Source organism: Trichosurus vulpecula, chromosome 3, assembly GCF_011100635.1.
Source record: "Trichosurus vulpecula isolate mTriVul1 chromosome 3, mTriVul1.pri, whole genome shotgun sequence".
Taxonomy (NCBI): Eukaryota; Metazoa; Chordata; class Mammalia; order Diprotodontia; family Phalangeridae; genus Trichosurus; species Trichosurus vulpecula.
In genome coordinates, this window is record NC_050575.1 from 153703047 (window position 1) to 153775135 (window position 72089).

Consider the following 72089-nt stretch of genomic DNA (forward strand, 5'->3'; position numbering starts at 1 on the left):
TCAGAATCTGTTTTTAAGCATGGCTGAGAGTTCCTTGTTCCTCATCCCCTCAGCCCCCTCGAATTCAATCTGATGCAATTTGGTATGACACAGAGAAAGGGAATCTATCTTCTGCAAATGCAGCCTTTAATGGTAGCCGAGTGCTTTGAAGATGAAAAGTTGTCTGTAAGTGCTAAGCATTATTATTCTGTATCGGATGTCAGTGTGCACTTAAAAAAAAGAGAGATTCAATTAGACTGGCTTGCCATTGTTTTATGATACAACTATCAGGCAATTTTGAAACGGTCAAGTCATGACAGGAATACTTAACTCCTAACAGGAAAGAGAAGTAATGGATATGAACTAAAGGAATAGTTCAGCTGGTTGAGAAGATGAAATGCTCCCCAAACTGCAAAGTCAATTTGGCAGATGGTTTCTGGGGAAGAGGCAGCCAGATGAAAGAACAATGCAACTAGCCCCCTTTCTTCAGAGGAACCAAAGTTTCTATGCTGACATTGGAACCCTTTGCTGCTGTTCTAGAGAATGCTCTGGGGTCCTAACAGCTGGGCTTGGATGTGGACAGGTGCAGCTGATGGACACCACCTGGCAGTGGGGGTGGAAGAGGAGCTCCCCGTGGAGGAAAGGGCAAGAGGAGGGCAGTGATGACAACTCCAAGGCTTCCCGTGCTTAAGCTCATAGGAGTTAAGATTTGGCAGGGCCCTCAGAGGTCATCTAATCCAATTCTCTCATTTTACAAACAAAAGAAACAGAAACCCAGAGAGTTGAGGAAATTTGACCAAGGTTACACAGGGCAGTACAAGTAGCAGAAGTGGAATTAGAACCCAAATCCTTTCCCTTTCCATTATTACTATAGAAGCTCAGCTCAGAGAGATTTGGGGCTAGGTATCTGACCTACAGGAGAGAATTGTCAATGGGTATGCTTCCAATACTTTTTTGATTCACCTCTACCCACCTTTGTAAGGAACATAGCACAAAAAGAGTTTTTCCCCAAGGCACTATTGATTAGTGATTCTAATGGATTTGGAATCCGGAAGACCCAGGCTGGAATCGTGCCTCAGAAATTAAACAACTGTGTGACCCTGGCAAGTCACTTAATTTCTCTTGGCCCCAAATGGGAGAGTTAGACTGGAATGCAGATAAGGTTCCTTCCAATTCCAAATCTATGATCTTATGATCCTCTCACTAGCATTTTGGGAAGGGGGCATGTAACAACAATGCTGCTTTCTGCTGCTGTGGAGGTATAAGGCCAATAACACAAGCGCACAGGAGGGCTGCTAACGCAGGTTCTTTGATCTGCTTTTCTAAGGAAAGCAACTTTAAGGGGTTAACAATCTCACTTTAATCAAACACACACATATCATTCACTTAGTTCAGGGGGAAAAGTCAGCACCCTGAACTTCAGAGCAAATATAAACAGAAATTACAAACAGAGAAAATATCAATAGACAGGCTTCTAGCTGTCTGACCAAAGCTATACATACATAGTTACCAGAGAGAGAAGCACCAACATCTGGGTTTTCAAAACTGGGGGGCTCCTTAATGTCTACTCAGAGTCTCATCTGATCAAATCACACTACACTCTTCCAGTGAGTGAGTCCCAAAGCAAAATGCTAACCTCCAAGTATATATACCCTTCTTAGGGCCCAAAGGCTTCACATCTAATCAGCAAAAGGGTGTGGGCCTTCCTACAAACAAAGGCAAGGCTCAATCAAAGGCACTTGGTTGCTTTAGTACTAAGAAGAACTCCAAAAGAAAACACAGCAGAAAAAGCCCCACTTTGGTTGCCATTACAGGGTAATGCTTCCTGCCAGGTGTGGCAACTATCATCCCCATGACTCATCTCATGATCTGAACTGGATTGCACTGTTATCATACAACTACTTCTAAGACATCCTACCTCTCAGGGCCTCATTCCCATGACACCTGTCCTTCAAGGCCCACCTTTGCCTCCAAACCTTGCTAAGACAAAGGTCAAACACCCTCCCACTCAACTGTATCCTTTGATTAAACTATCTATTATACAATTATCGTCCGATATCTACTCCTTTACATCCCCCACCCCTACCAACTCAAATTTTTGAACCCCAGGTAAAAATATTCTTAGGCATGGCTCAGTTTTCATGCACATATTTACCTTCCCTCTCAGATATACCAATGACTGTTAATGGACATCATCACTTTTTTTGCAGAAGAATTTGCTCATTTGCTTCAGTATATTGTATACCTAGTCTATTCCACTGATCAAGCACTGTTTTTTATCCAGGACCAAACTATTTTGATCATTACTGCTTTGTAATATAATTCGAGATCTATTACTGTGACACCCCCTTCCTTCACATTTTTTTCATTAATTCCCTTGAAATTCTTGATCATTTTTTCTCCAAATGAATTTTGTTATTGTTTTTCTCAGTCTATAAAGTAATTATTTGGTAGTTTGGTATGGCATTGAATAAGTAAATTAATGTAGGCAATATCGTCCTTGTTATTATATTGATTTAGCCTGCCCATGAGCAATTAATATTTTTCCAATTGTTAAGATCTGTCTTTTATTGGCTATATATGTACATATGTACACATATGTACATATATCAATACATACTTACATAGAAAACACATATACATAATAGAAGGGCCTTTATTTCAGGGAAAAGTTGACAGTCATTAAGGAAGCTATGTAATTTCCAAAAGGCAGTTCAATCTACTCTCTTCCTCCTGTTTAAATTCTCACATTGTCCGTGTCCAAAAATGTATATTCCTTGATTACATCAGATCTCTGTCAGTAAATAGGTGGCAAAGATCATGAATAGTCTTCTGATTGGCCATTGCATTGATTATAGTTCTCAAGTCTTTCAAAACTATTTATCTTTACAATATTGTTGCTATTGGTCTCCCGGTTCTGCTTACTTCAGTAATATCAGTACACACAAACCTTCCCAGGTTTCTCTGAAATCATCTCTTTCACCATTATAGTACAGTACTATTTCATTACATTCATATCCCATAATTTATTCGGTCATTCCCTAATTGATGGCCACTATCTTAGTTTCTGGTTCTTTGTTCTACATATAGAAGTCACAAACACACATACACATACATACACATACATGTACATATACATACATATATGCATATATATGTGTATTTGCTTGTACATGCGGGTCCTTTTCTTCTGATCTCTTTTAGGAATAGGCCTACGAGGATGCCCCTTTCTCTAGAGGAGAGAGTGAGGCTGATGGCCTTGCTCAGTGCTGCCTCACTCAAATACAATTCATGTGCAAGTCAAGACAACATGCTCATGATATCATTGGTCCTCTTCAAGAACAAAAGATGAACAACAACTAGGGGTATCACTGAGTCAAAGTCAGTTTAGTGACTTTTTATTCCATACTTCCAAATTGCTTTTCAGAATGCTGAGAGCATTCCACAGCCCCACCAACAATGCATTGATTTTTTCCTGCAACTGTTTTCCTGCAACTCCTCCAACATTTGTGTTAAGGACATTTTCTAAGTCCAACAAGCTGAAATATTCTGGTAACACACTCTATAGACTCACATTGATGCTTAGAACTTGACAGGCAGAATCCCTTTCTCTTCTTCTGATGTGCTGCTCATAGGAGTCTTATAAACTTGGACAACTCGTTCTTCTCATACCTCACCTAGAAAATTCAAAAGGTTTTGGCTGGAGCCCAAGGTTTGTCTGGAAATTACACATCTTCCTGCTTCTCTCTATGCACTACTGACCAAAAATAATCTGGGATATGAAGACAGAAAGGGATCATGACAGAGAAAATTAAAGAGGAAAGTGAGAAAATGATTATTTCCTCCATGATGTCTCAATTTGAGTGATAAAATTCCAGGTTGGTCCCACTTGTGTTATAAAGTCTATAATAATAACTTGTTTTTTTGTCTTTTGATATTTCACTACACGGAGACTTAATAAAAGAATACCTAGGTAAAGTGGAGATGAATGAGAAGGGTGAGACAGTGCAATCACTATTTGTAAATGGCAACCTCTACTAATTATAAGCGAAACCAATATACCTTTGTATATATCTATTAATAAACAAGGACATAAAGAAATATTGCATATATACAAACACACACATATGTACAAATATACACATACTACATATATGTGTGGCATACATACATACACACACTCCCCCAACAGAATAGTAGCTCTTTGAGGGCTAGGAATAGTTTCATTTATGTCTTTTATCCTCAGTGCTGAGAACAGAGCTGTCCAAAATGCGGTCCTTGCACCACATGCAGCTGGCAGTGCAATTTATGTGGCCCGCCTACAAGCATAGAAATTTACATAAATGCTTTAGTAAATGAAGCTGAGCTACTGCAGAGATCTCACTAAAATGACAAATCAAAATATATTGTCTATTGTTTCAATAAAAACCTAAGGTTGGACAGCCCTGGCCTAGAACATTGCCCGGCACTGAATTTGGCATTTAATAATTGCTTGTGTTGATTTCAACTAGCATATGTTAATAAACATTTAATAAGTGCCTACTATATGCCAGCCACTATGCTAAGCATATATATGTAAATGTATTCCCGCTTGTCAAAATATGAGCCAAAAAAATACAATGAGCCAATTTCATTTTGCCAAAATTAAGCAAACTATTATTAAGCACCAACTGTGTGCAAGAATACTTCCAAGTATTATCCTTTAAATATTAACTCTATAGGATATATTCAAAAAAGGGATAAACTGCATCTGTGGTTTTTAGCCCTATACATCTTTCTGAGACCTCTCTAGTGGTGGAGGTGCAACTGAGACCACTGTAATCTGAAGAGAAAGTTTAACTCTAGGTACCAGGGTCTTCCCTGGATGCAATATCAGGTGTAAATCCCTTGGGGAAACATAAAACTACACTTAGTCTAAGTCTATGAAATCAGACACAAGAAGAGAGTGAGTGGGGAGCTTGGTTTTATTTAGTCGTGTGGGGCTGGGAGAAGCCTTGGTGCAAGTATTGGGACTTACTGAACTGGAGGAGAGTGTTTTGACTTGTTGGATACGGAGAAGTCTTGGATTCTTGGAGAGAGAATTTTGACTTGTTGGATGGAGAAAATCTTTGTGTGAGTATGTGGGTTTATTGAGGAAAAAAACTTGAGTGGGTCTATTTGAGGTTCTTGATTAGGGGCAGCTAGGTGGCAAAGTGCTGGGCCTGGAGTGAGGAAGACTTGTTTTCCTGATTCCAAATCTGGCCTCAGACACTTACTAGCCTGTGTGACCTCAGGCAAGTCATTTAATCCTGTTTGCCTCAATTTCCTCATCTGGAACATGAGCTGGAGAAGAAAATGGGCAAACCACTCCAGTATCTTTGCCAAGAAAACGCCAAATGCCAGCACAAAGAATCAGACATGACTGAACAACAACAAAAAAGGCTCAGTGAGAGGAAACAGAAAACAAAGAATTGAGTTATTCCCCTGGGATTATTTCTCTTGAAGAAGGAGAATAAGCAGAATTTTTTTTAGAACAGAGTCCAGTAGTGGTCAGCTGGGGAGAAATCGATTATAATAGATACAAATGACTGAAAAATTTAGTAAAGGTAATGAGGGAAAGAAATTCATGCTTGTGGTCCAACCCTCCCCCTCCCAATAATTATGCTAATATTATTCTACTGATGTTTTCTCTATGGGTTAAATGAGTTGCTTAATTGACACTAGGGACATAAGAAAGGAGGACTGATCCAAGGTAAGGTAAAAATGGTAGGAGGCCAGGGTTCTATCTCCCAGTGGGCAGGAAGCCAGAGAGCTATTATATTTGGGGAAGATCACAAAACCATAGTAATTTATAATCCATTCTGCTGAATTTATTTATTTTCTTTCTTTTTTAAAAAAAATTTAAATGACTAAGTAGGGGAATAGGGAAGAATCCATTCAGAAATGGGAGTGATATGAAAATAAAAGCTATCAATAGAAATTTTTTTAAACATTTAGTAGCCCGAATGAGTGACTAAATGAGCTATGAGTTCTGACCATATGCATATAATTTAATGTAATCACAAGAGGACACTTGTACAAAGGAGATTTCAAGTAAGGATAGATCTGTTTTTAGTTTAAATATCTTTTTTTGTCTAGACTTGTGATTTAATTGAGGTAGGGAACTCCTGGTAAGGAAACTCCCAGTATAAGGGCAGATGACTAATTGCTCTTCAAATTACAGTCTTAAAGAATTATCTGGGGCACCAAAACGTTAAATGAATTGCCCAGACTCAGACAGCCAATATGTGTCAGAGGCAAGTTTTGAACTCAGGTCTTTCTGGGTTCTAAACCCAGCTGTGTATTCACCATGTTATACTATCATTCACCACCAGGCAAACACACACACACACACACACATATACACACAAACCCCTATTATATTATGACTCTTTAGTTTGCCTGTTGAATTCTTCATATATTAGCATTCTACCCTATTCACAGGAACAAAGATTTATAACCAAAAAAGGGGGAACTTTAAGGTAACAGTCCAATCTCCCTCATTTTGATGAGGAAAATAAAGCTCAAAGAAGATCAGTGACTTGCCTAAGGTCACATGGCTAGTAAATGTCTGAGGGAGGATTTGAACTTGGGTTATGCTGACTTCAAGGTCATCATTCTATCCACTACATCACCTAATTGCCTATATTCGGTGAAGTATATAATTTTTAAAAGGCAGAGAGAGGCATCATGGTGCAGTGGATAGAAAGCTGACCTGGGAATTGGGAAGCCCAAAGTTCAGGTCCTTCCTCTGGCATATACTGGATGTGTGACCCTGGTAAAACCATTGAACTCTTCAGTGCTGTATGCAAATCCTCAAAATTGTAAGTGGCAGAGAAGGTGCTAACTTGAATTAGTAAAGGGAGCTTCCTCATTGGCGAGCTCCCTAAACCTTTGAAATCACAGGTCTTGTCCCTATTTTTAGCCCTATGTATGAAACAAATGGGGATCTGCAAGGCCATATAAAGTGGCCATGTTTGTGTGTGTGCTCTGTATGATCACTGCATATGACTAATCAGAAGACATATCATCTATCTTTTCATCCCTCAAACAATTTTAATGCTCAAAGACCCCTAAGGCACAGATTTAAAAGTAAAGGCAAAAGAAATGGCACTTTGTTTTTGTACCAATTAAAATACTAGAGTGCTTAAGGCAGAGACTGAGAAATGGGAATTAGAAATACCCCCAAATGTAAGCCCCTTAAGGAATAAGCATCCAAAGACTGAGCCAACATGTGTCCTGCCCTTCTCCATGGATTGCCTTGCTTTGCATCAGCATGGGACTACGGAGACTCAGAGAAGGTCTGCTTCCTAGGGAGAACTGAAAAGCATGAATGGGGGACAAAGTCCCATCTCATCCTAATTAAGGACCCACTTCTACGGTCATGCAGCCTTGTTGAATTCAAGTAAACCAAGGACACATAAGAGTGTTACTTTATTTCTAAACTGAAAGGGAGCCCAGCATTTTTGACAGGTATATTATTTAGAAGTGGGAAGGGACTTATCACACACCCCTCCCCCACCCTCATTCATCTTAGTAAACACTGAGCATAGTGCCAGTGTATTTCTGGGCAGTGCAAAAGCTTCTCACTGGCCAGAGAATGGACGATCCTTCAGACATTTGATGACAGGTATTGTGCACCCTCTAATTCTCCTCTTCTAGCTAAACATTACCAGTACCTTCAACTAATGCTTTGTTCTTTCCTCCTTTACCATCCTGGCTACTCTCCTCTGGATGGTCCTCAGCTTATCAATTGTTATTGCTTGTTGTTGAGTTGTTTCAGTTGTATCCAACCCTCCATGACCCCATTTGGGGTTTTCGGGCAAATATAGTGGAGTGATCTGCCATCTCCTTCTCCAGCTCATTTCACAGATGAAGAAATTAAGGCAAACAGGTTGCCCAAGGTCACACAACTAGGAAGTGTCTGAGGCCAGATTTGAACTCAGGGTCCCCCTGACTCCAGGGCTGGTGCTCTATCCACTGTGCCTCTTAACTGCCCTTCAGTATGGAGTCTGACCAGGGCAGAGTAGAATGAGACAATCACCTCTCTGGACATCAAGCCCATTAAAGGAGTCTATAATTGTATAGCTGCTTGACTATCCTGTCACACCATTGATACATAGAGGATTAGTAGTCCACTGAAGTCTTCAGATCATTATCACTTGAAGCCTAGCCAAGCTTTCTCTCGTAATTGATTTTTTTTTGGAGGGGGAAGGCAGGGCAATTGAGGTTAAGTGACTTGCCCAAGGTCACACAGCTAATAAGTATGTCAAGTGTCTGAGGCTCGATTTGAACTCAGGTCCTCCTGATTCCAAGGCTGGTGCTCTACTCACTATGCCACCTAGCTGCCCTTGCAATTGATTTTCTTAAAAAAAAAAGCACACTTAAGTATGAGACTTTTACCTTTATCTCTAATAAATTCCATCTTAATGGATTTGCTCCATTGGTCTAGCCTGTCCAGATCTTTTTGGATTCTGTTTCTGTCCTCCAGTGTGTTAACTGTGCCTCCCACCTTTGTGTCATCTGCAAATTCAGTAAGATTAACATGTATATATTCATCAACCTCATTGATAAAAATGTTAAATGTTACAGAGCCAAGAACAGATCCCAGGGCACTACTGGAAATATGTCCCTAGGTTGCCATTTACCCATTATTGACTCTTCCTAGGGTCTGGTTATTGACCAACTATCGATGAATCACTAAACTGTTGCAGGGACATTGAGAGCCCTGTGCATCTACATCAGTGTCTTTATACAACTTTTACATTCCTTCCTTATCAGAATTATTCATATTTTTGCTATTAGGATTTACTTCTTGACAACTTCCCATCCTTCCTGGGCTCGCTCTCCTTATTGAATCGTAAGCCATAGGTTCTTACCTGTTCTTTCTGTGAATTCTGAAATCTACTCTCCCTAAACCTAAGACTCACATTAGGTGGGTCTATGATGATAAATGTTTAATAGTCATCTCTCTCACAAAAAAAAAATATGCAGAAGACACACTTTTAAAGTTTAATCTACATTGTTAACATTTTCTTCATCATTTTCTCAAATTTACACAATCAACCAAACAATAAGTTAAGCCCTGATTTTTAGGCTTTGCCAATTCTGAGGTATAATATTCACACTAATAATTTAACCATAGGTTCTCACAAGCTGGTTCAAGCTGGCTCCAGTACATCTCTGGTGTCAAGATATGCTTAGCTTTCCTCTAGTTGTTCATGATCTGTAGAATGAACCAGTCACTTCCTTCCAAGGTTCCCACCATTTCCATTTCAGCAACCAACTCCTTTTTTTTGGCAGGTTAAGGATAGTCAATTCTCTCATTACTTTAATCTTTTGAAGAATTCAATTTATCATTAAGCAAAGTTTTTTTTAATGGTTCTTAGCCTTTTGGGAAAAAAAGACACATCTTCAGATACCTGAAGTACTATATCGAGTACTATGTCAACTATATCATGCCTCATGACTGATTTATGATCTTTTCCCTGAAGTCCTCATCCATTTCCTCCTTCTGACCAGGTGATCTATAGAATATTCCCATAATAACAATCATTATTTTATAGTCCTATAAGGTTTGCAATAAGCTTTACATAGATCATCTCATTTGAGCCTCATAACAACCCTATCAAGTAGGGAATAGGAATTATTGTTCCCATATTACAGATGAGGAAAATGAAGCTTATAGTGATTAAATAACTTGACCATGGTCACACAACTAGTAATGACAGAAGTAGGATTTGAACTCAAGAACATCTGATTCCAAGTTCAGTGCCCTCATCCTTATCTAGTGTTTTATCTCTGTCATACCTGATATTTACAGAGTATTTTAAGGTGTACTGGGCACTTCACATAGGTAATCCTGGAGCCACTATGTTGGGCTCATGTCTGAGGAAAAAATTTTAAAAAGCTCTAAGTTCAGAGTAATTCTGCCGTTAGATTATAGTTATTAAATATGTGAATCACTCACTATTTTGGCTCCTCTTAGAGCACTTTAACTCAAACAAAGGGCTGGAAAGTTGAGATTCCCTCCCTGTGCTGGGAAAAGTCACTCTTTCCTATATGGCTCTCAGAGGTGTTCTATGCCTTAATTCCCAAACAATAAGACAAAAGGAAAGGCTAGGACAGTGTCAAACAGGTGTTTATGAGAATTTTCTTCCTTTGATGTAACTCTTACTTTCTGTGGTATCTGGCTCTACAGACACATTAGACAGTTTTCTCTCTTCCTTTCCTTCTTCAACTTAAAGCCCTTTGATAATGTTCACAACATTCTACAAAGCATATTTTTACCAGCCTTCATCAGATATATATCACCCTTGACCAAAATGCATTATTTTAATATTTTAAGTTATGATCAAGAAATCCAAAGTGTGTACTTAAACAGCTGTTAATTTCCCATATCTATTTTTCTCCCTTTGGAAGCCCCTATCTTCAACTGGCAATATTGATGAGAACAGCGCTTATGTCCCCAAGGTCCTCATGTCTTATTGCCCAGGACTTCATAATTCTCATTAATGCTTTGTAGGTTACCTTTGTAATCATTTATCTCCACAGGAACTAATAAAAATGGGTAGTGGTCATTAGGTTTGGCAAGTCTTGGTAGGCTCTCTCACACATTCAAAACATGAGGACCAGAAGACATCAGACTTCTCTATGTGTTTGAATGATAAATAACCACATCAGTACTACATCCTTAGGAAGGAGTTATAGACTACCACTATTTGTAACTTTCTGTGAAAATTATTGAATGACCTCTGTCCTGATGGCGCTTATAGGTATAGAGGGGCATCAAAGCATAGTGTCCAGAATTTTGGACTTGGAGGGAAGAACAACAGGAATGCTTACTAGCAATATGATCCTGTGCAAGTTGCCTAACATTGCTGAGCTACCCTTCCATATCTTTAAAATGAAGATAAAAGCGCCTATTTCAATGGATTGTTGTGACAAATGAGCTAATTGATACAAAGTGCTTTACAAACCCCAAAAGTGCCAAACAAATATCAATTATTATCCACACTGTCATCATCCTTTGGAGCACAAGGAGGTGTTTCTTCTTCAGAAGGTTCATCTCTGGATTCTATGGTAAGAGCTTCATATCTCTCAAAGAGTTTCAAATACACAGGATTCCTTCTTGATTCCTTTCTTCTCCAGTTCAAATTCTTCCACCTTTCAAATTTTCCATAATCTTTTGCCGCTTTAAAATTTTTTTCTGTTTTGTTTTTGAAGCTTTTTCCAATTCTTTTCAAATAATTGTTAATTCTCCCTTGTACACTTGAGAGTAAGACACATTACTCTATGCCTTTCACCTTCTCTTAGAGACACTTCTTCATTTGATGCATACATAACTTTTATCTGACAATGGTAGTCAGTCAAATAGTATTTATTAAACATCTACTATTTGCCTCTGTGGAGTGCTGAGGGTTCAAAGAAAGGCAATAAAGCTCCTACTCTCAAGGGGCTCATGACATAATGGAGGATATGACATGCAAGCAACTATATACAAACAATATACATACAAGATAAATTGGAGGTAATGTCAGAGTTTTAACTGAGACTTGAAAGAAGCCAGGAAAGCTAGGAAGTTAAGAAGAGGAAGGTGAATATTCGCATTTATTAAACATCTTGTATGTGCTAAGCACTGGGGATACAGAGAAAGGCAAGAAACAGAAAAAAATAATACTATCACTTCAGGTTAATACAAAATTTCCCTTGCCCTCCACACTTGCTGGAAGCAAGATCCCACAATTCCTTGTGTTCTTTGTTAATTTATCTCCTAGTTAATTCTTTTTTTTTTCCTAGTTAATTCTTGTGGTAAAATGCCCAGGTAAATTGCCAGATCCTAAAAGCTTTTTGTCTTCTTTCACCCACATTTAGTTAGCTTCCTTTGAAAAGCAATTAGCAGAATCCTACAAAGCTCTTATGGAAACAGAACTACCCTCCACTCCTGCCTGAGTGAAGTTCTCAATAACAAATCATTCAATAAGCATGTATTAAGCACCTACTCTGAGCCATCTACTACATTAGGTGCTAGGCATGCAAATAAGAACAACACCAACATTAAACTGTCCCTGCCCTCATGGAGTTTGCATTCTTTCAGATGAGACAACCTCTACACATATAAGTATATACAAAGCATTTGCAAAAGAAATATAAGGTAATTTTAGGTGGGAGAGAGGCTTTAAGTAGAATGTGGTATTTGTGCTGAGCTTTGAAGGCAATGAAGGATTCACAAAAGCAGACGTGAAAGGGAAGTACATTCTGCCAACTTGTGAAAAAGCACATGAGAGCAGAGAGATGGGTGTGAGAAACAGCAAGAAGTCCAGTTTTGGTTGGATCATCAAGTGGATGAAGGAGAAGAAGGTATTACAATCTGGAAAATTAAGTTAGAGACAGGCTACAAGAGACTTTAAATGACAAATGCAGGAATTTGAATTTGATTCTAGCGGTAACAGGGAGCCCCTGGAGTTTATTCAGCAGGGGAGTGACATGGACAATCCTGTGATTCAGGATATCACTTTGGCAGCTTTGTGAAAGATAGATTGGAGACTGCAGATCAGAAAAGCAATCAGGAGGCTATTGCAATAGTTCACGTGAGAGTTAATTAGGACCTGAATTAAGGTTCTGGCCCTGTGAGTGGAAGAAGGGGACAGACACAAAAAAATGTTGTGGAGTTTAAGTCAACAGACTTGAAAACTGATTGGACATGTGGGATAAAAAAAAGCAAGGAGTAAAAATCAAATTACCAACAATTTGTACCTATTCCTATCTCTTCTGTCCTAGTCCCAGGATAGATTTCAGACACCCTCTCCTGTCATACTACAGGCTGTCCCAAAAATCTTAGTGCAATTTTAAGCTCTAATAGCTTTTGGGACACCATAAATTTCTCTGGACTCTGAGTCCTCTTCTCTCAAGGTCACACAGCATATTCATAGCAGAACTAGGACTAAGACCCCGGTGCCCTAACTCCCAAGCCAGTACTATTTCTAATATACCAAACCACTCTCCAGTAGTCAGAAAGATTATAACTCCAGGACTGCTATGGTTAATACTCAAGCCCTCTACTCATTAACTAGAGACTGGGCAAGTTAAAAAAATCCCCAATTAGCAAAAACAAAACATAAAAGCCTTTAGTTTCCTTTGGATCCTTTATTTTCCACCAAATTGGATGGTTATGCAGAAATTCAATTTTCAGTGACTAAAGTAACTAATTTGTATCCTCCTTGCTCTCAGTAGGTTGGGACAATGTCAAGTAAAGCCCATCACCAAAGACTGCCAGTGAAATAAATTCTAGTCCATGAGCCAACAGCCCTTTGCACTGGGACGCTGTAAGAAAAGCAGGAAAAACCCACACACATTCTTTCAATTTCTAAAGGGAAATTCTACTCGAGTTATAGAACAAAGGAAGAAGAAATAGAAGTAAAAGAAAATCAAAGAAAAAGTGATTTGGATTCAAGGGGATCAGATGTTTCATTTATTGCAGGTTGGAGACCTTCAATCAGTCAAATGAAAGACACATTTGTATTAAAATACCTACAAGGCAGAGAGAAAGCCTTGATCGAGTGTAGGAGATTTAAGTTACAGCTCCCTTGCTGAGAGATATGAACCCACCTTCGAGTCTATCTGTTCTCAATATTGAAGGTTTTCTGTGTTACAAACCCAAGAGGAACGGAAGCTGTTCTGACTTCTTCTGTGTGGAAGCCCAGCACTGAAATTAACAACAGCACTTTTAAAGGCTTTGTGACAAGAGGCTAGAATCTGTAATGGGTGAAACCACAGATATGAGCAGCCAGCCCATCTATCAAAAATAACATAACACAACGGGTCACACCAAGGAAAGTAGTAAAAAAAATAATGTCTTAAAACTAAAGGGTAGATATGCCCAATGAAGGAATTTGTTTTACTTGGCCATACATATTCATGATGGGGGGGTTGTTGCTTTTCTTGCTTTCTCAATGTGGAGGGTAGGGGGAAATGAGGTAGAGGGCAGGCAGGTGGAGAGAGAACATGGAACTAAAAATAAAATAAAATAAAATTGATCAAAATTTTTTTTAATTAAAAAATTGAAAAAAAAATGCTGAAGGGGCCCCGTGGCATAGACCTGACTGCAGGCCTGGGAGTAAAGGAACCAGACTTTTGGTCCTACCCCTAATGCTAATTGTTCTGAGCCTCTCTTCATTTTCAGATTCAGGGGTTTAGACTAGATGAGGTCCACTGTTCCCTTCTCCAGCTCTGTGATTTGTGTCTTGCTCTCTATGGTTTACAAAACATTTTTACATGCACTACTTCATTGTGAATTTCACAAGAATCCAGTGAGGTAGGTAGTATTATCCCTACTTTAATGAAGAGGAAACCAAGGTCCAAGGAAAGATAAAATAACTAGCAAAATAGCTAGTAAATAGGGAAACTAGGACCAGGACCAGAATTTTCTAACTCTCACTCAAGTGTTTTTTTCTTCTACAAGACACCACACTCCTTTCCAAGCAGAAAAGCTCATTCACATGCCCACCAACTTCATACAGAAAGAGATGTGTGATGTGTGTGTGTACATGTATACATACACACATATATTTATGTATATTCTAAATTATTCTATTTTTCTAAATCATTGCTATCTTTTAGTCTTATATCACTTTAATTTATTAATATATCCTTGCCCTTTGCTCTACCCAGCTAGCCATCTCTTGTAACAAAGAGTAAAAGAGACCTAATATATCTCCCTAGCCTGTTGGTATATTCATGGTTCCACATCCATAGCCTTCCATTTAAAGAAAAGGCGGGGGGAGGTACACTTTTTTATCTATTCTCCAGGGTCCAGCTTGGTCACTACATAGCACTCATTTTCTTTTTTCCCTTTCCAATAACACAAGACAATAATAATAAGAATTAACAAAAACAACAATATTAGCATTTATATAGTACTTTAAGATTTGCAAAGCACATTCCATGTGTTTTATAATTTTATCCTCACAACAATCCTGAAAGTTAAGTGTCACTATTATTCCCATTTTATAGATCAGAAATGTGAGACAAGCAAAGAATTAGTGACTTACCCAGGGTCATATATAACTAATAAGTCAGTATATTAGAATGGCTTTGAATTCAGTTCTTTTTGAGTTCGGCGCTCTAATGCTACCTAGCTGCTAAGCAGATCATTATTAGGGATCACATTTCACATCTTGGGATATAGCACACCACAGGAGATAGGTAGTTAGCCTTAGAGCCAGGAAGTCCTGGATTCTAGTCTTACCTATGATATATACTAGCCTTGTGACCCTGGGAAAGTCATTTAACCTCTCTTTGTCCCAAGCTTCTATCAAAGACTATAAGGGCAGATCTGCATCAATAGGAGGAAATTCTTCACTGTGAGTTTCCTACACTAATAAAATAATAGGCCCATTCCACCAAAATGGCCTCAAAATCCTTCCATACACCAGTTCCTGTCGGGGAGAGGGGAAGGCATAACAGACACTCACATTGCACAAACAGATACTCAATGATTATATGAATTCCCAACTATTTAAAATTGCAGTAGAAACTTCATCTTTTAATCAACTGTGAAAAACTTAGCTATGCTGTTGAATACAGTGATTTAGGACAATTCTAAAGGATTCATGATGAAAAATGCTATCCACCTCTTGAAAGAGAACTGATGAACTCTGAGGGCAAATTGAAGCATAATTTCCTCACTTTATTTTCTTGCTTTTTTGTCAAATGGCTAAAATGGAAATGTGTTTTTATGATTTCACATATATAAATTGATACCATATTATTTGTTTTCTTGGGTAGAAGAGGGGTGGGAGGGAGGGAGAGAATTTAGAACTCAAAATTTTGAAAAAAATGTTAAAATAAATAATAGAAAAATACAAAGAAACAAAAAAATCATCTTTTCTGATAATTCATTTCCTTGAACTTGAGCAAACGGTTCTAGCTCTATGCAGAAAAAGAAACACCTAAAGCAAAAAATGTACTCAGAAAATGTCTCAACCGGTTTGCCATGTTACCTAAACTGCCCACCAATCTATTTCTTTGGATTTGGAGTCAGAAGGCCTGAGTTTGGATCTTAGCTCTGTCATTTACTACTTATTTTGACCTTGGGTGAGTCATTTAATTTCCTTGAGCCTTAGTTTCTTCATCTACAGAATGAGTCTGGACTCAATCACTTCTAAGGTCCCTTCCAATGCAATATCCCATACCCATGCCAAAGAATGGAGAGTAGGAGGTATTCTCTCATTTTTTCTTGTTTGGGTACCATGCCTGCTCTTTATATAATTTCACAGAATTCATTTTTACTTGTTTTGTACCCACAGTATTCTAAAAGTTTCCAATATATAGACATGACCATCCCTGCCTTGGAGAAATTAATACCCCCGTCAGCATCCAAATTGTCACCCCAGACTGATAGACGCATCTGAAAAGTCACAAGTATATCCATCACTCAGACAATAAGTAGCAAGCACCTGATTTAGTGCCATAGCTAGATATCGTTGTAATGATTTCAAAATAAATCCAAGTGCTCTGAAAAGAACTGCACCTACCTCTTCACCCTCATGCAGCTTACAGTCTTGTCAGGGAGATGGAAATACATACAGCAATTACGGGCACATATAAACTATATGTGAAGTTAAATGGCATGTCAGCCTGTAAAAGGCTATAGGGGCTCTGGGAAAGGTGAAAAAAGAGGCATTATGGTGAGCTGTAGCAGTCCAGGAAGAGTTCGCTAAGGAAGGAGGATTAAATTATGCCCTGGAGCAACTCTCAGAGCTGTCCCCAAATGGAATGAGCTGTCTTATTAGGGGCTGAACTCCCTATTACTGCAAAGGTTCAAATAGAAATGGTTATTCATCTGTTAGGGATGCCAGAGAGCAGAAACCAACATGGAGTGAAAAGGTTAAGTTTGGCTTTGGACACAGCTTCCATCTGGGAAATTTGTGGTTCTTTGATTTGAAGACCAGGGGATAGAATCATGGCAGACGGGGAGTGAGGTGGTGGCCTGAACAAAGGACAAGAGGTGAAAATGAGTACATAGTATTTAAGGGCCAATGAGGAGACAGGTCAGGCTGATGCACAGGTTTAGTGTGATGAAAGAGAATGAAGTCTCAGAGGTCCTAGCGAAGGATCTTCCTGAAAGGCATTGAGGGAACATAACTGACGCCAAACCTCATCTCCCACCAACATTTTTCTAGATCTAGGAGACTCACCTAAAGACAGGGAAGCAATTTCACACAATGGAAAATGGCTGGAGGCAGAAGAAAAGGAAAACTCAGCCAATTGGCAGGGAGTGCTGAGGACTGCTGAGCACAGACCCCAGATCAAACAGGGATGGAATTGCTCTGGGAAGCACATGGGTCCAGACTGTGGAGAGGTGGAACTTCCTTCCTGAATCTCATTAACACTTTGAAGTTAGGGGCAAAACAGCAGGTCTGAGGAATCAGTCCATAAGCTATAGGACCCTTAAAATAGTCACACCAAGGGACTGAGGGCTTGGGTGGGGTCTTGGACCCAGTTCACAGGCTTACTTTTTAAAAACTGTAGCACCCACAGTTAACTTTTGCACCAAAAAAAGAAAAGAAAGTTAAGTATTGAAGCAGGAGCAGGGACCTCTTTTTTTTTTAATACTTTGGTTCTTCTAGTTTAAAAAACTAAATGTTTACAGTTTCTATATAGAGACTTTGTGATCACTAATCAATTTGGGCCAAATACATACTGTCTGGAAACAAACTCACACCACATCTGTGAGTATCCAAGTGTGCAGAGAGAAAAATGGACAATTTAGTCATTTACCTGGATATTTCTGAACAGCTGAGTGCCACAGGGGAAGAATAGTTATATAGTGAAGAGAGCGATGGTTTTTGAGCCAGGACCTTGATTCAAGGCCTTACTAGCTGTGAAGACACTTAGCTAGTATGCTACCTAGAGGAGAAGTGTCAAACGTGCAGCCCTCAAAATTCCCCAGTGCAGCCTGAATCAGATTAAAATGGAACAGAGGAATGTTTAACAAAATAAAAAAATATATAATACAATATAAGAAATGCTAATTTGTGGTTTTCTAAGTGAATATGCAACCAGCAGGGATCTGTTTCTAATTGTGTTTGACACTACTGACCCCGAGAATATAACAGCATGGTACACATGAAAGGACAACTGGCTCAGGAGTCAGAAGACCTGAGATCAAATCCTATCTCTGACACTTGATACCTGTGTGACCTTGGGAAAGTCACATAATCTCTCTAGCTCTCCATTTCTCCATCTTGTAAAACACTGGGTTGGACTAGATAGATTCTAAGGTCCCTTCTAATCTACAATCCTATGACCTTTCTAAGCTTCTGTTTCCTCAACTGTAATATGGGAATGTGCACATGTCTATATATTTTGCACCAGACTTGTGAATTCATTGGTAAAGGGAACTTCCAGTACTGTCAGTTGGCGCCTGCTCTGTAAATTACAGCCTTAAAATGTTGCTTGGGGCACAGAGTTAATATGTTTCAAGGAACTGTATCAAGGACTTGAACTCAGGTATTTCTGACTCAAGACCACCCTTCTATCTACTATGTGACCCTGTCTATAGCAATAATAATGACTGTAAAAAAAAAAAAGGTACTTCTGCGATAATGACTGTAAAAAAGAAAACCAGGTACTTCTGCTACCTCATCAAGTTGTGAGGAAGATATTTTATAAACTTTAAATCACTATAAAAATGAGGCTCGTAGTGTCTTCCTGTCTGGACATACCTGTACTATGTTTATGTTGGTCTAGGCATATGTCTACGGGTGTTTCACATATGTGTCTCTGTGTGCAAATCTATTGGTTTTTCCTCTTCCTTTTGAAAGAAACCACCAGGACTCCAGATGTGCAGTGAGCTCGAGGGACACCAAGGAAAGCCATTCACCAACAGTGACAAACAGAAGTATCTGGGAAGTAATCAGCTCGTTTCATCACACTGGTATTTCCAGAGATGGGAGAATGAGAGGCCTCCCTCCGCTGGCTTGCATTTTTCCAGGAAGAAACTGACACAGTCACAAACCACAGAATCACTTCCTTTTCTTTCTTTAATCTGGCAGTTCCTAGATCTTCTTTTCCCTACAGGATGATCTAGACCAGCCGTAAAGTTTGTTTTCGGCAGCCCCCAACACCTACTCCATCTTCTGAATCCCTTCCCCTCTTTTAGTTTTCCCTCCTCCCCAGAATTTCAATGTGGTAGATTGTCAGGTCTTTTCTCTCAGAGACAAAGGCATCTAACAAACTTACCCACACTGAGAAATTGAGGACTGGATGTGTTGGGACATGAGAGAGGACAGAGTGGAGGGAGTAACATGGCCTGGTGGCAGAACTATGGGGAGCAAAATGCTTTAAACTTTGACTAAATCTGTATAAAAATGTGAATTATGTGTTCATGTCTGATTGTACCTCTATGGATTTTTTTATCTTTTAGATAAGTGTCTATATATGTTCCCGAAAGACCTGAACTAGAATTCCATTTACTAAGACTTGCTTAACTATGTGACTATGGTATCAGCCTTGGTTTCTTCGTCTTTAAAAAAGGGGCAAAAATACATATAATACCTAACTCAGAGTTATTGAGAAACTCCATTATGATGGTATATGTAAAGTGCTTTGCAAACTTTAAAGCATTGTATAAATGTCAATATTTCTTTGTACTTTAAAAGAAGGACGGCACTGAGAAGGCCATGGATAATCCAAAGGCAAGAATTGCTAAAACTTGAATTTCAGGTTTTAGAGCAGGGGGCATTTTTGGACCTCAAATAATATCGCATAGGTGACCTATCACTCTCCTGCCTACTTGAGAAGAGTGCTACTCTCTTCTGTCCTTTCCTCCTTTTCCTTCTATTCCTTTTCCTCTCACTCCTTCCTCTCCTCTCTTTTCCTCTCCTTTCTACTCTCTCCAATCACCCTGCATAAACAATACATAGTTTCTGTTTATGGATGATATGCAAATTTATCTACACTAAAAGTTAATAAAGGAAAATGCACACAAAGTCAGACTTGGGAGTCAGGAAGATCTGAACCATCCCTACCTCCAACATGTATTAGCTATGTGACCATTGACAAATTACTTAATTTCCCTGGGTCTCATTAACCACTATAGGTCATGGTTGGACAAGATGATCAACCGAGGTGTGTCTATTTCTAAATGTTATGATCCATTCTGTTTAAGGGGAAATGATCATAGATGTGGGCAAGAGCATCTCTCTGACACCAATGTAACCTTTGTTAAAATCTTACATTACATTGCAAGATCTGTTGGGAAAAAAGAGATGCTGGAAAAGAGAAAGAAAATAGCATCATCATGTTTCTGAAGATTTGTTTTCTAACCTTCTCTCCAATTTCCTGTTAACTATGCACCCCACCCAACCTACTCTGGAAAAATAAAAAATATAAAACCCAGTCTGAGCACAGAGTCTGGTGGTTACATATCTCTGCAAATGTGTAAACTGTAGTGTTTGAAAGAACAGAGGAGGCACGGAGCCTGGCACACACTCTTAGTTAATTTTTCTCATCTGTGTAGAGCACAGGAGGGCATCAGAGGCCCAACCTCTAATTAAGAGGCAGTTTTCTTTTCAAAAAGCAATGTGTTCTAATAAATAACATCTGAGCCAGTTAGTCGATTATAACTGTGGCCGAAAACCGTGAGACTTGCAGCAAGCAAACGATTATGGCCTTCGGGATGGGAATAGTTTCCATGTGATTTCGAGATGAGGACCCGCCCTGTGGATGTAGACTCCTCGACTTCAAAGGGGCCCAGGACTGCTTGGTGGATGGATTTCTCCCCCCTCTCTGGAGGGAGGGAGTGCTGGCACAGGAAGGCTAAGGTTCAGCTTACTCTTCCTCAAATACTCTGGTAGGCTCTGAGGACAAGACTGTTCAGATATAGTTGAACTAAATGGATTCAGAGTCCCTTTCAACTCAGATTTTGTAATTCTGTGAATTGGAGTAAGTATCACTGAAGCCAGGGACATGCTCAATCTCCCTTGACCCCTGAATGAACTGTTTCTGATACAACAGTGAAATGTCTGGATTAAACTTACTTGGGCACAGGGGCTAACATCTTATACACTGCTTGGGAGTGGGAGGGTAGGGAGGACTTCACTCTGACCCGGTAGCTAACAAAGTTTGTTTTCTCAAGTTCAGATACTTAACCCTGGGACAGAATGGACAGCAGGCCAAGTGGTGCTATTTTAGGGGTGGCAGTACTGCCCCTCGCTCAGAAATGTTTGCCTATGCAGGTGCCACAAATTCCACTCTTAGTGACTCAGTTCTCTTTTTAAATCACCAGTCCATGGGGTGGGTGAAACATTAACAAGTAAATACTAGGTGTTGGTGATATTACTCTTGATGGCAAAGTCTGTGGGCCATGTGAAGGCAGTGGGCAGCTAGAAAGAGGGGAGAGAGGGGACTGGAGAACTGGAGTAAGCGGAAAATATGCAGAAAGAAGTGGGTACAAACAGAGCAGAAAACTAACATAGAATGCCTGGGTATGTGAGAGGATGGGGGGGGTGGTTATGATTGATGTCCTATGCCTCTATCTAGATGTCCTCTGTGGGTCTGCACTACTAAGCATCATGACTTCCCCTTGTTCCTACCCCGAGGGTCCCATGCCGGTGGCATCCCTCTCCTGGGGTCTATTTTCCTTTTGGGCCCCCCAGGGAGACTGAGGCCAGACTCTTCAGGGGATTGTCTGCCCTTTTTCCAGGGCAAACTGCACTTATGGTTCAATTAGACTGCTTCCGAGCCACCTCCACCCCCAAAACGAATCTGCCCTATGTTCAAGCATTTCTTGCTATTGCTCTTTGTACCAATGATAAGCTATATTTGGCTAACTTCACAACTCACATAAAATGCAACCCACAGGCAGGAGGTGGGTTTAGGCAAAATGGAGAGGGGAATTCCATCTGGGTCCCAATGATTCCCAAATGGCACTCTGACCCACCACCCCAATGCTTCAATATGTTTGAGGCCCTAAGTGGTTGGACGCTTGTGCTGCTATGTAGTCCAACAGGATGCAAAGCCTCAAGGTCAACAGTATCTATTCCACTAAAAAGGAGCCCTACCAAATGAATTAGACATCTAATTAGTCCCAACACTATGCTTGACCAAAAGCAAATCTTAGATTGTCAGTCTTATATTTATTTACTGTTTTTAGAGTCTTTGGATTTATCATACTTTTTTTCTTTTTTAAACTGACTATGTAAGAACATTTTCACAAAACCCCCAAACAACAATTTATAACAGGAGCACCAAAAACACACTGGGGGAAATGTATCTGGGTCAGACAGACAACAAACATTTATTAAGAGCTTGCCATATGCCAGATAGTGTGCTAAGCACTGGGGAAACAAAGAAAGGCAAAAGCATGGGCCCCGGCCTGCAAGGAGTTCACAATCTAAAAGGGAAGGCATCATGCAAACCACTATGTACATGCAAGATATATAGAAGGAGTAGATGGAAGCTAATTTTAGAGGGAGGGAATCCTGAGCTATTAAAACAATCTAGTCCCTAGGACTGGGCTGAGTTGGCTGTCCATGTGGCATTGGCCACTAGACTGATTCAGGTGTATAAATATGCAACAGACTGTAAGTGGGGAAACTCCTGTAAAGGCTATTTCAATTACCACCCTAAGACTGGCTGACTATATTCCTTCTGCCTGGTCTCCATATTCATCCTATAGAATTACCGTCTGATTCTTCTCCAGTCTGGAGCTGCCCCCACCAAAGTTGTAAGCTTTAGGACCATTGTCCCCTAACCTTTCCTCCATGATCCACTGACCCTGAACCTTAAATAGAGTGTCTACACAAACACATACCAATTCCATCATTTTAACCAATTGGACTGGTCTGTCTGGTCAAATGCTAGTTAATACAGTCCCCAAATTGGGTTCTGTCTACACATACCAACTGATTATTATTTTTCAAAATCTCTTGTTGACTTCAGCTAAGCAATTAATTATTCTGAGGATAAATGATAGATGATAGCTGGTTCACTGAATACAGCTGATTCTGCCTACCCCCTCTGGTTTGTATTTGTTGACACCAAGCAAGAAAAGATGAAATCATGAAAAAGATTCATTAAAATCTCAGCATTTATTTTTAAAATAGCAAGATTATGATTTTGAAATATCTAGTTGATGATTTCCAAATAGGAAAGAATGTTCAATTGATTCTACTGTTTTTTTTATCTATTATCTATTGTATTCAACTCAAGTCCTCCAATGCCTCTTTAATTAATTCTGCACTACATTCAAAGGCTTGCTTTTGTACTTAATTCTCTGTTTGATTTAAATTCTTTTTGCAAATAAATAAATAATTATCAAAGCTAATGAGACTCCGAAGATTTGAGATGTAAATATCATATGCAGATTTGGTTTTTTTTTTTTTTTGGTTTCCCAGTTCAGCTGAAGACCAAAATAGCACTTGCAAGTTTGATTAAGAAGTCTCAGCTTCCCTTTCTACCCCTTCCTTACAAGTCTTTCTTTTGGCAAATATGAGTTATTTTATGAAAACGACCACTGTATATCCAATTCAATAATTCAACAGACATTTATGAAGTGATTTCTAAATGGGAAAAAGGAAGTGTTGTATAATGTATAGAGGGCTAGCCTTGTGGTCAGGAATATTTGGATTTGAGTCCTGCTTCTGACATACACTGGTTTGTGGGCTATGGGCTATGGGACTGTGGGCAAATCACTTAAGCTCTAGACAACTCTCTAGGACTATAAGTTACATATTAATTCCCAATGTGCACTAGTGAAAGGAGCTTCCATCCAGGTAGATCCGTTCACTAGAGAGATCATAGGTCTGGATAGAAGAAAAAAAGAAAAAAAGAATAGATCAAAGCACTGTGTTACTCTGTGTAGGGAACCCCAAAACCTAAAAGCAAGTTCCAAGCAAAGGCTACTGAGTCACAGACTCCATATGGGGCCGAGATTCAATTTACTTCAACAAAGCATTTACTTGCTACCTGTGTGCCCTTGGCAAATCACTTAACTTCTTTGGGCCCTAGGTCCTCACCTGTAAAATGTAGGAATTTGAATTATATGGCCATTATGGTTATTTCCATTCTAAATCCATGATTCATTAATCCTATCTTAATACTATATACTCTGATAAATGATAGGGATACATAGATAAAAGTTAAAACAGTCAGTCTGACCTTGAGGAGCTTATATTCTACTGGAAGGGAATAAATATGTATACATAGAGAAGTGAATATGAAATGTATATAAAACAAATAAAGCTTTCAAGTAATGGTAGGGAGAGCTACATTATATAATTATCTCCATTTCCTTGCACACTCCTATCCTACAAAGGCTGCCTCCAAGAGCATAAATGTATTTACACAAGGGGTACATCTGCTATATCAACACCCCTGTACACACACACGTGCGCGCGCGCACACGCACACACACACACACAGAGTCTTCATTGTCCAGTTTCTGAGATATTAAATTACAAATCTATGAAACATAAAGCCTTACTCTAATATTCATACACAAAGAACTTGGTATCTGCAAAGAGTTTTCAGGGCTTCCCTCTGCACTGTAGTGGATATTATTAAATTGTATCTAAAGAGTCTTACATTGAGCAATCTGCCTTTGTGAAAGATATTTGTATCCTTTACCAAGAAAGTATGATTCATTCCACAGAAATTTTCATCTGCGATTAATCTTTCAGGATATAGTTAGTGTTCTGATATTTTCAGATATTGTTTTATGGGGGGTGGGGTGGGATTTAAAGTAGTTGTCCCCTGGCAGCTCTTGAGATTACTCAGTGATTATAAGCAACTCAATACTGTGTGACAGCATTTCCATGCAAGGGACTTACAATCATGTTTCATTAATTCGGCTTGAATGAAGCCTCATTTCTGGCCTTGAGGAGCTTAAGATTTATGTGAAATTAATAACAGAACAGATGTCTTCACAATTTGGTTCCTCTGGAAAAAAAAAAAACTGATTACTTTGAAAACTTCAATGCTTTAAAATGCAGGCCCAGGGAGTTTTCTCTCTAGGGTAAAGAGTTATTCGTTGGTATCGTCCACATCTCAGCACTAAGTGGAATTTAAATGTCAGATTTATATTAAATAGTCACGTTCCCTATTATGACATATAATAAACAAAAGCTTATTACTTTCATTAATAAGCTGTGTTGGACATTTAAAGTAAAGCTTCCTGAGATAAAGTATGGCCTCCGAATAAGCAGGAGGAATGAGGGAGGCACAGGGGAGGCATGGAGGAATATTCAGGCAGGCTTGGGTTTTTATCTTTGTTTCTGGTAATTTAATCATCTTTCCCTCATAGGAAAACAAAATGCATCTGTGCTCACACAAAACTCACCACTTTTATAGGAGAGCTGAACCGTCTCCTGCGGATGTGTGTGCTGGAGGCCAAATGCTTTCTTTTTCATAGGACACTTGAATCACCAGCTCTTAAAAAAATTTTTTTAAATATACATATTATTTTTTCTTTCACTAAAAACTGCATTCATTTGTCAGGTTTTCTAAAACAATAGGTACTTTGCAAATTATATTCTAACAGCTGCCAGAGCAGTGGGTATATCTTTAAGGCAAAAGGATCTAACATTATCTCTTTATGGCCAAGAGGAAAAATATTAATAATAATTGGAATAAAAATTCTCCCCTGGCTGGCTTTTTGATCCATTGTGCTGAAGGACAGAAGGAGCAATATGTGTGAGATGAGAAGCTTCTGATAGAGCTGATAGAGGCTTCAAAGGTATGGGAATGGATGCGTCTGCTTGGGATTTAGGATTATAGGACTTAGGTCTGGAAAGGGACCTTTAGATCAAGGGTTATTAACCAGGGAACCACAAACTCTCAAAGGTGTAACTCTAAACCCAATGATCCACAGATAGATTACAGACAGAGTGTAAATTTGGATGGGAAAAAATTAATATCATTATTTTCACTAACTTTTAACTGAAATTTAGCATTTCCTTCCATTGTGAATGTAAGCAACAATATGTAGGTATTCGTATAGGCTTCATCACACTGCCAAAGGGGTATATGACACCCAAAGGTTAAGAACCTCTACTAGTTAAACCCCTTCATTTTACAGATAAGGAAGGCATGCCCAGCAAGGTCACAGGATCACAGAATTATGCATATATAGCTAGAAAGATCTTGGAGGTCATCTAGTCCATTCTTCTCGTTTTACAGGTGAATAAACTGAGTTCTAGAGAGGTTAAGTGGTTTGCCCAAGGTTCTACAGCTAGCTAATGGTAGAACCAGAACTCAAAACCACATCTTCAAATCCTGGCTTAGACCTATTTACTCTGTAGCTCACAGTACATGTGGTAGAAGCATAAGAGCAATACATTAATTGGAATTTATTAAGTACCAACTATGTGCTGTGCACTGTGATAGGAGCTGGTAATAAAAGGATAAAAGTGAGACAGCCCCCAAGAACTTTATGTTCTAATAGGGTAATAAAACACAAATAGAGGAGAGGTGGCTAGAGAAGAGAATTTCTTTTTTTCCCCCTTAATGGTATTTTATCTTATTTTCCAATTACATGTAAAGATAGTTTTCAACATTAATTTTTGTAAAATTTTGAGTTCCCAATTTTTTTCCCTCCTTTCCTCTCCTCCCCCCTCCCCAAGACAGCAAGCAAACTGATATAGGTTATACATATACAATCATGTTAAACATTTTTCCACATTAGTCATGTTGTGAAAGAAGTATCAGAACAAAAAGGAAACACAATGAGAAAAAAAAAGTGAACATAGCAGTTGTTGATCTGCATTTGGACTCCATAGTTCTTTCTCTGAACATGGTTAGCATTTTCCATCACAAGTCTTTTGAATTGTCTTGGATCATTGTATTGCTGAGAAGAACTAAATCTGTCATAGTTAATCATCCTACCATGTTGCTGTTGCTGTGCAAAATGTTCTCCTGCTTCTGTTCACTTCACTCAGCATCAGTTCATGCAAGTCTTTCCAGGTTTTTCTGAAATCCACCTGCTCATTATTTCTTATAGCACAATAGTATTCCATTATATTCATATACCACAACTTGTTCAGCCATTCCCCAATTGATGGGCATTGCCTCAATTTCCAATTCTTGGCTACCACAAAAACACTGCTATAAATATTTTGTACATTTGGGTCCTTTTCACTTTTTTGTGATCTCTTTATAAGTGGTATTGCTGGATCAAAGGGTATGCATGGTTTTATAGCCCTTTGGGCATAGTTTTGAATTGCTCTCCAGAAGGTTTGGATCTCTTCACAACTCCACCAACAATGCCTTAGTGTTCCAATTTTCCCATATCTTTTCCAACAGTCATCATTTTCCTTTTCTGTCATATTAGGCAATCTGATAGGTGTGAGGTGGTACCTCAGAGTTGTTTTAATCTTCATTTCAGAGAAGATAAATTTTTACATGTATTATGAAAGGAGGCATAGAGTAATAGATTTTCATACCCTTTCTAGTACCCATCGTAGTATTGATATGATTACTGTTCCCAGAAAGGGGTAGAAAGGCAAAGCAATAGAGAGCAACAAGACAGATGGTAAGATACACAAAGCAGGTGGGCTCTAGTGTCCTGGTTGATGGCTACATGGAAATAAAGCACAGTTTGAGAGAGGCTAGAGTACAAAGGGGAACACTAAAAATCTTTGCAAATATCAAGGTATTTATGAATATTAAAGAGATTCTTCATGTTAGGTGGAATTGTAATTTAATTTCTTAAAAGCTGGACAATGAAAATGTGTGTATGGGGGAGTGGATTGATACTCAAGCCCTTTGTGTCCATACATTTACATTCTTGGAGGCAGTGTTGCAAAGATAGCAGGGAAGTAGAGATAGTTGCAGCTCTTCCTCCAAATCCTTGAAAAATTTGTATTTTCTATATGTACATTTTGTGTTTACTTAGTTGTGCATTGAGTATGCTCTGTCTTCATCTTCCAGAGCCAGATCTACTACACCTCCCACTACAGGCATGTAATGCCATGGGTTCAAGCCCCCACCAATTATGGTCCCCTCACAGCTACATGCCAATGACTAGTACTCCAGTTTCATGTAATCACTTAATATCAATCAACTTTATGAAGGGATATTTAAATCAAAGATATAGTAAGAAGACAAATACAAACATTTCTCTCTAATATCTCAGGAGAATATCTTACTCCACCTCAGTCACTGGGTAGAATGGATTGTAATGGTAATTAAAGTGGGACTTTTTTTTTTTACTGTTTTCTCTTTTGGAGCACTGAGGTAATCAAGTGCCTTTGATAAGTCTGGCCTTTGTTTCTTTGATTGAATCAAGAGTCTTTGATCTGCTTAAGAAACAAAAAAGCCTAGTTCACATAGATTTGAGTCCCATGGTTGTGACACCCTTTGATGCTGAACAGGGTATATAAACTCAGAGGTTAGCATTTTGTTTGGGGCTCTCACTCACTGGAAGAGTGTCATATAATATGACTAGAAAAGACTCTGGGTAGTTGCTAAGGAGCCTCTCCCACCCCCAGCTTTGAAAACCCAGATATTGGTACCTCTCTCTCTGATAACTATGTAATTCTTTGGTCAGACAGCTAGAGGCCTGTCTGTTGATAAGTGTGTGTGTTTGCTCTGTTTATATTATCTCTGTTTATAATTTCTGTTTGTATTTGTTCTGAAGTTCAGGGTTTTTCCCCTGGCTTTTCCCCCTGAACTAAGTGAATGATATATGTATGTTCGATTAAAGTAAGATTGTTAACCCCTTTAAGTTGCTTTCCTTAGAAAAGCAGATCAAAGAACCTGTGCTAGCAGCCTTCCTGTGTGCTGGTGCTGTTGGTTTTACACAGTCACAACAGCTGCCAGGCTCATTGTTGTTACATGGACTCATTTAGCACAGTTTCTATGCAGCGCAGGTTTCACTAAGTCCACATTCAGTCATAGTATGGCTGCCATCTCAGCTATTGCTCATCATCTCAGCTACTCCTGGGATGGGTCCTCCAGGTCACTCTTTGCTCCTTGGGGCATCAATGCTATACTGGCTACAAAATCTAGCATGGACTCATCCTCCTGACCTTTCAAAATCCAAAAAGTCTGCATCTTCAATCCCTTCATTTAACATAGAAAAGAAAAAAAACTGTAGTAGGCAAAAAACCACAGGGTCTCAGAGGGGAAAAGGCTAAAGGCCTCTCCATTTATAGCCTTCTCTTTCTCACCAGACACTGGCAGTAAAGTAGTCAAGCCAAGACAGAGAAGTTGAGAAAGAAATGGGCAAAGTTCCAGTCACTAGTACCTTGGAAAGCCATTCCCAGTACTGACTACTCAGCCAATCAAAAAGTCTTCTTATAACCACATGATTAACAGACTGGAACTAGTTGCAGAATGTCTGCAAATGCTCAAGTCTCTCAAAAATATTTCCATTACACATCATCACAAAGTCTTCAGGCCCTTCCACAAGGGGAGGTAGCATCAGACCACCTGTACCCTGTTACATTTGGGAACATGTCTTCCCCCAGAACTAGCTCCTCTTAGATCTGCCTTGGGTAGCTATACTAGGGAGAAATATTTGTAGTTAGCCATTCAAACAAACAAAAAAAAATACTTCCTGTCAGTGCCATCCCTTGAGAGAATGGAGGGACCCCTAGGGCAAATGACATTGCATAGATGTGCTTAATTGCCTTACCGGGTCACATTTTTATAATTGTGAAACCTGAACCCCCCAGCAGACACAATGAGGACAGTGGCAGGTAGGAGTTGAGGCAGAGGAGAGAGGAGCGCTAAAGAAATGTCACAGAAGTGTGACACAGAAAGAGAGGAAGAAGCCTGGATTTGAGTTCTAACTCTATAGCTAACTGCTACCAGCTCTAGAGTCAAAAGAATTGGATTCCTAGTCAGGCTGCTATTTACTCAGTATGCAAACTCAGACAAGTCATTTCTTGTCTCCAAGTCCAATTTCCTCATCTGTAGAAAGAAAGTTTGACTTAACATTTTTAATGTGTTTGATTAAAGAAAAACAAGTATTTTGAAGGGTGGGAGTAGAAGAAGGAGGGGGAAGATAGTACCACTCATCCACAAATCTGGACAGCTCAGCCCCAGGGTAGAATACCAAAACTGAGTGGATTAACTAGAATGTGTCTGAGTGGGAAGGGGGCAATATTGTAGTCATAACAGAAAGAGTGTTCATGACAATTAGCTCACTGATTGTTCCAGAGGCAGAGCCCTATGCTGGGAGCCAAGCACTCACTTCCTCCTGGACTTTTTACCCTGACCTGCCACTCTCATGTCCAGCTTGTCCTCATCTCCTATCGCAACTTGTTAATGATCTCACAGGAAGCTAAAATTGTTGAGGCAGAGCTGGGGGTGCAGTCAGGTAACCATAAAGGACTTTCATGGCAGGGCTGACTCTTAAGGTCAGGCATGAGATGAAGCCAGTCCTAAGGCCTGGGAAAACTAGAGATTGCCTGCCCACCAGGAGGGTGGAGCTGCACAATCATTCTGGGAAATGGCCTGGGGAGACAACAGAGAAGGGGAGTGGCTCCATAAACTGGCTTCAAAAAGGCCTGAAGCTTAATCAATCAATAAACATTTATTAAATGCTTACTCTACTATGAATTTAGCCAGATACTAAGCTAAGCCTTGAGGTTACAAAGTAAAAAACAAACAAACAAACAAAAAACAGTTTTTGCCCTCCAGGAGCTTATTTTAATGAGAAAGATAACATGCACATAAATGGTACAGATAAGATATTTACAGAGTAGATTCAAGCTAACTTTAGAGTGGAAGGGGCCTAGAACATAGCAGTGCCAGGAAGGGCTCCTTGAAGAAGTTAGAGGAACTTTAGGTCTGAGAGGGACCTTTAGAGATCTTTTAACCTAGGGTTCATGAATTTAATATATATATACATGTATATATATATATATATATACATATATATATATATGATATGTATGTATATATGTATATATATATATATACATACATTTTGATAATTATATGTCGGTATAATTTGTTTTATTTATAATCCTATGTGTTTAGCAACATTATTCTGAGAAGAGCACCATGGGCTGCACCAGACTGTAAAAAGGATTCATGATGTGAAAAAATTAAGAGTTTAGTCAAACTCCTCATTTTACAGATAAAAAAGCTGAGACCCAGCAAGCCCATAGGATCATAGGGTCATAGATATAGAGCCACTCCGACCTTTTGTAAATGTTTATGAAAGCAACTTCAAGGTAATTTCTCCAGTGGTTAGTCTGAGAAAGACTTGGAAGGTTTAGTGGACTGAGAATCTTTGAGTCAAAAGTGTGATTAAGCTGCCAAAAAAGCTAATGCACTTATAAAAGCAAAATATACAAGACTCACAGATAAAAATCTCTCAATCCTCTGGTCTGGTCAAACCATATCTTCAGTATTGTGCATTCCATTCCAGGCACTACATGTTAAAAACAATATTGACAGACTAAAGTGTGTCCAGAGGAGAGGAATACAGTAAATGATGAAGGATTTCAAGTTCATGCCCTATGACGATTAGTCAAAGGAACTGAGAACATTTAGCCTTGGGAAGGAAAAAAAAAACTTAGAGGGAATAGGATAGTCACCTTTAAGTATTAGAAAGGTCAGAAGAAGGATTTGATTCATTCTGCCTGGCTTCAGAGGGCAAGACTAGGAGCAATGGGTAAGAGGTGCCAAGAGGCAAAATAAGCCTGTGTAAGAAAACTTCCTAATAATCAGAGCTAACCAAAAGTGGGATGGACAGTTTTTGTAAACAGGGGGCTTTCCCTCAGAGCACATATTGAAGCAAAGGTTGGATGATCATATGACCACTCATTGGGTATGTTGTAGAGAAGACTGTTGTTCAGATATGAGTTGGACAAATGACTTTTAAAGTTGCATAAAACTCTGAAATTCTTTTTTTTAATATTTTTTTATGTTTTTTTTAATATATTTAGTTTTCAGCATTGATTTTCACAAGAGTTTGAATTACAAATTTTCTACCCATTTCTACCCTCCCCCCCACTCCAAGATGGTGTATATTCTGGTTGCCCTGTTCCCCAGTCAGCCCTCCCTTCTGTCACCCCACTCCCCCCCCATCCCCTTTTCCCTTCCTTTCTTGTAGGGCAAGATAAATTTCTATGTCCCATTGACTGTGTATCTTATTTTCTAGTTGCATGCAAAAACTTTTTTTTTGTTTTTGAACATCTGTTTTTAAAACTTTGAGTTCCAAATTCTCTCCCCTCTTCCCTTCCCACCCAACCTCCCTAAGAAGTCAAGCAATTCAACATAGGCCACATGCGTATCATTATGCATAGCCCTTCCACAATACTCATGTTGTGAAAGACTAACTATATTTTTCTCCTTCCTAACCTATCCTCCTTTATCCAATTTTCTCCCTTGACCCTGTCCCCTTTCGAAAGTGTTTGTTTTTGATTACCTCCACCCTCATCTGCCCTCCCTTCTATCATCCCCCCCCTTTTTTATCTTCTTCCTCCTTTTTTCCTGTGGGGTAAGATACCCAATTGAGTATGTATAGTATTCCCTCCTCAGGTCAAATCTGAGGAGAGCAAGATTTACTCATTCCCCCTCACCTGCCTTCTCTTCTCTTCCTACAGAACTGCTTTTTCTTTCCACTTTTATGCGAGATAATTTACCCCATTCTATCTTTCCCTATCTCCCTCTCTCAGTATATTCCTCTCTCATCCCTTAATTTGATTTTGTTTCTTTTAGATATCTTCCCTTCATCTTCAACTCACCCTGTGTCCGCTCTCTCTCTCTCTCTCTCTCTCTCTATATATATATATATATATGTATACACATACATGTATACATACATACACAATCACATATACATATATATACATAAACATATATACGTATGCATAAACATAAATATACATATATATATACACATATATATATGCATATTCCCTTCAGCTACCCTAATACTGAGGTCTCATGAATCATACGCATCATCTTTCTATGTAGGAATGTAAACAAAACAGTTCAACTTTAGTAAGTCCCTTGCAATTTCTTTTTCTTGTTCTTTTTCTTGATTACCTTTTCATGCTTCTCTTGATTCTTGTGTTTGAAAGTCAAATTTTCTATTCAGCTCTGGTCTTTTCACCAAGAAAGCTTGAAAGTCCTCTATTTTATTGAAAATCCATATTTTGCCTGGGAACATGATACTCAGTTTTGCTGGGTAGGTGATTCTAGGTTTTAATCCTAGCTCCATTGACCTCCGGAATATCGTATTCCAAGCCCTTCGATCTCTTAATGTAGAAGCTGCTAGATCTTGGATTATTCTGATTATATTTCCACAATCCTCAAATTGTTTCTTTCTGGCGGCTTGCAGTATTTTCTCCATGATCTGGGAGCTCTGGAATTTGGTGACAATATTCCTAGGAGATTTCTTTTTGGGATCTATTTGAGGAGGCAATCAGTGGATTCTTTCAATTTCTATTTTGCCCTGTGGCTCTAGAATATCAGGGCAGTTCTCCTTCATAATTTCTTGAAAGATGATATCTAGGCTCTTTTTTTGATCATGGCTTTTAGGTAGTCCAATAATTTTTAAATTATCTCTCCTGGATCTATTTTCCAGGTCAGTGGTTTTTCCAATGAGATATTTCACATTGTCTTCCATTTTTGTATTCCTTTGGTTCTGTTTTATAATATCTTGATTTCTCATGAAGTCACTAGCTTCCACTTGCTCCAATCTAATTTTTAAGGTAGTATTTTCTTCAGTGGTCTTTTGGACCTCCTTTTCCATTTGGCTAATTCTGCCTTTCAAGGCATTCTTCTCCTCATTGGCTTTTTGGAGCTCTTTTGGCATTTGAGTTAGTCTGTTTTTTAAGGTGTTGTCTTCTTCATCATATTTTTCAGTATTTTTTTGGGTCTCCTTTAGGAAGTCATTGACTTGTTTTTCATGGTTTTCTTGCATCCTTCTCATTTCTCTACCCAATTTTTCCTCTACTTCTCTAACTTGCTTTTCCAAATCCTTTTTGAGCCCTTCCATGGCCTGAGACCAGTTCATGTTTTTCTTGGAGACTTTTCATGTAGGCTCTTTGACTTTGTTGACTTCTTCTGGCTGTATGTTTTGGTCTTCTTTGTCACCAAAGAAAGATTCCAAAGTCTGAGACTGAATCTGGGTGCATTTTCACTGCCTGGCCACTTTCCCAGCCAACTTACTTGACCCTTGAGTTTTTCAGTGGTGTATGACTGCTTGTAGAGTAAAGAGAACTATGTTCTAAACTTGGGGGGATGTGCCAGCTCTGCCACAGCAGCAATCCTCCTTCCCCAAGAACCCCCAACCCAGACTGGACTTAGATCTTCACTCCTGCTCTGATCCGCCACTTAATTCCTCCTACCAGGTGGGCCTTGGGCCGGAAGCAACTGCAGCTGTAGTTCTGTAGCTGCCCCACCTCCGCTGCCCTCGGGGCAGTAGCCGAACCTCAAACTCCGTCCACTCCCGCAGCTTTTCCCACTAACCTTCTCTGTTGTCTTTGGTGTTTGTGGGTTGAGAAGTCTGGTAACTGCTGCATCTCACTGATTCAGGGCACTAGGACCCGCTCTGCCCGGCTCCTGGTCTGGTTGGTCCTCGTGGCCCACGCTGGGCTCTGCTCTGCTCCCAGCCCCTTGCGCGAAAGACCTTATCCAGCAACCATCCAGGCTGTCCTGGGCTGGAGCCCTGCTTCCCTCTGCCATTTTGTGGGTTCTGCAGTTCTAGAATTGGTTCAGAGCCATTTTTTTACAGGTTTTTGGAGGGACTTGGTGGGGAGCTCATGCTAGTCCCTGCTTTCCAGCTGCCATCTTGACTCTGCCCAAAACTCTGAAATTCTGTGATTTTACATTGGAAAAACCTGTTCTGATGCTTCAGTGAAAACTGGGTAATGGACAGACAATTGAGAGAGCAGGGTGCTCCTTCTGTGCCTCTAGGCTCATTGAGAAGTGCTGGGGTGATCAGGAAACTAACTGCCTGTATACCAGGAGAGTGAGGACATAAGTGGTAGTGAACTACCAAGAGCATAGTGGAGCTGGGGGGTGGGTGGAGAGAGAGAAAAAGAGAGGGAGAGAGAGCGAGAGAGAGAGAGAGAGAGAGAGAGAGAGAGATTCTTTCAGGTACAAGAAGAAGGTATTCCAGAAAGCTTAAGAATGTTAGAGGAACTCTACCCTGAGGCTTGATTTTATTTTAGCTTTAAAAAATAGTTGTCTTTTTCCTTCTCAGTGGGACAGTTGCTGGTCCCCTGGAAAAGGGAATGAGCACCATCTGCTGGAGCCTAAGGAGAGTTATAGAACTTCAAAGATCAGGGAATATGGCCTGCATTAAAAATGCCTATCTTGGGGCAGCTAGGTAGCACAATGAGTAGAGCACTGGCCCTGGAGTCAGGAAGACCTGAGTTCAAATCCAGCCTCAGACATTTGACATACTTACTACTTGGGCAAGTCACTTAACCCCAATTGCCCTGCCTTCCCCCCTCCAAAAAAAGCAAAAAAACAAACAAAAAATGCCTACCCAATAAGAGCTGAAGAGTGCCATAGTAGTACAGCTACAGAAGACAATGGAAAGGAGATCAGTGATACCAGATGAGAATTATAGAGGGGCAAAAACTGCCAGAAACAAATACTGTGTAGGCAAAGGAGCCATAAAGGAAAGTACCTATATGAAACACCCTAAAACAGTCCTTAAAGTCACTGAGATTAGAAGCCTGGTAGGAAGTTTCCTTCTAGTAGGAAGCATTTGGTATTGTTATTTTCTACAGGCTTCTGTTTCCATTATCTTATAAATAATGTTTTGATAAAGCTTTGAGCTATGTGAACCTAAGTGCTTGAAAAGGAATCAGTGACTTCCCTTATCTAGGTGACAGACTGTGAAGTTCCTAGGGCATCTGGGTGGGGACAATGAGCTGGAGGAGTGAGAAGTCCCTGAAACAAATCTCACCATTGTTAGAAGGGAGCACTTAACACTAGGGTCAAATTAACATATACTACTATAGACAAAATCATACCCTTATTCCCTTGAACTCACTCTAATTTTTCTTTTTTCAGTGAGGTTACACCCCAGTCCCAAAGCCCACTGTTACAGGATTCTCTATGAGACTCTCTCCTCATTGGCAGAGAGCAACGACCTTCATTGTGTAGGGGGTGAGGCATTTTTCTCCACCAATATGGAGAAAGTCCTATAGAGTCCCACCCCCAATGCAGCAGACTGTCACCTGCTCTGAAGTTTTGAGGCTTAGACAGTTGTCTGGGGGGCATTGAGAAGTTAAAGGCTGTGTCAGAGATAGGACTTGTATCCATGTCTTAACTCTTAGGCCAACTCTACACCATGACACCCTCAACCTCAGCTTATCCCTTGCTCAGCTTTAGGCTACTGAGTGGCAGGAGAGAGGCTATGGTTTCTGAATTTCTGGCTATTCCAAGAAACAGGAAAAGGAAGCCAACTATCCAATATTATTACCCCTTACATGGTTGATTAAGGATTCCTAGAAGTCACTCCCTAGAAGCTTTGCTCAATGCATAGGACTCTGTAAGACCTATTAGATAAAGGTTGCTATCTAAGGCAAGCCTTCTCCAAGGCTGTCACACAAATTTATATAAAAGTCACATTAAACTAGGCCTACAGTGTTAGTTGGGGAAATAGAGGTGCCCTTTAAGACAGAGCCGCTTGTCAGAAGGATCCTGGGTAGAAATGGCCACCAATCAGGACACATTTCCTGTTGAGACCCTTAGGGTTCTCTTTCATTGATCAGCAGGCAGGAGACAAACTCTGAAAACTAGCTTGAGCTCCAGCCTCAGTCTATCCCCAGAAACCCAGAGCAGAGCTTCTAGGGGTTCAGGACATAGTAGTTGCCTTTCCTCCTGGGAAATATCTAAAATGGACAGGTTTCTCCCTTCCTCCCCCCAGATCTTTTAATATACAAGCTTCAGAGGAGCTTGATCCTATTAACAAGGCCCTTAGTAATAGTCTCAGGACTGAGCTCCTCAAGGGGATAAGCTGAGGGAGAGGGAATTAGGTTGTAAAATAGGTAGAGTTCTGGCTCTGGAGTCAGGAAGACGTGGGTTCAAATCCTACCACAGAAACTCACTCTGTTACTTAATCTTTCTATGCCTTAGTTTCCTTATCTGCAAAAATAAGGGAATTGTACTCAGTAACCCCTAACATCCTTTCCAGCTCTATGAATAGCCTTGGAGTCTATTTAACTCTCATCTTTTGTTAAGCTATTTTTTGAGAGGCACAGGTAGGGGAGAGAGAGAGGCATCATGGTACAGCAGAACAGTACTGGGTTTGAATCCCAGTTCTGTTGCTTACTAGGTACATGATGTTGGGCACAATCCTTCATTTCCCTGGGTTTCATTTCTTCATCTGTAAAATGCATAAGTTGGGTTAGATGGCCTCTGAGGTCCCCTTGAAGCTTTAAATATATGATTCTGCCCAGCCTTTATAGCCCAGCTCAAGTGTCACCTCCTCTAGGAAGTCTTTCTTAACTACCACCACCACCTTGTTGCATTGTACCTTTCTAATACATTTACCAAGTAATATTGTTTATCATACAAACATACATATATTTGTGCAAAACTTGCCTGCTGGATTGTAAGCTCAGTGATGGCGGTCTTATCCCAGAAGAACTTAGCACAGTGTTTTCTTCACAATCGATGATTATCTCACAAAATAATCTTACATAGGTGTTTGTTGAATTGTAGAATCTTTGATATGGAGTCGTATAGAACTAGATACATATATAAGAACTGCCATTTGTCTTTGTATTTTTTCCAAATACTTAGCACAGCAAAGCTCCATGGCACACAGAGAGTCTTAAATGGTTGCATAAATGAATGAATCAGACAACAAATACTCATATATATAGATATAGATCCACATAAAAGCAGTCACCTGGATGTAGCTACAACAAATAAACAGATGAAGAGAGAGGCACATATAATAAGCAGGCATAAAATGCTACATGGCAGTGAGCAAAGCAGTTCCCCTCTCTGGGCCTCAGTTTCTTCTTCTGTAAAATGAGACTGTTGGTCTAGAAACTGTTGAAGGTTTCTTCCAGCTCTCACATTCCATGTTTTAAGTATCCCACTCAACTCTGACATTCTGTATGCTATATTTTTTGACATACAAAGTATATTACCAATGCAATACCCACAGCAGCTGCTATGAATATGCAGGCAAATCCAGCAGGCAAGTTTTGCACAAATATATGTATGTTTGTATGATAAACAATATTACTTGGTAAAAGAGACCTTACCAGGTTTGAATTGCAAGATAAAACAGACTCTCTTCACTGAAGGTGAAACCAAAACATTTATTCCAACACCAAAAAGCCAAATCCATCATAGCCACAAAGAAATCTATACACGTCATCAATGCAGAGAGCACCTCCATCCCCAAGCCTTCCCTCCATCAGACCTCCCCACAGACTCCCTGAAGCAAAACCACTCCCTCTCTCATGCTATTTGCTCTGTTTTCTCTGCCTCCCTCCTCTCTCTCCAAGCTGCAACTCCCACCATCTCTCTCCCAGCTCTGATTGCCTCCAAATTCCTGCCCCACCCCTTCCTGCCCCACCCATTTGGCAAGCTCCTCCCACCACAGGCTCGAGTGACTCAGACTCCTGTCACTCAGCCAGGTCACATGGGCCTATTAATGGATGGGAAAGATCTTCCCATTTTCATTGACATAACACACAGCTATAGGAGAACCTATTTTCCTTCCTACCGCTTCTTCTTCTGCCTGAATAGACACTAAGAGACTTCTTTACTCTTTGCCACAGTTACCAAATAGTCACACAGAAGCCAGAAGGAGAATTTGAGGGCTAGAAGAAGTCCACTTCTGGGTATAGAATCATTAGAATCTATTTGGCATCTTTTTGAAGAGTGTTTTTTTTCTGGAATGTTTTTAATGTGTGTAGCTGGGTAGCTCAGTGGGTAGAGTGGTGGTCTTGAAGTCAAGAAGACCCGAGCTCAAATACAGAATCACTTACCAGCTATGTGACTGCAGGTTTGTCACTCAGACCTTTTCTGCCTCAATTTCCTCATCTGAGAAATGGGGATAATAATAGCACCTACATCCCAGGGTTTTTTTTAAGCATAAAATGGCATCATATTTGTAAAGCACTTTGCAAATCTTAAAGCATTAAATGCTAGCTATTGTTATTAGATATTCCATGTGTCTGTGGTGTCTAATGCATTGGTCTTTGAAGCCATTTCTAGCAGGAACACAGAGGGGAATGTGGGTGGGATTGATACTTTCTGACCTCTCCCTCTGCCTGCCAAGATTGATAGTCTTCAGCAAAATTATTTAATGAATATGGTAAAGAATGGGGGCTCTTTCTCTTGAACTTTGGGAGTGACCTGTGTGTCAGGTTACATTAGTCTGATCTTTCTGAGGAGATGAGAACACTACCTGTTTTGTATTTCCTGGATTTTTTTTTTGCTGGAGGGAGGGGGGAAGCTATTTAGCTCAGCATTATGAAGCACTGTAGTTAGGACACCATCAGCCTAGGGACACAAAGATTCCCATATCTGGTCAGTCTTTCCTAGTCATGGGAAGAAGATAATTTAGGTTTGAAGGATCATATGTTATATCTGACTTTCAATTAATTAATCAGTCAACAAGTAGTGATTAAGAGCTTACTACATTTCAGGAATTGAGCTAAGCTCCGGGGATACACAGAGTTAAATGAAATAGTCCCTGCCCTCATGGAACTTACACTCCAATGGAGGAAAGTCTTCCATTGAATTTTTAGAACATAGACATTCCGTAGAGGCCCTCTTAAATGCATTGTATATTGAAATATACTAACTACTCTGGCTTCAAAGCAAGAAAGACTGACTATGGCCACAGATCATCAGGAGAGCAAGGACACTTGCCCCTGCCCACCTTTCCTGGAAGTATAGTGGTCAGACATGCAAACAACACCAAGGGTAGTAATAATAATAATAATAATAATAATAATAATGATGATGATGATGATGATGATGATTGTTAGCACTGTATTATCGTTTAAAGTGATGTACTGAAATGATTAGCACCGTATTATCATTTAAAGCCAATAGCATCACATCTTTAAAATTTATAAAGTACTTTACAAATATTATCTAATTTTAATTTTACAATAACCTTTGAAGATAGATACTATTATCATCCCCATTTTACAGATGAGGAAACTAAGGTAGACAGAAGTTACGTGACTTTCCCAGGGTTGTACATTTAGTAAGTTTCTGAGTCTGGATTTGAACTCAGGTCTTACTCCAGGTCCAGTATTTAATCCACTCTGCCACCTAGAAGAAAAAAACCCATCTACTACTACAGCTGAATTGCTGCAAGAAGCTTAGCTGGCCCATGACTTCCATACTTTACCAAATGTTGTACTGTGAATATTGCAAAAGATGGATCATTAATAATTGTACACCAGCATTTCTATAACATGAGTGGATGGAGGCTCCAAAGCTCATCTCCAATATATGACTCCAACTATGTTCCTTTACCATTGTACCCATTGCTAGTATCCAACATAATGCCTATAGGCTTTCTACTTCAAGTTCATCATTAACCAATCAGAGCTAGAGAAGACTATAGGCCATATTATGTCCAAGAGTCTTAATGATTACAGTAGATGACTTAATTGCCACTTAATCTGAGGCTTCATAGATTTACTTTAAATACTTAACACACATTTCTCATTATTTTACTTCCATATTTTTTAAATTCCCTTTCCCTAATAAATAAACTGTTTAAGTAAAGTCACTTTTGTGGTCTGTAATATGGAGAGGATTGAAGTACAAAGAACAGATGAAAGTGAATGGTGAAACTAAGGTACCAAGAACTTGTGGCTAAGAGGTGAAGAAAGGGCATATAGATAGAGATTGAGCATAACCATATCATTAACTGAGTTCAGAGATCAGGGTGGTCCAGATGGTTTAGTCCTGCTAATTGGGGTTCAAGGACTAGTTATAATTTAGAGAATAATGAAAAGTAAAGGTTGGGATGTGGGAGACTAAATCCCAAAGTACTCACTAGGTATTTAAAAATCTTTACTGAAATGAAGAGAATTTAATTATTTTATGATGTATGTTGGATGTTGGATAAGTCATTTCCCTCTCTAGGGACTCAGTGTGACTCCGTGGAAATGGCACTAGGTTTGGACTGAAAAGACAGGTTCAAATCTTGTGTTTGATGCTTACTAGCCATGGGACCTTGTGTAAGTCAATTAGCCTCCTTATGCTTCTCAGTTTCCTCATCTCTAAAATGATGGTAATAGATTAGATAGCCACAAGGATCCTCCTTTCAGCTCTAAATCTGTGACCCTAGATCTCAAAGGTCCTTTCTAGTGCCCACTTTCTACGGTGTCCTGAGTCCATGAGTCTTTAGTCCTGAAGCTTTAGGGTTAGGGTGGGGTATGACAAGGAGCACAGCCAAGCCCTGTCACTCCTAGACTTAGCTATGGCCCTGGAAAGGCAGGTACCTCTTTTATCCAGCCTGACCAACACTTTTTCCCGTCACAATCCACAGTATTTTGACTCTTGCCTCAAGGGCCAGCTGATCGAGGGCAACACTTCATAAACTGTGGGTTTATGGGGTTGAAGCGCTGAAGGGGCACGAATGGAAAAAAAAATTAAGAATCCCTGATCTAGGGAATTTCTTCTCCAGAGCAGCGTTGCTCCCCAGAATGGAGAAACTTCTCCTAAACCATGGCCAGCTGCTGGCTGAAGAAGGCATGGGTGCCTCTTAATCTTCTTAAAGCAAAATCCACTGAGCAAAATTATAATTTGCTATGGGTGTGCTTAGCCAATAGAAACCCACAAAGCATCTTAACATCATAATGCATTGTGAAAAAAAAAGCATTGCTAAGTGCCATAAAACATATGGGAACTCTAGGTCTCCATTCATCTCTTACATTAGGCGAGGGCAGCATATTAAAGTGATTTCAACTTCAGAGCTGAGCTCCCCCAAGAGTGTTCCAGTCTTAATTAAAATGTCAATGAAATACAAAAGTCATAAGGGACATTTGCAGAAATGATTTGTTTCCTATTTTTCAGGACAGCTGCTCTTTCCATGAAGCTACCTCTTTACTTTACCCTGGCCATGGTCAAGTCTGGGAGACTGGGGGCTTAATGATGGGGAAGAGGAGTGTGGCTTGCTCCAACATCTGCTTCAGAATTTCATAGAATTGCAATTCAATGAATTTTCTTATTTCTGTCTCTCAGATGACCCACTGAAGTCATGAACAAGTCACTCCCCCTTTCTGAGGCTCCCCTGTAAAAAGAAGGCAGCAGTATTGGATTAGGTGATCTTTTAAGGTCCTTACCAGTCATTTCCTATGCCTTATTCCATATGCAATATTCCAATAATTCCTATGCAATATTCCAACCTTATGCTGTCTAGTTATTTGAAATAGTCTACAATATTGATTAATATGGATGACATATCATGTAGTTCCCTATTTTCCTCTTTTGATTAGATCTATTTAACTTTAGTTGTGTCTGAGATCATGATTACTACCCTGATTTTTTTGTCCCTAATAAATTTTACTCCTGATCTTTATATTATGTGTGTGTATATCTCAATTCCTATCCCTCCTGATTCCTCTGCTTAACTTCTACCCACTACCTTGCTCTCCTATTACTTAACCTACCTCCCCTTCAAGGATCCCTCCTTCATTTTCCCTTTCCCATTAATCTAACTACACTTCTATGACTCCTCCTTATCCTATTCCCTCCCTCTCCCCCTTAAAAATCCCTCCCTTATCCTCTCTCCCCTCCCTATTCCCTTAGTTTTTTTTATTTCTTTCTGAATTCAGAAGACTTTTATATATACATACATATGTATGTATATATGTATGTATGCATGCATGTATATAGTGTTCCCTCTTAAACCCATTCCCAATGAAAGTAGGGTTCCAGAATTACCAGCCCTTCTCTCCCACCTAATTCCTCTATATCAGTTCTTCTTCTCACACCTCATTTGTATCAAATAATTCCTCTTTCTACCTGTTCCTAAAAAGTTTTACTTTTTAAAATCATACCATACTCAGGTCTCCCCCAATCTTCTTACAAACTACCCAATTATTAATAACAATTTAGACATACATTTTACATTTCCTCATATAAAAGGTAAATGGCCTGCCCTTATTGAGTTGCTTGTAATTAGTATTTGATATGTACCTTATATTTCTCTTGGATCTTATATGTCAAATCTTCTATTAAGTTCAGTTGTTTTTTTTTAACAAAATCCTGAAAAATTCATTAATTCCATTTTTTCATTCAGGATTATGCTTGACTTTACTGGGTATAATATTTCCGGCCATAGACCCACTTCTTTTACTTGTCAATATATAGTGTTCCAAGACTGGTGATCTTCTACTGTTGCTGCTGGTAGGTCTTGTATGATTCTAATTGTGTAAATTATGTACCCATTTTGACCTTATTTTAGTATATGCTATAAGACAATGGTCTATACTTAGTTTCTGCTAAACTGTTTTCCAGTTTTGCCAGAAATTTTTGTCATATAGTGAGTATTAGTCCCAAAAGCTTGGATCTCCTGGTTTATCAAACACCAAATTACTATTGTCCTTTGCTACTGTGCAATGTATGCTAAATCTATTTCACTGATACATCACTCTATTTCTTAGTCAGCAACAGATTGTTTTTGTGATTACTGCTATGTGATATAGTTTGAGATCTAGTATGTCTAGGCCACCTTCCTTTACTTTTTATTCCATTAATTCTCTTGATATTATTGACAGCTTTTTCTTCCAGATGAATTTTGTTACTATTTTTTCTAGGTCTATAGAATCATTTCTAATAGTTTGATATGGTACTGAATAAGTAAATTCATTTAGGTGGAATGGTCATTTTATTGTATTTTCTTGGCCTACCCACAAACAATTAATATTTTCCCAATTGTTCAGATCTGATTTTATTTGTATGAAAAATGCTTGGCAATTGTGTTCATGTAGTTCCTGGGTATGCCTTGGCAAGTAGGCTCCCAAGTATTTTATATTGCCCACAGTTATTTTAAATAAAATTTCTCCTATCTCTAGTTGCTAGATTTGTTGGAAATATATAGAAATGCTGATGATTTACGTAGGTTTATTTTATATCCTGCAACTCTGTTGAAGTTGTTAATTGTTTCAACTAGTTTTTTTGAGATTCTGTAAGTATGCCATCATATCATCTGCAATTTCCAACTTTTCTGCATTTGGTTCTAAAGTTTTTATGCCCTATAGGATACATGGTCAATTTTTGTGTAGGTGGCATGTGCCACTGAGAAAAAAGAGGGTATATTCATTTCTATTCCTATTCAGTTTTCTCCATAAGTCTATCATATCTAACTTTTCTAAAATTCTATTCATCTACTAAACTTCTCTCTTTTTTTGTTAGATGTATCTCCTTCTGAGAGGAGAAAGTTGAGGACTCCCACTAGTATACAGTTTTACTGTCTTTTTCCTCCTGTAACTCATTTAACTATTCTTTTAAGAGTTTGGATCCTATACCATTTTGGTTGATATATGTTTAGTATTGATATTACTTCATTTTCTATGGTACATTTTAGCATATTACAATTAGCAATATGTACATATTACATACATTTAGCAAAAATGTACCCTGCCTACCTTTTTAAATTACACCTATTTTTTTTTGTTTTGTCTGAGAGCATGAATGTTATCCTTCTTTCTTTCCCTCTTCCTTCCTTTCTTTCTTTCCTTCCTTCCTTCTTTCCTCCCTCCCTCCCTCCCTCCTCTCTCCTTTCTTTCTTTCTTTCTTCCTTCCTTCCTTTCTTTCTTTTTCTTTTTCTTTCTTTCTTTCCTTCCTTCAGCTGAAGCATAATCAATTCTCTTCTAGCCACTTATCTTTACTCTGTTGTATCTCTCTCTGTCTTAAATATGTTTCTTGTAAACAACATATTGTAGGATTCTTGTTTTTAATCCCCTCTGCCATCCAGTTCCATTCTGTGCCATTCACATTTACAGTTATGAATACTATGTGTTTCCCTTTATCCTTCTCTTTCCCCCAGTTTACACCTCTCTCTCTCCTTTCAACTTGTTCCTCCTCAAAAGTGTTTTGCTTCTGACCACCACCTCCCCCAACCCTTCCACCTTTCTCTCATTGTCCTCCCCTCCTAATTCCCTGTAGGAAAAAATAGATTTCTACACCCAACTGAGTGTGTATATTATTCCCTTTTTGAGCCAATTCTGCTAAGAGTAAGTTTCAATCATCATCCACACCCAGCCCTGTTATCTTTTCTACTGTAAAAGCTCTTTTGTGCTGCTTTTATGTGAGATAATTTACCCTTTCTTACCTCTCGCTTCCCTCTTCTCTGAGTTCATCCATCTTTTTCATCCCTTAATTTCATTTTATTTTATTTTTTGTGTATCATCTAACATAGTCAACTCACACCCATATGCTCCATCTATGTAGCCTCCTTCTAACTGTCTTAACAATGATAAAGTTCTTAGGAATTATAAGTATCATTTTCCCGTGTAGGAATGTAAACAGTTTAACCTTATTGAGTCCCTTATGATTTCTCTTTCCTGTTTACCGTTTTATGATTCTCTTCAGTTTGCATTTAAAAATTTAATTTTCTATTTATCTCTGGTTTCTTTTATGAGTGTTTGAAAGTCTTCTATTTCATTAAATATCTGTTTTTCCCCTGAAGGATTATACTTAGTTTTGCTGTGTGAATGATTCTTATAATACTAATTTCTTTACTTTCTGGAATATCATATTCCAAGCATGCTGATCCTTTAATGCAGAAGCTGCTAAATCTTGTGTTATCCTGAATGGGGCTTCGTGATATTTGAATTGTTACTTTCTGGATGCTTGCAATATTTTCTCTTTGACCTGGGACCTCTGGAATTTTGCTATACATTCCCAGGAATTTTTATTTTAGTATCTCTTTCAGGAGGTGATCAGTAGATTCTTTTGATTTCTTTTTTGCCCTCTGGTTCTAGATCTAGGATATTAGGGCAGTTTTCCTTCATAATTTCTTGAAATATGATATCTAGCTATTTTTTATCATAGCTTTCAGGTAGTCCAACCATTCTTCAATTATTTCTCCTTGATTTCTTTTCCAGGTTAGTTGTTTTTCCAATAAGAGATTTCACACTTTTTTCTGATTTTGTTAATGTTTCATGAAATCATTAACTTCAATTTGACCAATTATAATTTTTAAGGAAGCATTTCTTCAGTGAGCTTTTGTACCTCCTTTGCTGTTTGGCCAATTCTACTGTTTAAGAAATTATTCTCTTTGTTGAACTTTTGTACATCTTTTTCCATTTGGAAAATTCTGCTTTTTTAAGGATAACCTCACTTGGGGTTTTGTTGGCAAAGATATTAGAGTGGTTTGTCATATCCTTCCCCAGATCATTTTACAAATTAGGAGAATAAGGCAAATGGAGTTAAGAGACTTGCCCAGGATCACACAGCTGGTAAGTGTCAGAAACTGGATTTGAAAACAGAAAAAGAAATATAATACTTAAATAACCCTATCTTAGAAAAAGAAATTGAACAAGCCACTAATGAAGTCACTAAGAAAAATCACCAGGACCATACAGATTCACAAATGAATTCTACCAAACATTTAAAAAAATAATTTAATAGTATATAAAGTATTTGGAAAATTAGATAAAGAAGAAGTCCTACCAAATTCCTTTTATGACACATATGGTACTGATATACAAACCAAGAAGAGCAAAAACAGAGAAAGAGAATTGTAGACCAACTTCCCTATTGTATATTAATATAAAACATTTAAATGAAACACTAGCAAGAAGATTATAGCAACGTATTACAAAGATCCTGTATTATGACCGGATGGGATTTAGGAATGCAGGTCAAATTCAATATTAGAAAAACTATTAGCATAATAACTATATCAATAACAAAACCAACAGAAATCATATAATTATCTGAATAGATGTAGAAGAAGCTTTTGATAAAATACAGCACTCATATGAAAAATCCTAGAAAGCACAGGAATAAATAGCACTTTCCCTAAAATAATTAATAGCATCTGTCGAAAACCATAAGCAGTGTTACCTGTAATTGGGATAAGCTAGAAACTTTCCCAATAAGATCAGGAGTGAAGCAAAGATGCCCATTATCACTACTATTACTAGAGATGCTAGCTATAACAATAAGAGAAGTAAAATAAATTGAAGGAATTAGAATAGGCAATGAGGAAACAAAACTATTGCTCTTTGAAGATGATACGATGGTATGATTGGAGAATTCTAATGAATCAACTAAAAATCTCGTTTAAATAATACTCAACTTTTACAAAGTTGGAGGATATAAAATGAACCTGCACAAATAATCCACAATGCTATATATTACCAACCAAGTCCAGCAGCTAGAGATAGAAAGAGAAACTTAATTCAAAATAATTGTGGATAATATCAAATACTTGGGAGTCTACCAGTCAAGACATGCCCAGGAACTATCTGAATGCAATTACAATGAATTTTTCATACAAATAAAATAATATCTGAACAACTGGATAAATATTAATTGCTCACAAGTAGACCAAGACAAAACAATAAAAAGTGTCAATATTACCTAAATTAATTTACTTATCTAGTGTCATACAAAGTACCAAAAAATTCTTTCATAGAGCTAGAAAATAAGAACAAAATTCATCTGGAAGAACAAAAGATAAAGAATACCAAGGAAATCAATAGGGCAAAAAACTGTGAAAAAAGTGACTTAGCTGTAACAGTTCTCAAATTGTATTATAATATAGCAATCATGAAAATAATCTGGTACTGGCTAAGAAACAGAGTGATGAATCATTGGATTTCATTAGGTACACAATACACAGTAGTATATTATCATAGTAATCTAGTGTTTGATAAGCCAGAAGATTCAAGCTTTTGGGGCAGAAACTCACTGTTCAACAAAAATTGCTGGCAAAACTGGAAAGCAGTTTGGCAGAGACTAGGTATAGACCAATATCTCACATCATTTTCCAAGATAAGGTCAAAATGGGTACATGATTTAGACATAAAGGATAATACCATAAGCAAATTAGGGGAGGATGAAATAGTTAACCTGGCAGATCTAAGGATAAGGGAAGAATTTATGACCAAACAACATAGAGAACATCGCAAAATATAAAATGGATAATTCTGGTTACTTTAAAAAAGATTTTGTACAAATAAAACCAGTGTACCAAAGATTACAAAGAAAGCAGGAAATGGGTAAAAAAAATTTACAGCAAGTGTCTCTGAAAAAGGCCTCATTTTTCAAATATATAGAGAACCAAATCACATTTGTAAGAATACAAATCATTCCCCAATTGATAACTTGTCAAAGGATATGAACAGACAGCTTCCAGATGAAAAAATCAAAGCTATCTAGAGTCATATGAAAACATGTTGATTCGAGAAAAGTAAATTAAAACAACTCTGAGGTAACACCTTGCATCTATAAGATCGGGAGGACAGAAAAGGGAAATGACAAATGTTCGAAGGGATGTAGGAAAATTGGGACATTGGTGTACTCTTGGTGGAGTTATGAACTGATCCAATCACTCTGGAGAGCAATTTGGAACTATGCCCGAATGGCTATAAAACTTTGACCCAGAAATAGCATTACTAGGTCTGTATCCAAAAGAAATGAAAAAAAGGAAAGGGATCTATATGTACAAAAATATTCATAGCAGCATTTTTTCTGGTGGCAAAAAAAAAAATGGAAACTGAAGGGATGTCCATCCACAGCGAAATGGCTAAACAAGTTGTAGTACATGGTTTTGATGGAATACTATTACACTATAGGAAAGTACAAGTGGGATGATTTCAGAAAAATCTGGAAAGACTTACCCTAACTGATGCAAAGTGAAGTGAGCAGAACCAGGAGAACATTGTACACAGTAACACCAATGTTATATGATGAGCAGCTGTGAATGACTTAGCTATTCTCAACAATGATCCAAGACAATTCCAAAGGACTCATGATGAAAAATGCTATCCACCTGGAGTCTGAATGCAAATTGAAGCATACTATTTTCATTTTCTTTTTGTTGTTTTTGTCTGTTTTTTTCTTTCACAATATGACTAATATGGAAATATGTTTTGCATGACTGCATATGTATAACATATATCAAATTGCTTTCCTTCTCAAGGAAGGATGAGTGGAAGTAGGGAGAGAATTTGGAACTCAAAATTTTAAAATTAATGTTAAAATTTCTCATATGTAATTGGGAAAAATAGAATGTTTTTTAAAAGTGAAAAAAATAAAATAAAAATAAGCATATTTTTAAAAACAAACAAGAAGAAAAGGCATTGACTGAATGCTGACTAAATGCAAATCCTTAAATCTAAGTTTCATGAGACATAGTCTGTTACCGCTCAAAACAGTCTAAGCTAATAGAAGCAAAAAAGCAAAGACATTGAATCTTTTGATAAGGAACAGAGTTGTTTGTTTCTCTCTTGAAAGGGGATTCTTCCTCCAGCTGTCCTTGATTCAAATACTGATATTTTCTCTGACTTTTATTTCCAGCCTTATTGACCAGCAGCCCCCACCTCCAATCTAACACTCTTCTTGACCTGAACTCCACTTCTATCCTTGGCTCCAAAGCCCTGTCCTTGATCATAGCTCTCATATTATTTCTGAATTTGTACATTTCCTTTTCCCTTATAAACCTTAGAAAAAGTACTCAATGTTTGGTACATCCAGGAAAGTTAGGTAATAGATTAAACTCTGATTCTGTCATCGATCCCCAATCCTATTTCTGACTCCATCGTAGACCATGATTCTCTTGTTTCCCCTGAGTCAGTTCCTGAGACTATGCTAAGAAATGCCCTAAAATTCTGAAATTAGCATGATTTAAAGGAAGCCAATCCCACTGTCTCCTTAATTGTTACCCCCATCTACTTTGTTTTTTTAATCTTTAATTTTATTTTACTTTTCAATTAATAAGCATTTATTTTGTCTCTTTCCCACATCTTCATTCAAAAGAAAAAGAAACCACTGTAACAAATACATGTTATCAAGAAAAATAAATTTCCACAACATCCATGTCCAAAAATGTATGCCTCACCCCACATCTTGAATACATCCTCTCTCTGATAGAAGGTGGGCAGAGCGCCTCATCATTGGTTCTCTGGAACCATCACTGGTCATTGTATCAATCAGACTTATGATGTCTTTCAAAGTTGTTTGTCTTTATAATGTTGTTATTGTATATAATGTTCTCTTGATTCTCTCCACGTCACTCTATCATTTCATACTGGTCTTCCCACATTTCTCTCAAATCATTTTAATTTTTTTGTCATTTCTTAAAGCATGATAGTATTCAATTTCATTCACATACCATAATTTCACCAGTAATTTGCCAATTGATAAGTAACCTCTTAGTTTCCAGTTCTTTGCCATTATAAAAGGAGTTGCTGGTATGTGTGGGGTGTGTGTGTGTGTGTGTGTGTGTGTGTGTGTGTGTGTGTGTGCATGTGTATATGTGTGTGTATGTGTGCACTGTTTAGTGACTTTGCTATCGTAGTTCTAAATTGTCCTCAAGAATGACTATAAAAACGCACAGGTCCACCAACAGCATCTTAATGTGCCTGTTTCCCCACAGCCCCTCTTAGCATTTGTCATTTTTGGGGGGATCATATTTGTCAATCTGACAGCTATAAGGTGGAATCTCAGAGTTGCTTTAATTTGCATCTTTAGTTATTAGTTTTTTGGAGCATTTTTTTCACATGGATGTTGATAGCTTGGATTTCTTCCCTCAAGAACTGCCTTTTTGCACCATCACCCCAGTTTTGCTCAGGGACAGTGTACTCCCAAGAGCAATATAGTGAATTAGAAAAAGAACTTGCTTGGGGGTCAGAAGTCATTTAGTCATTTCCAATTTTTCACAACTTCATTTGGGGTTTTTTTGGAAAAGTTACTGGAGTAATTTGCCATTTCCTTCTCCAGTTTATTTTATAGTCAAGGAAATTGAGGAAAATGGGGTAAGTGACTTGCCCAGGGTCACGCAGTTCAAATCTGAGGCCAGATTTAAACTCACTAAGATGAATCTTCCTAACTCCAGGTCTGGAGCTCTATCTGCTGCACCTCCTAGCTGCCTCCTATTCAGAGCGCTGAGATTTAAATCCTGGCACTACTATTTGGTTCTCTGTATAATTTTGAGCAAGTTATTTAACCTCTGTAGGTCTCAGTTTCTTCCTTATTAAAATGACGGGGTTGAACAAGATGGTCTAAGGTTCCTTCAAGGTCAAATTCCTATGATACAATATACTGCTCCTTCTCCCAAACCCCTTCTCTAGGTTACTAATGAAGTAGGGTTAAAGGCAATGAATGCTATGAGGAGCAAGCCGACTGTATGTGTATGCAGTCCACATTTTGCCATGATTCAAAAGGCACCAGGATGTGTCCCCAAATATTTCCTCTGTTGATAACCAAAATTACACCATTTGTGGAATTCTTTCTTTTGTGTTAAAAATCATTTCAAGTTTCATACACCTTTGGAAATGTTAGCACAGCACATTAAGCTCCTTCTTCATCCTTTAGACTGAAATAGTTTATCAGACTGCCTCCATAAGAGCTGAAGCTCAGGGCAGAGGAGAACACTAGTAGCAGGGCAAAGGAAGGAAATGCTGAGAGGGTGGGGAAAGGAATAAAGAAGAGATAGAGGAAAACAAAAATACGCTTGGTTGACTTTACAACTGAGCAGGATCCAAGAAGGTTCACAGCATTTTCAGCAGTTTATATAGTGTGTTCATTTAGCAATGCTCTTTTTCGGGTCATTAACATGGATAATCGAGACCATTTTATAAATTAAATGGGTGCTTCTTTGAAGAGGAAGATGGGGGAAAAGGAGGCCATACAGATCAAAGAGTACTAGATTTAATTAGAATTAGAGGGTCTGGCTTCAAATCCCTGCTTTGCTACTTATTTGGGTAGCTAGGTGGCACAGTGGATAGATCACAAGACCTGGAGTCAGGAAATTCATCTTCTTGAGTTCAAATCTGGCCTCAGACACTTATCAGTTGTGTGACTCTGGGCAAGTCACTTAACCCTGTTTGCCTCAGTTTCCTCATCTGTAAAATGAGCTGGAGAAGGAAATGGCAAACCATTCCAGTGTCTTTGCCAGTAAAAACTCCAAATGGGGTAAGGAAGAGTCAGACACAGCCCAAAACAGTTAAACAACAAGAACCTTTTAGTAGCTGAATGATTGTGATCAAGGCATTTCCCTTCTGTGTTTCACTTGTTAGTTACTGTGCTAGCACTCTACAACTATTATCTTATTGGATCCTCACAACAGCTCTTGGAGGTAGAGACTATTATTATTCTCATTTTACAGATGAGGAAACTGAGGCAAACCAAGGTTAAGTGACTTGCTCAGGGTCACATAGCTAGTAAATGTCTGAGGCTGGATTTAAACTCAGTTCTTCCCGATTCCAGTTACAGGGCTCTATCCACTGTACCACCTAACTACTGAAAAGAAGGGGCTAGACTTTGTATGGTATGGCTAAGTCCCAATTAGTGTGAATAATAAATCCTGTGAGTGATCACATGTATTCAAATTGAACGATTCAAAGTCATAATTATATCAAATATGATAATTAGTTCTAGCCCAGTGAAAATATGCAGTGCAATTTTGAATAATATATCCACTTTACGAGATTCATTATTCACACTAACTGGGGACTAGCTCTGCCTCTATCTTGAAAGGCACAGATTCTCTGGACTACATCTCCCACGAGGCTTTGGGACAGATAGCTATGCTCATTGGGAGAAGGTGATAGAAATCTTGTTCTAGAAGACTGGTCATGAGAAACACACCTCAGGAACATGTGTCTGAGCTCAGATAGTCATAAAAAGAGCTGGAAAGAGATTCTAGAAAAAGAACATCATAGACTCTGTGTCCAATTCCTTCTATGCCCAGTGCCAAAATATTGGGGTAGTGAGATATAAGAAGCTGTTTCTTTGTTTTTTCCTGCATTGAGGACATGTCAGCACATGTGCCTTTGGCAGAAGCGACAAGAGGACTGTTTCCTCCCTCAGCTAGGCTTTCTGTTTCTTATCACTCTTAGTGCCTTTAGTTCCAATTAATATTCCCAGAATATTTCAAGAACTACAGAAAAGTTCCCACTGCGTTCCATGAGTAGCCGAGCTCTTTCTTCTCTTGCATTGTTGAGGAGGCAGAAGGGCTATTTGGGAGCTAGTTCAACTGGCTGTAAACTGCCTGTCCTCTGGATAGGGAAGGGGAAGGGAATAAGCATTTATATAGTGCCTACTACGTGCCAGGCACAATGCTAATTGCTTTCTAAACATCTTATTTTATTCTCACAACAACTCTATGAGGTAGGTGCTGTTATTAGCTCCATTTTACAGATGAGGAAACTGAGGCTAATGGAGATTAAGTGACTTGTCTAGGGTCACACAGTTAATAAGGGTCTGAGGTCAGATTTGGACACAGGTGTTCCTGAATCTAGGCACAGTGCTCATTGTGCCACCTGCTGCCTCAATGAGAGGGTTAGGACATGAACTCATTATAGGTAAAATTAGAAATGATTTGCTGTGGGAGTCCATAGGAGAATATATAAAGAATAAGAGAAACTTCAGTAGCAAAAACCATGAATTTTCATTATGTAGAATTTTTTAAGCAAAGAAATCCATTTATCCAAGTTGTTAGCAAAACAGAAATCAAGGAAAATTACATATGAGAATATATTCCAGACAATTCAGATTGAAAGATTTATTCTATTAGAAGCAAGGTAACTCAGCTCAACTGAGAGAGAGTCCCAAATCTCACCAAAGGGACAATTTCCCAAAGTCTCTAGTGTTGCAAAGGATATGGGGACATGATTAAAGTTCTACATGTGACCTTCTTCCCAAAGTCTTTTCCTCCCTTCAGCAATATGAAGTGGGGTTGGCATTATCCATTTTCTCTCTCAAAGCTCAAAGCTAGAAGAGCCCAAAGAGGTTGAAGAGATCTCTCCTCTATCCCACTCTTCCTAACTCTGCCCCACCCTTCATGAAAGCGCAATCATTTTTCTTCCCCCATGAGGAGATGCCCAAAGAGTTATTAAACTAACTATACCCTTTGATCCAACAATACCACTACTTGGTCTAGTTCCAAGGATGATTAAGGGAAAAGAAAAAGAACCCATATGCTCTAAAATGTTCAGAGCAGCTCTCTTTGTGTTGGCAAAGAACTGGAAATTGCAGAGATGCCCATCAGTAGGGGAATGGCTGAACAAGTTGTGGTATTTGATTGTGATAGAATACTACTGTACTATAAGAAATGATGCGTTCAATGATTTTAGAAAAACATGGAAAGACTTGCATGAAATAACAATGAAATGAGCAGAACCAAGAAAACGTTATATACAGTAACAGCAATATTATTTTAAGAATGACTTGGAACAAATAAGTCATTTTGTCTCTTATAAATACCCAAATTAACCATAAAGGACATATGAAAAAAAAAGATGCTATGTGCATCCAGAGAAAGAAACAATAAATAGAAGTATATATAGATTAATTTTACATATATATCTATATCAATCTACATAGACAGACAGACAGATAGATAGATAGATAGATAGATAGATAGATAGATAGATAGATAAACCTATTTGTGTGTAATGGTAGCCATCTTTAGGGCAGGGTGGGGCAGGAAGAAAAGAAAAAGAAATTTACAAGATAATTTTGTTGTATATTTGAAAGGAACAGCAAGTTGTGCATAACAGATTTGCTGTTTCATGAACAATCATCTTTTTTATTGTACTATGTTATAGATATGCTTGTTTTATTCCACAAATTAAAAATAAAATTAAAAAAAATTAAAAGAAAATATGTACACATACATAGTAGGCACCAATCAATCAAAGGCAAGCATGTATTACTATCATGCATATAAAATATAAATTAACTATGAGCAGTAGCATATCTACAAAACAATACAAAGATTGCTATAGCATGAACATGATACAAAACAGTCAAATAAACATAATAGCAAAATAAGAAAAAGTATACTCAATGCAATAATTCACATTACAGCAGTAAACATATGTATAGATGTGTGTGTATATACACGTATATACATATGTATATATACATGTATATATACATATGTGTGTGTGTGAAATTACATTCTAAGTATATTTCCATGGCAAGACACTGGAGGAACATGAAATACTTATGAAATTATTAAATTGACTAGAGGAAGCTGGTCTGAAGCTGTCAGTTAACACATACGTAAGTTTTTTTTAAAAGAAATATACATATAAAGCCAAAGACCCCAAATTCTGGGATAAGAACTCACTATTTGACAAAAAACTGCTGGGAGAACTGGAAAATAGTATGGCAGAAACTGGGCGTAGACCAACATCTTATACCATATACCAAAATGGGTACATGATTTAGATATAAAGGCTGATACTTTAAGCAAATTAAGAAAGCAAGGAATAATTTACCTGTCAGATTTGTGGAGACTGGAGGAATTTATGACCAAACAAGAGTTAGAGAACATTATGAAATGCAAAATGGATAATTTTGATTACATAAAATTGAAAAGTTTTTTGCACAAACAAAGCCAATGCAACCAAGATTAGGAGGGAAGCAGAAAATTGGGAAAGAATTTTTACAACAAGTGTCTCTGATAAAAGCTTAATTTTTTTTTGCAAGGGGGGAGGCAGGGTAATTGAGGTTAAGTGACTTGCCCAAGATCACACAGCTAGTAAGTTTGTCAAGTATCCGAGGCCAGATTTGAACGCAGGTCCTCCTGACTCCAGGGCGGGTGCTCTACTCATTGCACCACATAGCTGCCCCCTCATTTTTAAAATATATAGAGAACTGAGTCAAATTTATGAGAATACAAGTCATTCCTCAATTGATAAATGGTCAAAGGATATGAACAGGCAGTTTTCAGAGAAAGAAATTAAAGCTATCTGTAGTCACATGAAAAAAATGCTGTAAATCGCTATTGATTAGAGAAATGCAAATCAAAACAACTCTTAGGTACCACATCACACCTATCAGATTGACTAACATGAAAAGACAGGAAAATTATAAATGCTGGAGAAGATGGGAAACTGGAAGACTAATGCATTGTTGGTGGAGTTGTGAACAGATCCAACCATTCTGGAGAGCAATTTGGAACTGTGCCCAAATGGCTATAAAATGTGCATACTTAATTAAAAAAAGTTTTAAATGTGCATACCCTTTGACCCAGCAATGCCACTTCTAGAACTGCATCCCCAAAGAGATTATGAAAATGGGGAAAAGGCCACATGTACAAAAATATTTATAGCAGCTCTTTTTTTTGGTAGCCAAGAACTGGAAATTGAAAGGATGTCCATCAATTAAGGAAAAGCTGAACAAGTTGTGGTATATGAATGTAATGGAATACTATTGTGCTATAAGAAATGACAAGCAGACAGACTTCAGCAAAACCTGGACTTATATGAACCAATGCTGAGTGAAGTGAGCAGAACCAGGAGACCATTGTACACAGTAACAGCCACATTGTGCAATGACTGACTTTGATAGACTTAGCTCTTCTCAGCAATGCAAGGACCTAAGACAACTCCAAAAGACTCATGATAGAAAGCGCCATCCACATTCAGACAAAGAAATATGGAGTCTGAATGCAGATTGAAGCATATTATTTGCTCTCTTTTTTTGTTTTATTTTGTGTTTTCTTTCTCATGATTCCTCCCATATGTTGTAATTCTTCTACACAACATGACTATTGTGAAAATATGTTTAATAAGAATGTATATGTAGAGCTTATATAGGATTGCATGCCCTCAGGGAGAGGAATGGGAGGGAAGTGGAGAAAATTTAAAATTTGTAGAAGTGACTGTTGAAAACCAAAATTAAAAAATACATTAATTAATTTGAAAAAATATACATAAACATATACATATAAATATATGTATAAACACTTAAAATTATCAATGAAGTAAAATTTCTCTATTTGTTTACTTTCTTTTATATTTTTATTTTCTTTCGTGCATTTTAAACAAATATTTTATTGCTAACTAGGTGGTACAGATGACCTATTACTTCTGGACTGGAAGTTTCCGAACTGAAGTCACAAAGATCTGAGTTTAAATCCTGCCTCGGACGCTGACTAACTGTGTGACTGGGCAAATCACTTTAACTTCTTTCAGCCTCAGTTCCTTCACCTAGAAAATGCATATAATAATAATAATACCTACCTCACAGCAATATTGTGAGGATGAAATGGTATTATTTTTGTAAAACATTTTGTGATCCTTAATTTGTTTTTCAGTTGTGTCCAACTCTTTGTTATGCCATTTGGGGTTTTCTTGGCAAAGATACTGGAATGGTTTGCCATTTATTTCTCCAGCTTATTTTACAAATGAGGAAATTGAGGCAAAGAAGATTAAATAACTTGCCCAGGGTCACGTAACTAGTATGCAAGGCCAGATTTGCACTCAAGAAGATGAGTCTTCCTGACTCCAGGCCCTGCACTTGATCCTCTGTACTACCTAGCTACAATTCTTAATGAACTATATAAATGTTAGCTATTATTAATGCATTGCTTTATGTGTGTAAATATCACCATTCACTAACCTAGCACATCACCCTAACTTCCAGGCCTCTCTCTCTCTTCTCTTCTCGCCTTTCCCTTGTTATGGCCTACTAATTGGTCTCCCTTCCTCAAATCTCCCAAACACTGAGCTAGCTCTGGCAACGTGTGTGTCAACCTCCTTATCATTGTGTATGTCCCCAGAAAGTACACTACCAAGGTAAGTGATCTTATCCACAGCATTTTCAGAACTTCTCCACTTGCTATAACTGATGGTTCCACATATGGATGGTGTGGTGACATTGCCAGAGCTAGCTCAGTGTTTGGGAAGCTCAGAAGGGAAGTATGGGAGAGGAGAGATATTAGACTGTCTATCAAACTGAAGGTCTGCAAAGCTGTTGTGCTGACCTCATTGTTGTATGCCTGTGAAACCTGGATAGTGGCTTCCATTTGAATTGCCTTAGGAAGATTCAGAAGATCATCTGGCAGGGTGAGGTACCAGACACTGAGGTCCTTGCTTGAACTAAACTGCCAAGTATTCAAACTCTGCTTCATGGAGCACCTGTGTTTTCTTGGTGTTAATAGGCCAAAATTAGCGCAAGCATCAGAGAATTGATCCATACTTTGTTGCATCTCAGCTTCAGAGGATGCATTGAATGCACAATCATCTGCAAACAGAAAATCATGCACCAACACTCCCTCCACTTTGGTTGGCTTGTAGCCTTTTCAAGTTGAAGAACTTACTATCAGTGTGGTAGCTGACCTTGATGCCGTGTTCATCCTCATTGAAAGCATTTGACAACATGACTGAAAACATCATGCTTAAAAGCATGGGAGCAAGAACACAGCCTTATTTGCCTCCATTGGTGACTGGGAAAGGATGACAGCTGAGTGGTGCAGATTCTGTGCTTTCTAATTGTGGCACCAAAGCAGACTTTTGAAAGTCCTTTAGATAGCAAGGAGATCAAATCAGTCAACACTCCAATTAACTAATTCAAGCTATTCACTAGAAGGTCACATACTGAAGCTCAAGCTCAAATATTTTTGGCCACATAATGAAAAGACAAGACTCATCGGAAAGCACTCTGATGTTGGGAAAGATTGAAAGAGAAAGGAAAAGAGGATGGCAGAGGATGAGATGGATAGATAGTGTCATGAAAACAATGAACATGAACTGGCACAGACTTTGAGAGACTGTGGAGGATAGAAGGGATTGGTGTGAAATGGTCCATGGGGCTATGAAGAGTCAGACATGACAGAATGATAGAACAACAAAGCAACATTTTTCATAGATGTGACTTTGTTCAATTTATTTTAATGTGATACATGTAATTGTTGCCTCTCTCATTCTAAAATCAGATCCTTGTAAGGGATTGTTTTATCATTTGTACTTGTATTCCTAGCACCTAACACAGTGCCTGGCACACAGCTGATATTTAATAAATTCTTGATTCACTAATTGAATCTTACTGAGCCTCAGTTTCCTCATCTATAAGGTAATACTTGCTCTATGTCCTGGAAAGGGTTGTTCAGATCAAAATGCTGCATAATTCTTAAAGCACTATGGAAATGGGGGCTATTTTGGTACGTGGTCAATCCGGGGTCTCAAATATGCCTTGTCTCTGAAATGTCTGCCTTGACTGCTCATTTGAAAAGGCCATTAATTGAATCCTTCCCATTGCCATAAGCAGAGTCACTCTTTAACTGCTTTCTAATATGTCTGTAATTTAATATTTTTGTGTCTTTTCAACTAGTTCAAACATTCTTATTTCCTCTTTCATGCTGCTAAGCCATCTTTTTAGTGGGGGGAGGGGAAGTGTGATTGAGTCTGCTCTGGCTTTGTCTGAATCTTTTTTTCTAATACATAATATACATTTTGTTCTTCTTATCTCTCTTTCCAGCTTTTGATCAATAGCAGAGTGTGTGTTTTCTATCCAAGAACGAAGGAAATTTATTCAACAGATTATACATTAATTTTACCATTAGGACACAATATGAACAGATAATCCACAAAAAATGCTTCAGATTTTTTAAAAGTGAATTTAATTTTAAGAAGTAGTGTGTGTCTGTGAATTATAATTATGAAAAGTCATATTCTTTAAATCCAAAATGACAGATTATATTTCAAAGCCTCATTGCAGAGGAATTAGAGAACTGATTTATTAGTTGTAAATGTCTGATTATTGCAGCTTTTCTAAAAAACATGATCACAGCATATTCGAGCTGGATTTAATGCATTTAATCCTTTCGACAAGAATCATATTTTGGACCAAAAGCTAGAACTCTGTTAATTTGTTTGTGAGATAGAGTTGGACAACTAATCATTGTCTTCTGATTCCAAAATACCAATAATTTGAAACACTTTGTAAGCTTGTATTTTTGTAGCTTGCAGCGTGATTAAGAAATGGACATGAATTCAGAGGCAGGATGGTTGTTAATACAAAGCAAGATGTAAGTTTCCCTTAGATGTCCTCTTCCAGTGGTGAATGGGAATGAGATTATCTCTAATATTCATTATGGTTCTGACAATCTGTGTTTTAAGAGTTCTTCCTGTTCTGGAAGGTCCTTCCAGCTCTAAAATTATAGCTTTTTAAACTGTTTTATTTTTCCCCAATTACATGTAAAAATAATTTTTAACATTCATTTTTTTAAGTTTTGACTTCCAAATTCTCCCCTCTTCTCCTTTATCCCTGAGATGGTAAGCAATCTGACAGGTTATACATGTACAATCATGCAAAACATTTCCATATTACTCATTATCTCTTTTAAAGTCTCTTCTAGGTCTGACATTCCATGTCCCAAGGTTCTTTTCTAGCTCTGTCATTCTTTGCTCTAGTGTCCTTTGGGTCTTCAACATTCTTTGATTTGAAGTCTGTTTTAGCTCTGATATTCCATATTCTAAGGCCCCTCCCACTTCTCTGATTCTTTGATTCTGTGAATTATTTTGTGCCACCAAGAGAAAGAACATATAAAAAACGGGAAAACACCCTAAGCTGTATAAGTACCCCAAATCAATCATCAGTATACAGCAATGAGAAGAGTACAAATAGCATTTTGCCTCCTAGGTTCATGCTAGGGAGAGTTTTCCCAACATTCAATTCAATCTACCCCTATCCCCACCCAGCCCATTCTTGGATCGTTTTGTCAATGATAGGGTTTGGCAGCCTATGAATACAAATTGCATTTATTACACTTATCCCATACTGAACATATTGACGTCTTTTATGGTCCAGACATCCAAGTAGAGTTACTTTTTATGGTACCAGACTCCAGAAGGAAGGGGAATTTTATAACCTGATGAACAGGACTTTGATTAGGATCAGAGAAAAGAAGCTATGTTCGTAGAAGATCATGCCAAGGGAGGAGAGAGAGAAGGGCTTTGTTCTAATGTGATGCCACTGGGAAGCAACATCCTTCTAACAGGGTTAGTGGGCAGTCTCCCTAGGGATGATCATCAGGGGATGTCATAGCTCTGGCTACTTTGCTGTTCTGGGTGCAAGTGACATTAAATCTGATGAATGAATGAATTGTCCTCTTATGTCCAAAGGAGGACATGGCTGACCTACTACTTCAGGAATGGAGGTCTCTGAATTATTGCTTTCAGTGGTACTGCTTTGTTATCAACCATCCATACTACCTTACTTGGCCTCCATGTGATCAAGGGCACACATTTTGAGATGGGTAAAGTCTGTGAACAGTTCAAACCTATGAACTCATTATCACCACACTTTAGTCCACTACGAGAAAGATAAGGTATCCATTACATAATGGGAGACAGGGAGGATCCAAAAGAGGGGGAAAGGAGTGTGTAGGTTGGGGAGAAGTAAACATTCTCAATGCATAGTTGACACCCATTTATACAGGAGCTGATGAAATAGTTTGTGACATCATGAATATTCTTGTTGAATCTAAGAGTTCAAAGGGACCTTAGATGATCTATTCTGGAATTTTCTGTAGAGCATTGCTGAGATGTGATCATTCATCCCGTGCTTGAACACTTTCAACAAATCACTGACTCAAGGGTAGCTTAAGCCATTGTTGGACAGCTCTGATTGCTGCAAAGTCTCCCCAGCTAGGTGGCTTGGTGGGTAGTGTTGGGCTGGGAGTCAGAAAAATCTGAGTTAAAATCCAGCCTCAGATACCTACTAGCCATGGGCTCTGGGCAAATCCTTTAACCTCTATCTGCCTCAGTTTTCTCATCTGCAAAATGAAAATAATAATAGCACCTATCCACCAGGGTTGTTGTGAAGATAAAATGAGACAATATCTATAAAATACTTTGCAAACCCTAAAGCACTATGTAAATGCAAGCTACTATCACCATCATCATCATTAATATTTCTATAATTATTCATTTTTTTAATCTCACTTATGTCTGAGTCACATAGAGTAAGTTGGATCTCTCTTCCACTGGCCGCCCAAAAAAATTTTCTCTTCCCCAGGAAGGAAATGCTCAGTTTCTTCAAATGGTCCTTCTATTATAACATAGTCTCCAGTCCTTTTCAGTATGTATCGGCCCTTCTTTGAACACTCTTTAATTTACCAAAGTTTCTCTTAAAATGTGACATCTTTAACGGTATGTATTGCTCATTCTGGTGCAATTTGGCTACTTTAAAGTTCTATTGATAAAGAGGATTTGGGAGGTTTCATGTGGTTCTTAATTAGTGAGGCACAGATATGTGTTTTCCTCTGTTAGGGCACAAGTGGTAGATACACATAGCTCAACTTCAACTGGTCAAATTTTCCTATATCTATCAGATCATTGGTTATTGTTCTGAGCTCACACCTGCCTAATAGAATCATCAGAGCCTCATGGTTTTAGAGCTGGAAGCACCCTTAGAGGTCATGTGGATCAGCCCCTTAATTTTATAAGACAAGAAACTAAGGCCTTGGTGGAGGGAGAGGGAGGAGTGCTTTGGTCACTCAAGGAGTAAGTGGCAGAGCCAGGATCCAATTCTAGGTCTTCTGACCCCTTCCTCCCTACCCCTCATATTCACACCAGTATATGGCCACATGTCGGATTAATCTCAAGGAATACAGTTCTCAGTGTGGGGCCAAGCAGTAGCCTGTGAAAACCTAGAAACATTGGATTAAGCCCCATTTGAAATGCTCTTTGTTTTCTTGTTGTTTGCAATTTCCAGTTCTCGTGTTTTTCCCAGAGACTGGTTTTAGTCCATTTTGCTCAGTACCTGCCTCTTCCTTTCACTGTCAATCATCCCTAGGGCCTGCGCCTCAATATTCAGTGAGGCTTGGAGGATGATTTCTGGATTCTGCTGCTATCAGCAGGAAACGTAGTTTTGAAGGATGGTGCATAGGGTACTGAGGTGGTGGGTACTGAGGACACCAGGGATTTGTTAGTGATCATTAAATGGAGAAGTCTTGAAAGTGCTGAAAATAAGTTGTGCCTATTTCACCAAGCATGTATTGGGCAGGAACAGGGGGTAGGGATGAGGGGGTTGGGGCGGGGAAGGGCAGGGATGAAAGGGGGAGAGTTCATTGGGGAGGAGGGGGAAGGTGGAACTAGTATCAGCCAGAAGCATACACACCCACAAAATGGAATGAAATAACCCCAGCCCTATCTAAAGAGATTGATCCTTATATTAAAAGGCTAAAATACTGAGGTTTTGTCTCATACTCACTAAACTGCAAAATTACCAGAAGATGGAAATAGTCGATATTGGAGACGCTGCAGCAGGACAAGCACACTGATATACTGATGGTAAAATTGTGAATGGTCTCAACTATTCTGCAATGAAATCTGGAATTACATATTTTCTTAATTTTAATTTTAATGTTTTTGGATGTAATCAAGGTTAAGTGTCTTGCCCAGAAATTATACTCTTAAAAGTGACTAAAATGGCTATGTCCTTTGATCCAGGAATCCTTTTGTTGTTATTTAGTAGCGTTCAACTCTTCATGACCCCATTTGAGGTTTTCTTGGCAAAGATGCTGGAGTGCTTTGCCATTCATTGCCTTCTCCAGTTCATTTTACAAATGAGGAAATTGAGGCAAACAGTGTTAAGTGACTTGTCCAGGGTCACATAGTGAGTATCTGAGGCCAGATTTGAACTCAGGAAGACAAGTTTTCCTGAATCCAGGCTGGGCACTCTATCCGCTGCCACCTAACTGCCTCCTCAGAGACCCTGCTGCTACAAGTAAATGCCAAGGAGGCTAAAGGCAGAGAAAAAAAAGTTTCCATTTATATTATAATAGTAATCAGCAATTATTGTAGTAGTGAAGCATGGAGATTTCCATGTGTTTGTGCATGCATGGTGTGTATATATGTGTGTGCAAACATGTGTATGTATACATATGTGTATATATACTTCTAAACATGTGCATTCATGCATGTGTAGTTCATGTACATATACATATACACATACACATATACATATATGCATCATTGACTTCCAGACATTCCATTTATTCTCTCCATTTACAGATAGTGTCTGGTTCTGACTATAACATATTCACTTGTGAAATGGCTATGTAACTATCTAATTAGGAAATAGCTAAAAAACATGGTACATGACAACAGAATACTATTTTACAAAAAAAGATCAAAATGAAGAATTTGGAGAAGCATGGGAAGACTTTTATATGAACTAATTCAAAAATGAAGTAAGTAGAACTAGAAAAAGAATCTACACAATGACTACAAAAATATAAATAGAAGAAAATATAACTTAATGCTGTATAATTGTAATGACCAAGCTTTTCTCCAGAGAAGAGTTCAGAAAATATACCTTCTTCTCCTCCTTGAAGAGGCAGGGGACAACAGGTATGGGATATTGAATACACCATCAGACTCCATGAATTTGTTGGTTGCTTTTGCAAAACCACTTTCCCACTGTCTTTTGAAATCTTTGTTATCAAGGGATGGCTTGCTGGGGCAGGGTCAGGGATTACTGTGGTCTGATGCATTACAGAGATGATGTAATTGGTTCAATGAAGTCAGAAGATTCTAAGGGGAAAAGCAATATAAAATTCCAGCCCCTTTCACTAGTCCCCAAATTCTTCCTTATCTCCTTTCTCCTAGCCCTATTTTATCCTTTCCCTATCTCCTTTCTCAGGCTCTAAACCATTTCCTCATCCTCAGACCCCAGGGGCTCTCCTTCAGTTTGTAACATCTTCCTCCAGGCCTCTAGCCTATAATACATCCTTCCCCATCCCTTTCTTTTGGTCCTAATCCTTCCCCTCAATCCCAAGTCAATTCATTAGCTCCTAGCATTCACCCTCAGTCCCAGTCCTCTACTTGCCCTTCCACATGTCCTTACCCTTAGTTCTTAGTTCCCTTCTCTAATCTTCTTCCTTAGCTTCCTTTCTCATTCCTATTCTAGATTTTCCTTAGGTTTCCCCCTCTTCTGAATGGTCCTAGGCTCTTTATATTATATGTCATGCACATATTCACTTCTCATACTTTTCTCTCTTCTAGCCTTAGGGACTTGATAGAGACCAGGGGATAACTTCCATCCAATTATTTCCTTTTTTGACACAATCACTAGACTTGGACAGAATCACTAGCTCAGGAGAATGGCTGGAATTAAGCTAGTACATCTGCACTTCAGTAAAGGTGTCTAGCACAATACTTGTAGATAAGATGGTCAACAGTATGTTGGATGTTAATTCAGTCAAGTGGATTCAGAACTGGTTAAACAACATTTTTACTATTAATTATTAATGAATCAATTAATTAATTATTTTTTTGCTGTTGGTTTTCATTAATTAATTAATTAATTCATGCTAACCTGAAGAAAACTTTTAGTGGTATGCTACAAGATCTTTGTTCTCAGGACTAATATTGTACACCATTTTTATCTGTGTCTTGAATGAAGATACAAGTGGTATTTGTCATATTTGTGAACAGCATGAGCCTGTGATGGACAGAGAATATGCTGTATGCCAGAACCCAGACCTCAAGCAATAGGTTAGGTCCAACCAATAGGTTAAACTTTAAGCTAAATCTAACCAGACTAAACTGAATGAGGATAAATGCAAAGTCTTTCATGGAGGCTTGAAAAATTAACTGCAAAAGGGAAGGGTTTTAATAATTATTTGTCAAATGTTTGCTATATGCCAGATACCATACTAATTGCTTGAACATATTATCTCATTTAATTTTCCTAATGAACCTGGCAAGTAGGTGCTATTATTATCCTCATTTTACAATCAAAGACAGTTTTTTACAGTTGACAAAGATTAGATGATTTCCTCAAGGTCACAGAGTTTGTAAGTATCTGAAACTGGATTTGAACACAGGTCTTCCTGACTCTAGGTCCAGAGCTCTAGACACTGTGCCATCTAACTGCCAAGTACAAGAGAAGAGAGACTTAGTTTAAAAGCAGGTCATGTGGGAAAACAAAACAAAACACACATGTAGGATTTTTAAGCTAGTTTCAAGTTCAAAATGAATCAATGGTGTGATAGCCAAAAAAACTAAGTCAGTATTAACTAATGTATCAATAAAAATATGAATGAGATGATAGTCTCATATATTATTCTTTGGTATGACCACATCTGGAACATCATGTTCAGTCTCCAACATATTTAAGGAGGGCAATTGAAAAGATAAGTCATATCTAGAAGAGGACACTTAAAATCATGCTTTGGAATCTTTTGAAACAATGGAGATGTTTAGCCTGGAGAAAAGGTGTGGGAGGTTTTGTCCATCCTCCCATTCCCTCACCTGAAGCTGTCAAAGATTAAGTAATCTTCAAATACGAGAAGGGATATCGCATAAATGGGGGATTAAATTTGTTCTGCTTAACCCTCCATGAGGGTTAAGCTGGGACTTAGGTGGAAATTATAGGAAGGTTGGCTAATTAACTTTGATTCTGTAAACATTTATTTAAATGCCTACTTATGTGCAAAGTATCACCGGGGATACAAAAATGAAAAATGAAATAAGCTATGACCTAAATGAACTATCTAAAGAGTGCTAGGATTGGGGAGTATCATATACACATCTATTGATATATAGACAAATAAGTGATATAAGATAGAATTTAACACAGGAGAGATCCAGACAAAGTCTTCTGCAAGAAAGAGATCATTTTCAGCTGAAGGTAATCAGAAAATTCTTCATAGAGTACATGGCATTTGGAGGGGGTACAGAAAAAAAAAGATTTCAATAGGTTCAGAATGATGGACAAGGTTCCAAGCTAGTAGTTATAAGCAATTGCTTATACTAGAGCAATTTTGTAATTGATTGGAAAATCTGTAGAATTTGTCCATCAGTGTATATATAAACATACATATATACAAATATATATCATTATGTGTACACATAAATATGCATATATTATATATATATATATATGTTTGTGTGTGTCTATGTGTTAGAGAGACTGATACACATGCATGTGTATTTTAAGCAACACTGAAGGTTGACAAATTGGGTCCAGAATTGAACAAAAGGAGAAGAATGAGCTGGATTGCCTTTGGTAAATTGCAAAATTCTTCTAATGATTCCAGCTTTATCCTTGAAATAAATGTCTATCATCTTAATAACAATATTCTTTTGGTGATTCATAGAGTAGTAAATCAGTCAGTTAACAAGCATTCATTAGGTGCCTACTATGTGCCAGTCACTGAGCTAAGCATTGGAGATACAAAGAAAGGCAAACAACAACCACAGACCCTAATGTCAAGGAACTCAGTCTAATGAGGGAGATAAAATACAAACAACTATGTACAAACAAGATATATACAAGATAAGTTGTAAATAATGAACAGATAGAAGTCACTAACATTAAGGAGAGTTGGGAAAGATAACCTATACAGTAGATAGGAATACCAGATATAAGGGAACAGCCAGAGAAAATGCCTGGAGTAAGGAGATGGAATGGTTTATGTGAGGAACAGCAGAAAAGGCACTGTCACTACATCACTGGGGGGTTGTGGATTGTAAAGGTAGGAGGGGGCAAGGTTGCAAAGAGCTTTGAATGCCAAACAGCATTTTCTATTTGATTCTGGTGGTGATAGGGAGCCACTAGACTTTAGTGAATGGGAGGATGTTTGGGATGTGGTCAGCCTAGAAGATCACTTTGGCAGCTGAATGGGGAATGTGCTGGAGTAGGAAGAGACTTGAGGCTGGAAGACCAAACAGCAGCTATTAATTGCAATTGTCTAGGTGAGAAGTGATGAGGGTCTGCACCAGGATGGTCAGTGCTAGAGGAGAGAAGGAGATGTATATATGAGATGTTATGGAAATAGAATCAATCAGACTTGACAGCAGATTGGAAGTGTAATAGTCTCCAAAGAACTGAAATGGAGAGTCACCCAGAGTTTTCCTAGTGGAGGTGAGAAAGCAGTAACACAACAGTGTGAACAAGGAATTATACTGCAGAAGTAATATAAAGGATGTCATTTAAAAATGTATGATTGAAAAACAAAATAGTCATATGGAAAGAGAGATCTCAATAATATAGTCAGCCAACAAGCATTCATCCCATATTTATTTACTATGTAACAAGCACTGTGCTAAGCAATGAGGTTAGAAAGCAAGGCAAACCATGTGCCCCACTGGAATCCTTGAAAAGTCAAGAGAATAGAAGGAAGGACCCCAACAAATTGGATGGACTTTCTGTGATGAACTTTGGGAAAATATGAAAGAGACACACAGAATGATTAGGCTTAGATGATCTGAGAATTGCATTGTAAAAGAGACCAACATGAGTGAGATCATAGATCTTTCGGAATTTTGCAGTATTTTAAACAACAGTTGTCCAAAAATGGAATGTATTTTGCTATAGGATAATGAGCAGTCCATTGATGGAAGAGACCAAGCAAAGACTGGATAACTATTTCATTTGAGATTACCCTGGATCTCAAACTCTCTTTTAATGTCATGAATCCCTTTGGCATTCTGGTGATATTTCAGATTATTTCAGAATAATGTTTTTAAATCATTAAAGGAAGTGTTAAATTTAAGTTAGAAGTCAGTGAGAATATTGATGTAATTTTTTCCATTGAAATTTATGTACCTCAATGTTAAACATCTATCCATAGCATTCTTTGGGTGTCTTTGAACCACAGATGGGTTAAGAACTCCTCTGGAGCAGATCATTATTGCATTGGGTGAGAAGCTAGATTAGATGCCTTTACACCACTATCACTCCCACTACTGACCCCTTTACATAAACAGTAGTAAATCATGAAGGTACTAAGTCTGAGGACTTGGGCAGGGCCTTGGATTGAGGAGGTGAAAGAGAAGGAGGAAAAAGAAGTAGTAGCAGAGGAGGAAGAGAAAAGAGAAAACAGTAAACAATGAAGGACAGGGTAGAAAATTAGGTCCTTTTCCCAAAAGGCAGGAATGTGGGGTCCAGGGTAAACGGGGGGAGATGAAGCCATAGATGCTGAATATCATTTGCAGGGAATTTGGAGGACTGAGAGTAGAACAGGCTTGTTCTTGCAGTGCAAACTTGGACAATCAACAAACTTGGTAACTGAAGCATCGAGAAAGCCTGTTTGCTCAGCTGTGATTTCATATAATGACCACTAGATGATAGCAAAAGCCCGGGGAAAGCAACTGACTTCACCATCTTAGAGCCTTCAGGCTGTAGCATTATGAGTGACCACCAGATGGCAGAGCAAATCTTCAGAAGGTACCTGGAAACTCCAGAGGAAGCAAGTTTTTCCCTGCTGGTAGAATTTCCTCTTCAAGGTCCTTTTCTCCCCATTACTCCTCAGGAGAAATCCTGCTAACCCAAGAAAACTGTGGTATGGTAGAGGAGATAAGGCTGTATGTAAAAAAAGATACCTAATACTCACAGAAATATTATACCAAGCAAGAACTAATGGATGTACAGACTTAGAGCTACAAACTTGATGGACACATACTAGCCTTGTGACCCTGGGCAAATTACCTTGCTCAGTCTCAGTTTCCTCCTCTAGAAAATTAGTATAATAATGGCATCTATCTCAAAGGGCTATTGAGAAGATCAAATGAGATATCTTAAAATTACTTTGCAAACTTAAAAACACTACATAAATCCTAGCCATTATTATTATTGTTGCTAGAATTACTGTCATTACTAATTATACCACATTCCAGTGACTTTCCCAAGTGAGCCCTTGCTGTTGTGTGGAGTGGTCAAATCTGGATGGTGTTAATTTATGAAAGGGTTTGACTCATTCATTTCAACCACGTGAACTTGAGGTGTCTCAGCTTCCCCATCTATAAAATAGAGGTATAAAATCTGTATTTGTTAACTAATAAGGTTGTTGCAATGCATGTAAAGCACTGTATAATCAGTAAAATCCTACATGAATATTGGTTATTATAATTATTAAGGGCTTGTTTTCCAAGCCCGGTTTCCAAATCCCCTTTTAAAAAATGTATTGCTCTCTTTTGTTTTTATATCACCCTCATTTTCAAATATATCCCTATACTCTGCTCTACTCCCATACAAATATCAAATAAGACAACATATGTAAAATACTTTGCAAACATTAAAGCACTACATAAACACTATCTATCATAATTATTACTACTAACTACACCACATTTCAGTAACTTCTCTATGGCTTTAAATTCTGGTCAGAGCCAAAAAATTTAACTCATGTCTTATGAGCCGGGTTTAAAGTAGCCAAGCGTTCTCCTATTACACCATATTACCTCAAGAAAACTCAGGTTTGCTTGATTACAATTCCAACACCATCCACCATGCCACTTAATTACTAGTTAGTGAAGAGAGCATTGGTTTTGAAATCAGAAGACTTGGACTGGAATCCTTACTCTGTTAGTTAATAATAGGATGACCTTGGGAAGATCATTTCATCTCTCCGAGCCTTAGTTTTTTTCATCTATGGAACGAGGTAGTTGGACTATTGAGAGTTCTTGATCCAGGATTCATTAGCTCCTTGTTGTAATTGTTGTTTGTAATGAAGACTTCTTAGAACAGGTGTATTTTATATCAGATTTGGAAGAAGCATAATTTAGGTAAACTCTGGATGAAAGGTTCAAAGGAGGAGCCATGGAGCATTCATAGATCATGAGATTATAGCTAGAAATGACCTCATAGGTCATCAAGTTGAATTCCACCCCTATGTTTCAGACTAGAAAATAGAGTTTCAGAGAACTAAAGAGACTTGTCCCAAATGACTCAGGGAGTAAAAGGTAGAGCATGGATTCGAATCCTAGTTCTCTGACTCCAAATCCAGAGGTGTTTTCCATTGTAGATATGTAGGATCAAATGGCTATGGCAGAGAGTCATCGTTGGATAATGACCAAATATAAGATTACTCAATAGCTGGCTGGGGGTCAGTTAAAAGTTGAGAGGCATTAACAGAAGGGAGCACTGATGACTGGGAGCTCAAGTAGTAGGGGAATAGGGATGATACATAAGAAATTTAGAGCTACAGGTATCTCCAAGGCTAGTAAAATTGTCATCTCTCAAAGGGTAATGGTACATAGAAAAGAGACAAGATAGCTTTAGTCAAGACATCAGTGTTCATATCCTGGTTCTCATACTATCTATGTGACTCTGGGCCAATCACTCAATTCCTCTATTCTTCAGTTCCTCAGCTATAAAGCAGGTTAATGATATGTGCATGACCTACCTCATGGGGGTGTTAGGAAGAAAGTGCTTCACAAAACTTAAGCCTCTATTTTTAAAAAAGTGAGTTATTATTATTTTATTGCAATTATTAAAAACCTTAATATAATGATAATGATAATGTATCCTCAGACAGTTATTATTTATGTGACCCTGGACAAGTTAGTTAATTTCCTTCAGTCTTAGTTTCCCCATCTACAAAATAAAAATAATATTACCTACCTTATATAGTTGTGAGGATGAAATGAAATAATGTTTTAAAAACACTTTGAAGATCTTAAAGTGCCGTATAAATATTAATTATAATTTTTATTACTCATTCATCTCATCTATTTTGTCAGGGTGGGGCTAGGAATGGTCCTTGGACAAATTGCTCTCCTCCTAAAATTCTCGTATATTCAGTGTTCTAAAGACTATTGCATAATAGTCCAAAGAATGGTAAGTAAGTAAATAACTGATTTTTGTGATTGAATAAAATATTAGGATGCAAGGCCACCTCTAGACTCACTGAAACCACCCTCAGTACAACTCCAGTAGCATGTCAGGAACACCAAATTTAAATTCAGCCTCAGACTCTTGTTAGCTATGTGACTGAGCAAGTGAAAACCTTGGCTTGCCTCAACTTTCTCATCTGTAAAATGGAGATAATAGCACCTACCTTACAGGGTTGTTGTTGGGATGATATTTGTAAAGCACTTCACAAACCTTAAACCATTATACAAATCCTAGCTCTGATGAAAGGGTGGAGAAGGATAATGATGTACCTAAACTTATTCCCACATGACACATCTCTTAAACAAGGTTTCTGTACTTTGAAAGCTTTTCATTGAATTCAACATGAAGATTATGAGAATTTGACATGATAACACCTATTAAAAATGTTCCTGAGTTCTTGGTCACATGAACAACAAGATGGTGTACTAGATGACCTCTCAAACCTCTCCAAAACAGAAATTATGCATCAAAGATAAAGCAACCTCAGCTGTTTTCATGCTTGAAGGTACTCAGAATCCAAAAGGTTAAAAAAAACTCCACAGAAACTAATGTTCACTGACCATGAG